The sequence below is a fragment of the Ochotona curzoniae genome, unplaced genomic scaffold (genome assembly GCF_017591425.1).
Source record: "Ochotona curzoniae isolate NIBS_2020 unplaced genomic scaffold, NIBS_Ocur_1.0 scaffold_3835, whole genome shotgun sequence".
NCBI classification, from domain to species: Eukaryota; Metazoa; Chordata; class Mammalia; order Lagomorpha; family Ochotonidae; genus Ochotona; species Ochotona curzoniae.
This window is the reverse complement of record NW_024467114.1, coordinates 31,026,320-31,098,408: the sequence shown is the minus strand read 5'-3', so window position 1 is coordinate 31,098,408 and position 72,089 is coordinate 31,026,320. Positions and strand designations below refer to the sequence as shown.

Sequence of the window (72,089 nt, the reverse complement as noted above, 5' to 3'; positions counted from 1 at the left end):
CCAACCTGAGTGGGCACAGGATTTTGGGTTATCTTCCATTTCCTCCAGGCCTGAAGATAGGATTTCAGGACTAGCTTCTTCTTAGCTAAAAATACTGATACTTAACCTCCCCACTGGGATTCTCACTTTACTCACTTGGGATAAAGTCAGACATCAGCGTTTTCAGCTAAAGCTGAGGGAAGCCAACACCGAGAGCTCCTGTATATTCCTCTCCCGTGGTACTTTTCTCTTGTGAATGTCATCCTCCTGTAATCATTATTCTATTATGAGGCCATTCTGTCCTAACAGCTACTCCACTGGGACATTATTCTCTTGTGGATTCTACTCTACTATGGTGCTGTTCTCTTGTGCGCGTTGATCTACTGTGGTTCTGTTCTTTTGTAGCCCAGGGTGCAAGAAGAGGAGTCCAATTCCAGTCTGATGTGTTCACCTCTACAGTGTGCATGTTGTTCTAATGTTAATGTTCTTGATAGTTTGGAGTTTGGCATTGTTGGTGTTGCTTAAGTGTGAGTTTCATTTTCCTATTAATTCCAACTTGAACTTGGCAAATCATACCAATTGGGAATTCTTCAATGGGCAAACATTTCCCTCCATTGGGTGTTTTAATGTACTAACCTTAAACACCCAATGGTTTTTAATGGTTTTTAAGAGGGGGCAATTCAACCTGCCCCCTCCCCACCCTGACCCTTTTCTTGTTCTGGAGCTCCTATTTCCTGCCTGTCTTCAGTGCCACTTAACTGTTCTTTCATGCTTCCCTTCACGATATTTCTTCTCCTTGATGTTTCCACTAATTTCTCTTTTGTGCTACTAGTTTGCTAAACAACAGTGAACATTTTCTCTTTCTTTTGACATGGTGAGCATTTAAGCTTGAAGAAAATGTTATTGACATTACATCAAAATCATTTGGTACTATACGTTGTAAGTGGATTGAATCCTTAGATTTTTTTTTCTCCAACTTTGCAATGGCACAAATGCACATCCATGCACTATGATTTTCACTTTAAATACAGTTTTTTTTTTAATAAACTGGGCTTTCTCTTATATTCTTTTACCAACTATAGATGAACATAAGCATTCTTGGCATGCTTATGGTAGACTTGGTTAAGAAATGATATTCAACGGGTTTGGTGTGTTTAATTTGTTTTTAGCTTAACGTATTTGGAGCCAGCATTGAGGCATTGCAGCATCCCATATAGATGCCAGTTCACATTCTGACTTCTCCATCTCCAATCCAGCTCCCTACTAGCAACCAAGAAAAAGCACCAGAGCATGGTTTGAACACAAGGTCCCTGCTTTCTGTGGGAGAGGCAGGGGACCTGGATGAATTTCCTGACTTTTCTGGCTCAAATCTGGACATTGCATCCATCTAAGGCAATGAACCCGCAGGTAGAAGAAAATGAACCAACGGATAGAAGATCTTTCTCTCCTTTTTCACTATTTCTGTCTCTCTCTCTCTCTCCCTCTCTCTCTCTCTCTCTCCCTCTCTGTTTCAAATGACTAATCCATATTTTCAAAAGTAACAGCATTTTCAGCTTACAATGGGATTTCCAGAATGTTGCCTTAGTAATTCTATAAGCATTCATCTTACTAAATTATTTTAATCATTTACGCATTCATTTGTTTAGCAGGTGCACCATATCAGGATTCTAGTTTGACAGATCCTGTCAGTTCATTCTTTGTCATTCTGTCAAGGCTCAACAGGTGAGTGATAATTTTTTGGTGTCTTCTTATTGAAGGTAGACCCTAGCTGCTGGGGAGTGGCAGAAGTTTCAATAGGGGGGTGTCTCTGTCCAGGTAAGCTGCTAATGCAGCCACCATTTGGCTGTCCTTCACTGCAGCAGGAAGGTGCACACTTTCTAGTGTCTGGAAGCTCCAATGCTGAGAGACAGGAGCAGAGCCTGTCTTTCTAGCTGCTTTTCCACTTATGATATGAATTTTCCAGATACTCCTCCCCCCACAAAAATTGAAAACAACGAAGTACACCTCCTTATTTTCACACTGTCTTCTCCTCTTTTTCCAAATGAAGATCACATGAAGCTAAGGAGAGAGGCCACAGCTATTGCATATGTATCGTGGGTTCTCCTACCTCCGGCTTTCATTTCGTCCCCTCTTGGAAGATAGAACTGTATGCTCTATCTGATAGCTAGGGGACCCCACTTTTCTCACACTCCACAACGTGGTCTTTTTGTGGTGTCACACTAAATTGCCCTCCTTTGAGGTTCTCAGTTAAGGGAACATCGGCTCTCGCGCCTTACTTACCAACCTCTTGGAATCACCACAATGAGTCAGAGACCTCAGCATGAATGCAATGACTGGCTGACACCTTGCAGAACATAAACTAGCATTGTACATTCATCTTCCAGATAATTAGATACAAAAGGTCTGTGGTATGCCTGGTGCATCGGTACTTGGTAGTGCCCCATATGGTTCTGATGCATAGTCAGGGTCTACCTTCAGTAAGAATCACGGATATAGTTGGAAACAGCCTTGCATTATCTGGTCCTTTACAACCCCTGCATGAAATCGTGCTTTAAAGTGTGGTTTGGGAGCAATGCACATCAGAACACTGAGTGCCTTGGTATGCAAATCCCTGAGCCCTGTGTATAAACCCTACTGAGTTGAAATTTTGAGACAAAGATCTCAAAATGGTAATTTTTAAACCAAGTGTTGAGATGATTATTACACACTGATTTTTTTAAAAAAAAAAACTTTGAGAAAAGCCATGGTTGGGTGTTATGTTGGGTCGTGGACAAGAGAGGTTTTCCCTATTTGTAATTTGAGTTACCCATGTGAAACTCTCGGCTTGGCTTTTCCTCAAAGTGAAATGATCCAAATTCTCCTCTCCCAGACATGGCACAGAGATCCGAGCAACAGCCACCTATCAGCCTAACTAGAAGGCCTGGCCTTTAAAACAGAGAACTGCAAGGGTAGGGGGAACTCTGTAACCGAAGAATTAAAATGAAATGAGGAACTGATTATGCAGAGAGGCGGTTGGAATAGGCAAGATGCATAGTTCATGCGTGCAATACTGAACTAAAACTTCAGAGATCAAGAGAGGGGCCAGTACCGTGGCGTAGTAAATTTGTCACTCCATGTGGCCTTAAGACCTGACTGCTCCACCTCTGATAAAGCTCCTTGTTAATGTGCCTGGAAAAGCAGTGAAAGATAATTCACATCCCTGGGCCCCTGCACTCACTGCACTCACGGGGAAGGCCTGGGGTCGGGGGAGTTCCAGCTCCTGCCTTCACGCAAGTCTAGCTCCTGCCAGTTAAGGAGTGAACCAGCAGTTGAAAGATCTCTCTCTCTGACTCCCCTTCTCTCTTTGTAAATTTAGCTTTCAAATAAAAATGAATAAATGTTTAAGAGAGAGAAAGAAAACACTTTGTTTTTTTTTAATTTCATACTAGTAAAAAGAAAGCAGATTTCACATATCTGACACTTCTTTGGAAAGATTTATTTATTTTTATTGGGAAGGTAGATGTACAGAAAGGAGATACAGCAAGATCTGTCCACTGGTTCACTCCTCAAGTGGCTGCAACAGCCATAGCTGCACTGATATGAAGCCAGGAGCCAGGAGCTTCTTCTGGGCCTCTCACATGGGTAAAGGGTCCCAAAGCTTAGGGCTGTCCTTGATTGCTTTCTCAGGCCACAAGCAGGGAGCTGGATGGGAAGTGGGGCTGCAGGGACGCAAACTAGCACCCTTATGGGATCCCAGCGCATACAAGGTAAGGACTTTAACCACTAGGTTACCATTCCATGACACTATCACGTCCACCAAGTAAAAAGTAGAAAGAACATTGTTGCTCAGGAATACAGACGAGGGCCAAAAGCAACAACCCAATCCTGTATTAACCTCAATGTGTCAGAGAATGCGTGATATTTATCTTTTGGTCACTGGCATAAGCCACCAAGCACAGGATGCAAAATAACTGCTGGTTTGATTGATTCCTCATTCCCACTCTTCTTTGAGAATTGCTGTTCGGCTACCATTTTGATGCAAGCGTGTTGTGATACAAGGAGAAATCATTTGAAAGCATTATGATTTTTCTGAAACGTACATATAAACAGAAAAAAAAGAAAGAGTAACACAAAGTATTCGAGATTGGAAATGGCATAGGGGAAGTTGGTTACCTAGATTCTCTTCTAGATTCTCACGTCAACCATCAGACAAAGAATCCTCAGCTTTCTCTCCAAATGCATCAAGAATGCTTACTCCACCAGAAAGTCCTCCATAGACCCACTCCTCTCCTGGATTTGATGGATCCCTTCATATTCTCAAGATGTAATCTGCCTGCTACGCTGTCTGTCAAGTTTATACATAATCCCATTCATAAATTTGAATTGATGCTTTTCTTCTGTTTCATCACTTTACTCCAGTATGGTCATCTTTCTACTGCTCCCACTTGCCGTATCATCACTTGTGGCCAAGAAACTGGCATTCTTAATAATGAGTCTTAGAAACTCAGAGGGTCTTACACATTGATGCTCTCTTAATAAATTCCAATATTAGTTTAATTTACGGAGTCAGCATGATTTAGATGAGTTGTATTTGTTGTTCCGATTCACTTTGTGGGCCTCTAGTTGTTAATCTGGGCTTGAGAAGGAAGAAAGAAGATAAAAGAAACATGAAAAGACATGAAGTGAAGGCACATACTCCGGAAGGATTTTGTCCACAATCTAGATTATTTACTACTCATTCACGGATTAAGGAGCATAGTCCATGTTATCTCTAGGTAAGATTTTAGCTTCAAAAATCAGTGTCTTTACAAAATCAATCCACATTTCTGGCTCATGGAAAGCATGCACCATGGACAGGGGCAAAGTTGTGCTTTACATGTCTGGAATCTGGACAGAAAGGCAACTCTGCCTTCTGTCTCCTCAACAACTGGTGCCATGCAGCTTCTAGCCTCTACTGTAAAACAGAAAAATTAGGTTGACGATTGACATCTTACCTCAACTGCTTTCACCCTAATATTGTGGAAGTTACTTCCTCTCAGAATGTCTGGACAAAATCAACCACAGGACTCCAACAAAGTTCTGTGCAACTGTGATAACTTTCCCATGCATAACTTTCCCTCTTTTTTCAATGATTAGACAAGTCAGTGTAATTACAGTTGATAAGTGCTTCAAGGAAAAGTGCATGCTGCTGTAACAGGGGAGTAGATATGTTGGGGGAGTCAGAGGAGGCCTGTATGTCAGGGTCATGTGTGACCAGAGCTCCGAATGAATACCAGTGGCTACAACTTTCCAAGCAGCAAAAGTGTCATGTGCTTTGGGAAGAAGCAGGCCTGTTGGAAAGACAGAAATCGGTGACGTGGAATTGTGAGAAGACAGAAGATGGGATGATGGGATAATTCCAATGAGATCATCAGGGGCCAGACCACAGGTAGAAAAAGACAGAGCAGGGATCTTTATCTGAGAAGTAGAGAGGTATTGGAGTGTATTCAATGGGGCTCCTGAAGAATGACCTGGTTACAGAGAGTGGACACCAAAACAAGGACTAGGTAAGCATGGCAGCTGTCTTGGAAGACAGAAGGTGATGGCTTGAATGAGGACGGTGTCATGTGGATCAGGTAGGTTACCTGACTTAAGAGATCATGCATGGGAAAGAGACTGGAACTGATAGCAGACTGACTGTGTAGAGTTATCGCTGATACCTCGGTGAATCGCCCAACCAGGGGAATACCATTGCCCATTACAGGAAACAACACAAGCAAAGCAGATCAGATCCCCACAGGAGAACACTGGGCACCAGCAGGGAGGGTTCTTGCCCTGGGCACTCAGTGCTGACAAAAGCCCCTGTGAGAAATAGATGCTGAACTGCACTTCAAACCAAAAATATGTGAAAAGGAATTGAAGGTAAGGTTGAGAAAGCTATCTAAGTGCTCCAACATAAGTGAAATTAAATAGCAGAAGGGGAACTGAGATATTTCTGCTGTTTGGTTTGTATCACATCTCTTCAAGCAGGTGTGGGCTCCCAGAAGGAGGGAAACAGCAGTAGAAATTTTGAAGGAGAATTGGAAGCAGAAACAGAGCAGTAGAGGAAGAGTACGGACCTATTGGTTATGACATATGCTGTGGAATAAGTTATTCAACACCAGAAGGAAGAGTCAGACACATTTATCTCATATAACGAGGCAGTTCCTTGAGAATTAATAGCAGGAAAGACATTTAGCGTGGTGGTTGACATACCCCAATCTTATACCAGAGTTCCTTAGGTTCAATTCCTGGTCCCAGTTCCTAATTTTAGCCAGCAGACAGCTGTGGCGTCTTGGGCAAATGAGTTTCTAACACCAACATGGGAAATTCATTGCAGCCCTAGAGGTACATTGTGGACATTTGAGGGGTGAACTAGTGGATTGAGTCTCTCTTCATTTCCTCATTTCAAATAGAAAAGGAATAAATGGCTAGAAGTGTAAGCTTTGCTGCCCTTCCTCTCTGTTTCCTTATTGGCATTTAACAATTGTGTGATCTTGGACAAGTAGTTAGTTAATGATGTGACTCTACCCACTTTTAAAATAGAAGCAATGATGACTTCTTGTTCCACATTAAATGAAATGATGTATGAAGATATTTGGAAAATTGTAAAGGAGTTCTATATTCATACATTAAAATTATTGGTCTTATATGCTTGATAACAATTATATGATTATAATTGTATTGATAGCAATATACAATATTAGAATGATTAACATTATATATACAATTATACAATGATAAAATAATTATCAATTTTATTGACAGCAAATGTGGTTATTAATTTTCATAATAAAAAGCCAAGGACCAAAAGAAGCTGGAAGGAATAAGAGATGAGTGTCCAGTATAAACACAGTAAATTCATAATGAGAGCTTTGAGGACAAAAAAAGGTGAAGTCAGCCCTGACTGTTTATGTTTTGTGTGGTTTTACTGGAAGCACATGTGCAGGGAAACATGACATTCAAACAATGACAATAATCATAGAATGATCTTGCCAAGAATGAAAGCAGAGGGGACTTCCAAGGCTTTCTTTCCCAGTTGCAGTCTTTTCTTCTTAAAGGTGCGAGATCTAGGACTGCCTTCTCCTTCCTGTAAATGGTCCTGAGCAAGTATGTGGCAATCTTCTCAATGAGGTTTTAATCTCCTGGATGATCCCATGGTGTCAGCGAGAATAAAGACATCAAGAGTAAGTCTCCATGGCACAGAGGGAGGAGAGCTGGACACATGGTTAGTCCTGCGTTTCTATAATGCAGTACTTGTCCTTTGTTTCAGTATTTCTGAAATTAGGATGCAGTTCATGACATTATACACGCTTAATTCTTGCAAACATCTGCCAATAAAAAACATGTTAGATTGGTACAACTGTCATGAAATGTATATTATACTGAGGAAATGCAAAATATTAACTTGCAATGATTATTATTCTAAATGATCTTGCACTAAACAAGAAAATGAACAGCAAATATTTCCTTGGAAAAGGTTCATCAAAGAAATCATCTGCTTCTTACTCATTCAAAAATCTTCTTATTCAATTTCTGCTTGTTGCAAATCGCAGGCAGAGAAACAAATGTACATGTTCTGGGCAAAGAACAGTAGAGAGTTCCCATCAGTACGGCCATGGCGCGCAGCCAGGCTAGCCTATCTCTGCACAGCCAAACTTATCTCTTTGTTCCTGCAAGCCTTGAATTCTTCAGAAATAGTTCAATTCAAACCAAAAATCACTGAATCTCTTAGAGGATAATCTTGATCCACCTTTGCCTAAATTCGGATGGGGTTAGAGGTTGTTTCTATAGGAGCCATATTATGGACAATTATTTTTATTTAATTAATTGATTTATTTCTAAAAGGACTCACAGTGCACTTTCCAAAGGCTCCTCACCAACCCCTGGATCCATCAGTTGACTTGCTCCACTGAAGTTCAAGAGCAAATACTCAGGAGTAGAATCCCCATTAGCTTCCACTTACCATCTGCATGCTATGATCCCTGTTTGCCAATCTGGAATGGTGTCAGCTCATTTGATTATTATGCCTAATGGATTCTGTTCTTCCATCTTAAAAATGAGGAACATATCTAGCACTGTGCACTGATGAATTAATGTCACATATGTAATACATGTAGTATGTGTATATCTAATATATGCACATAAATAGTATTAATCAGCATACATATATCAATTAATATAATATACATACATGTGTAATGTATGTGTGTAAACTCACATGAATTAATGAAATACATATGATACAAGATACAGGACCTTCCTTTTTTTAAGATTTATTTATTTTTATAGGAAAGTCAGATTTACAGAGAAAAGGTGAGACAGAAAGATCTTCCATCCTTTTGGTTCACTCATCAAGTGGCCTCAGTGGCCAGAGACGAATCAATCTGAAGTCAGGAGCCTGGAGTTTCTTCTGAGTCTCCCACATGGGTGCAGGGTGCCAAGCCTTTGGATCATCCTCTACTGCTTTCCCAGGCCACAAACAGGAAGCTGCATGGGAAGGGCAGCAGCCAGGACACAAAACAGTGCCCATATGGAATCCCAGCACATGCAACATAGGGATTTAGCCACTGAACCATTGTGCCAGGCCAAACATAGGAGATTTTCATCAATGTATAAAATAATCCCATTGTTTTCCAGTTATTATTATCTTTTTTAGAGATAGCTATTTTGCTTGTGGATGTTATCATGGATTTATATATCTTCAGAGTCATTTGAGATAAGTGACAAACAAGAATGAAATGATAAAAGAGAAGTACTTCACAGAAAGAAAAATGTACATGAAGAGATGTCCAAAAGGTTGTAAGGAAATGTATTTAAAAGACAGTCTTATTTTGGTGTGAAAAAAAAAGAAATCTGTGCTTAACTATTTTCCAGTATACATTACTCATGTTCTGTTAAAGGCTTATTGTGTTAGCTCTTCTAGCCCATTCTTCCATTCTTTCCCCACCCTCTTCACCACACCCCCAAACCAGTAGGTTAAAACTGGATATCCTTTATTTATTTCATTACTAAATAAATACTGAATTCATAATTTCGTGGCTGTCCTTGTATGTTCAGTGAATTTTCCCATTAGCGGGATAAAATAGAATGGCCAACAGGTGACTCAGAAGGAAGACACACACCAAGCTTGATTTCAAAAATCCTTTGATTTCACTAAAAAAAAATGGATATAGGAAAGATGTGTTTTATATTGTTACTTGAATGTGTGATTTTAATTTATTTATTTCAACACAAGGAGAGAAAAAGTAGAAACCTCTTATCCACTCATCTACTTTCCAAGTGCTTGTAACAGCTGGGACTGAGCCAGGCAAGGCCTTTTAAATAAATAAAATAAATCCTTAAAAAGAGAAGCTTCAGCACACTTTGCAATAAAAGATCTTCTTTGAAGACCTCTTAAATAAGTAAAATAAATCCTTAAAAAGAGAAGTTTCAGTACACTTTGCTATAAAAGATCTTCTTTGAGCCACTAATCAAAAGATTGAGAGTCTAATTGTTCAAGCAGCTGTAAATCTAACTATTCCATCACTGAATTCAAATTTCTATGGCTATCACATGTCGGTTCATTCAAACCATATGTCTTATCTCTCTGGCATCATCTTGACTTGTGGGAAAACCTATAGAAAAATAAAAAGAAAAAAACGAAATCAGTTAGACAAAATAATGTTTTTACCAGATTCCTACCAGAGTGACCTCATCGGTTGACGACAGCTTCACCGAGGGAGGGCTGTGTCTAAGGCACCACAGAAGGCAGAGAACAGGAGGCAGTTCCATTCTGAAGTCAACCCTAATCCCAATCGCCAAGATGGAAAAATGAAAATGATTATCTCCTGGAGTCATGTCAAAATGAAGACATATTTCTCTATTAAAAGAGACTGTAACTGGAAAAAGGAGAACTAGAAGTGTGTTGTGCTGGCAGCCGTCACCAAATACATGTGATGTAAGGTCATAGGTCGGAAATGCGATCTGTAGAAAAGAACCATTTTGGCAAAGGCACAAGGGATCTTCAGGTAGCAGTCAAAGCCAAATATTTACAACTGAAATATGTTCAAGCTCCTAAAACATCATCTGCTTCTCCCACCAACTCCATGACAGCTGCAGTTCAGGGACATAAAAAGAAAGAAAAAGATGTGTGAGGCAAAAAAAATGCTGTCAGAGTCCTTTCATCCAACAGACCAAGGAGTAATATTCCAAGTGCTCCAAGTCCTCGGTCTCCCTGACTGGCAGAAGTATTAGAAACAATCATCTTCTTTTCCCTTTGGTTGACAGGAAGAAACTTTCAAGTTATCCTGTTTCAGGTAATATCAAACCCATCCTATTAATAGAAGAAAAAAAAAATCTCACTCAGCATTGTATTATCATTGGCTAAAAAAAAAAAAAAAAATACTCTGATCCATCTGGCTAGAATTAAAATTTAGTTCCTCTGATTTCCTGGATATTGACCTTATGATGTCAAACAAAATTAGAATCAAGTCGTGAAGCGGTTACTCAACACCTATACTTGATATGTTAGAAATGCATGCTTAAAGTATGTTAATGTTTACTTGACAAGGAAATTTGCAAAAACATCTAGCTCCTTATACATCACATTTCATCCAGTGTGTGCTAGAATACTGCATTTGTTCAAGCATTTGGGTTGGGCAGATGGCTCATAATTCATAATGGGAAGGGGAAAAAAAAGATTTGTCAGTTTGCTTTTTCAACCTGTGTTTTTATATATCTCGAGGATATATAGCTTCCCCAAACGGTTCAGAGATGAAGAATTGGTACTCTCTGCTCTTTTTCCCTCACAGCTGCTCATTTTATTTTTAATGTTTGAGCCAAAGTCATCTCACTGCTAACTCAGTGAGGCAGAACTCTCTCGCTTCTTTTGCTTCTTGCCTTGAATATCTTGAAAATCACCGCTTAAGGAAATGTTTATGTTTACCCACAAAAGCTCCTGAGCTTAACTTCATCTGAAAGAATGATGATTGTCCCCTCTTATGAAAACTGAGAGCACATCATTGCTAAGACACCAACTGCCATTTTCAGCTAGGCAGTGCTAACAGCTTGTCTTCCTCAGCTGAAAACCAGGCATCAAACATAGGTCCTATTCTGATATTTGAAGGCAAATCAGTTTAAGGCCCTACCACATGGCAACGTATCATCATCAAGGACCCTGTAACATGCTATCTGCTTTGCTGTTACTTGTTGTTGTTGTTGTTCTTTGGTTTTGACTTTCTGCTTTTGAATTCGATATGTTAAGCCAAAAATTGGTGGGGGTTTTTTTTTTTTTTTGAGATGAAAAGAAATCTGATCTTCTGCTAAATCCCTTGTGATTCAAATTCCCAATTTGATAAATAAGAAAATTTGTTTTCAATTCTAGTCTTCACAAATAAATTCAAGACGGGATGGGTGTATTTTTAAAGTCCATGATTAATTGTTTACCATTAGAAGTAATCCATCATTAGAAAATTGAAAGCATGTGACGATTTGGGGAACAGACATAACATTTTATGGGATTCTTGAACATGCTTGAAAGAAGGATAAAGCATTGTTTCTTAATTAGCTAATTTGAACCTCACCTGCATGGCACAACTTCCTCATCCCCAAAGTCCCTTCCAAGTTTGTCACTCTTTGCCTCCAGTGCTCCGCTGTGTCAGAGCTCAACTTGGTATTGTATTTTGATGTGTACACATGGGTCTCCTATGTACACAACAGCCTTCCGGAGGACAAAAGCATTAATCACCTATTGTATCCCAGGCACATAGTGATGGATCAATAGATATCAACCGACTTGAATTAGAAGTCGAAATTAACCCTATTTCCCAAAGACATGCTGAATAGATGCTATTGATTTGTGCCAAGGTCACAGCTGTTGATGGTTTGCAATGAAGCTGATTCAGCTTTCTGCTCTCCCCTTGATGTCATATATTGCTTCTACACATTTTGTGAAACCATAGTCTTAAGAAAATACATTAGGCTTCCAGACTCACGGTGTGCATAGTCTTTCTGTTTTATAACTCACAGTCTCAATCGCACTGTATCTTGGCCAAGGATATATTTTCTATCAGAATCGCTCTCTGATGAGCACCACGGATGGCTGTATGTTTTCCCTTTGAGTCACATTATTAAAATTGTATACACATACTATGTAGATTATAAAGTTATGGCTTAAAATTATGTTTATATGTTAAGGGAATGTTTCCTCATCATGCAAAGAAACAACTCTAAACATTAAAATAGGACAATAACAAACACAAAAACTCCACTTTTACCTGAAAATGAACAAACTAATATAAAAAATACACCCAAACAGCATTCGTATGTCAGATTACTAACGACAATCTCACAAAATTTAAGCCCATGACACTAGTACCAAGGAGTGATCCCTTCCTGTGGCAAATTGACAAAATTTTTTTTTGCTAAATTTAATGTTATTCAGCCAGATTCTGAAGTCATCTAAAGAGATGGGCAAGCAAGACATGTGGCGCAGACCTAAGCTGTGACTATCTTATCTATGGCTTGTCACCACCGGATGGCATGGGGAAAAGGTTGACCAGCTGAAACCTAGTCCCTGCTTTTCTAATGAGATGTCTGCCTACCCCAGGGCATTCTAGTAGCTGCCCAACTGGAGCCAGGGAAGCAACAAACCTAGAAATGAATTTCCAGGGAAACAATTTAGTCTTTTCCAAAAAAATTAATTTATTTTTTTATTTGAGAGGCATTTTAAAATTTAGTTTTATTATTACATTTAATTTTTATCTAAATGCATTGTTTTATCAATACACATAGATAGATACAGACAGAGAACTTCAGTCTACTGGCTCACCTTTTGTGTGCCTGCAACAGCTAAGGTGGGACCAAATCGGAATCAAGAACCAATATTTTGTGCCCGGCGGCGTGGTCTAGTGGCTAAAGTCCTTGCCTTGAACATGCCAGGATCCCATATCGGCACCAGTTCTAAGCCCGGCAGCTCCACTTCCCATCCAGCTCCCTGCTTGCGGCCTGGGAAAGCAGTTGAGGACGGCTAAACACCTTGGGACCCTGGATCCACATGGGAGACCTGGAGAAAGTTCCTGACTCCTGGCTTTGGATCGGGGCAGCACTGGCGATTATGGCCACTTGGGAGTGGATCATTGGATGGAAGATCTTCCTTTCTGTCTCTCCTTCTCTCTGTATATCTGACTTTGTAATAAAAATAAATAAATCTTTTTTTTAAAAGAACCAATAATTCAATCCAGTTCTTACACGTGTATAATAGGCACCCAACTCCTAATTTATATAAATTTATACTGTATATACACATATATTATACATATAATGTGTGTTCTAAGAAAACCATATAGCCTTGTTCATTTGTTTATTTTATGATTATGAAAGGTACAGGATAGATTTCCCATTCACCCATTGATTACCAAAATCCCTTCAAAAATCCCTTCAATATCCCTTGTGCTGAGTTAGGTTGAATCTAGGAGCTGGGAACTCAGCAATCATGTTCTCCAATAAGTGTATCAGGGCCCCAACTACCTGAGCTATTACTGCAGTGTCCCAGGGCAAAAGCATCAGCAGGAAGCTAGCAGGAAGCAAAGCCGGAACTCTAACTGCACACTCAGATATGGGATGCAGGCATCTCAAGATGAGGCTTCATTGCTATGTCAGGTACCTGCTCCCATCTAGCCATCCGGAAACCTGCTTCATCACTGAAAATTAGGAAAAAGTGACTATATACACATTATGATGATGACAAGTAAAAACAGGCATTTGGTATTTCCAATAGATTTCATTGAACTCATCTTCCTACATAAGTCATTTCTTGCACTTTTTATCAATTGGTCTGCATTTCATTCTGAAAGATATTCTGGATTTGTCTTCAGGCTTCACTGCTAATTGCCAGATGCTAAAATATACCTACCCCAGAGATCTCTGGAACTCTGAGCAGGCATACTGAGTATTACTGAGGCTTTGGCAAGTCACCATCTGTCTTTCACTGTCATATCCAAGCTTCAGCTCCTTTGTTTTTTATTTTTACCCTTCAGCTAAGCATGTGATGTCACATTATAAAGAAGATTTAAAAGTGTTATCTTTTCATGATTCCAGCTTCGAAGCAACTGCTGCTAGCTAATGTAACAGGATATGAAAATGTACAGCTGTGATGTGAAAGTAATATGTTGTGAAAGGACTCGAATGAGCTGATCACAACATTGCCTTCTCTCAGACACGCTAGTGGCAGCCCACGCGGCTGCAGCTAAAACTCCCTAGAACGAATGTAAGAGCCTTTGGCATTCTACCCTCGCTTATGACTTCACCTCTTGCTCTGTAATGCCGCATGCCACGTTTCTTCTCCTTTTCTTATCGTTGAGACTGCTGCCTTGCTAAATGATTGATAGGGCTCAGAACACGCCGTATGCACAAGGTCAATTCTTACCTGTGCTCAGGTCGCTTAGTCTGCCTCGAGATTCCTTTTTCCTCCCTAACTAGTCTGTGCCCTTGGCAATCAGAGGTGTCACACCCGAAGCATCCACCATCCAGAAGGTTGACTAGAATCTGAGGTGGAATATAAATAAGCTGCAACTCATGTCAGAAACACTGGCAAGAGACGTAACTTGGATCTTATTAAACTTAATGAGTTGAATTTTTCAAAAAGAATTAAATAATGCCTAGACTGTATACAGTAGTAGTTTTTAAAAAAAAAACAGATCTTAGGAAGATAATGATAATTCAAAAATCATGAAAGGATTGCAATGTAAACAACAGGAGTTTTTATCTGAGCACATAAAAAATAGGTTAACTAATTGACAAATTATAGTATGTGTTGTTTGGAAGTCACAACACCTAAGAACAAAGTTGTTCTGATTTCTGGAAGATTCCAAACAGCCAATAGATACATATTCCTTTCTTTATTTTATTAACCTTGTCACTGTTTTTTGAAAGAAAAAAAATGACATGATTTTCATAAAATTTTATCCTAGAATATTCCAATTTACATTTATATTAGAAAAGAATGATAATTATAGGTTGCTGGTCCTGAGAATAATTTGCCTAAGGTATATTCTAAAGTCTCAGCATAGATATTTTATGATGTAAAATTTCCTGCGTAGCTATGAAAACAGAAATGCTAAGCACCTGAGCTTTACCAATTTCTCTGGTAATCCACGCTGTAAGAATGAAACTATGGTAGATGCCAAGATCACTCGGTGTCTCACTATAGTCCCTTCTCAAAATTTAGCAAAAAGGGCCATTAAAAAAAAAAAACTGCCTGGAGTTCTTCCAGATTTGCTTACTTGTTTTAAACTTTTATTTTTGATGATGTTTACATAGTTGATTAGGGTGAGGTAGGTCCAGGATCAGGGGGAAATAGGTGAGGCCTTTGTTTCCATATTTTCTTTTCCTTCTTCCTGTATCTGGGGGAAAGGGAGAGACAAGGGGAGAAGCCGCACCCAATGTCCCAACCGCCTCGGTACCCAGAGATCAAAAATGGCCACCTGATGTCATCCTAAAGTCCCTGATGTGGAGCATGCCTCAAGGGTTCTGCTAAAGTGGTATTCAGTAATTCTGAAATACTGTCAATCTTGCAGATTTATTTTTAATACCCCAAATAGTGAAAAACTTGCTACCTCAAAAGACAAGTCTTTCCATTTTGGAACGTTACTTTTATGATTGTCTGCCTGTACGTCAATCCAAATTGACCTTCTTGTGCATATGCGTTCATTCATTTATTTATGCGTTCATTCATTCATTCATTCATTCATTCATCTGGCCATTATCTGAAAAAGCAGACATACTGCCAATAGTATGTAATTCAAGTGCTTGGGTTAAAATCACCCAAAAGACATATTCCCTTTTTTGTGGATTTTTCAGGTAGTAGAAAAAAGTCCACTCCAAGAATGCCTTTCTCTATTTCCCTCCTTCAAGTGCTTGTAGACAACTCTGATCCTTGCACATCCTTACATCCAGTGTTTAGAGTGCACATCCTCTGATCTTCATTTCAAATCGCTTCCAGATTCTTCATTGCATATTAACCATGACTTGCACATGCCCATCTTGATTTATTCATCCAGTACTGCTATAGCTGTTTTGGTCATGTCTGTCCAGAGCACCCTCATACCTTCATTCGTTTAGTTAGAAAACTTACTGGGTCTCAGTTATGTGTCAGGTAAGTGTGCATATGATCAGAAAACTAAAGGAAGTTCCAGAATGATTGAACAAGACAACTGCATCTGTATTCGAGGCCAGCACAGTTCCCTTGCTTGGCTTGTGCTCCAGAAAAAGGGAGACAGATTTTGACAGACTGATGACTTGACTTGGTCTTTTCTGTTTGTCTAAGAGTTGTAGCCCCAGATCAAGGCATGGATGCAATAAAAACACTGAGCTAAGCAAGCAGCGTGCAACCCATGATCTCAGAGAAACAGTGCCAACTGCAAGGCCATCAGGTTTTGGCTTTTGTGCTTTTTTTTTTCCTAGTAGAGGAAATTAAATGATTGCAATATAATCATCTTTAGGGATATTATAAGCTAGAAGACCTGATAAATTTGTAGGAAGAATTAGCCTAAAATGTGGAGAGTATATACAAATATTTCATAAGATAGTGAAGGAAGCATACATGCCATCACTTTCCTGAATTGATGCCATTTCTCCTTCTCTTCCTTCTTGCAAGCAGAGATCACCTGTGAGTCTGAAATACAGTTTTGTTAGTAATATCCTGCACATCAATGCCTGTTAACTGAAGAGACTTTCCTTTCTTCCTCTTCCCCAGTATGAAAATCCCGTTTTGAAAATGACTCATATATGTGTTACAATGAAATTAAGGAACAAAGTTGCCTTATCCAGTTATTCAATCACATCATTTCACTTGCTCATCAATTTTTTTAAATTTATTTTTTTAATATTTTGACAATCTTTACACAGTTAATTAGGGTAAAAAGGTTCAAGGGCTACAGGAAAGTGGGTAAGACTTATTTTTTTTTATATTGTTTCCTTCATGTTCAAAGGGGAGTTTTAAGGGAGAAGACCCACCCAATTTCCCACCTTCCCCAGGTCCTGGATGTAGGGCATGCTCTGAGGTTCTTGCTCAAGTGGATTTGACATTTCACCAGTTATGAATCGCTGCCAATCTTGCCACTCCCAGCACTATGAGGTCCTTGAAGAATCCACTGATTGACATAGTCCATCACAGAGTCTCTGTTTGCCCCATATTTCGTTGCCAGCATATAGCTGAGATGGTTGGTTGACTTGTTCTGTCTCCTCTCTTTTCTTGGTTAGGGTTCGGAGTCCAGCATTTTGACTGGGGAGATCTCCAAAAGAAACTATGTCCGAGGTGTTCTCAAACCAGATTCTTGTATGTGCTAGCAAGTACAGGGCCTGGCACAGTCCATTGCCAAATCAGCTGGTGGTTGCAATTGCTGGGTTGGTTCTGTTTTCACTTCTGACTTCCACTGGAACCAATGGATGTTGCAGTCCAGCCTGGTTCTGCCGAGCACATACTCAGCCCTTGTATAAACCAGTGGGAGCTGCAGCCTAGTTGGAGCGACCCACAAGAACCCCCACCAGGCCCACTCCCTACCCTGATCTGCCAGTATGTGTAGCAGTAGTCCAGTCTGTCCCACACCCCATTCCACCCCAGCCGCTGTCCTAGTTTTATGCCTTCCCATGGAAGTGGTAACCCAAGAGGGAGGAGCCCACTCTTTCCCTCCCAGGCTTCTCCCACTCCCAGATTATGCACTCTCCAGATAGTTCTGTGGTTTGACTTGACAGAACTAGCCCCCAGTGCCAGCTTCTGCCAGCCGATACTGCATGCTCATCAATTTTTTTAAAATTAAATATAGTGCTATGCTTTTGTGAAATGAAGGGATAAATCCATGAGACCATTGTCAAACAACCTCCATTTCCACACAGTTTATGATATTCATCTGCTTGGTAGGCAAGAACAAGACCAACGTTCTTGCCACTTTGTGAAGGTATAGGACTAGGATGGAGAATGATGGCCACAGGGTCACGGAGCATCAGGGGGTACCAGTCTAACGAGTGACAGGTTGGTTATGTGTTCGACATTGAACTGTCTTCTCAAGCGGGTTTCAAGTGCAGTGATGTTGAGTATCATGCTATTCTTGCTGGCCAGAAGAAGTGCAGATGGGTGAATTCAATCTTCCATTATTGCAACAGAGAATACAATGACAATAACAAGTTGGTATTCTTCATAACTTCCCCTAACAAAGCACTTAAAACAATAAGAAATACATGTTGCTTAGAGAATAAAAGTAATTATGTAAGAGATAAATGAACACATCAGTACTCTAGTGCATTACAGATAGAAATCACCGGAGTATGCGGACTGATTGGCATGGATTCTTACTAACACATGCACATGTTTTTAACTATAATTAATTGATTTTATTTATTTAAAAGAGACAGACACCCAGAATATGAGCAAGAGAGAGGAAGATACAAAGAGAGAGAAACAGCCTCCAACCACTCTCTCCCAGCTGTCCTTACAACAGGCCAGGACTGGACCATGCTGAAGTTGGGAAGTGAGAACTGGATCCATATCCCCAAACAGGTAACAGGATCCAGTACTCGTTCCATAACCTGCTGCTTCCCAGACTGTGTCCTGGGAGGAATCTGGAATACAGAGCCAAACTGGGACTTCAACCTGCACTCTCACATGGGTGTGGGTGTCCCAGCTGCTATCTTAAACCTAGGCTCATTGTCTGTTCTGAAATGTAACGTTAGGTAATGTTATGACAGAGAAGGCCCGCTGGTCTCCAGTCTTATTGTTCAGTGTGGTAGAGAGATATATTGGCGGCCAGTGCTCTAAGAATTCTAATTATCTTATCCAACATCCAGAATATACCCACTTTAAACTCCAGCCATTACTGTGCTCGATTTTTTTTCTAAAGGGAGAAGCAACTGTTATAGTCATAGCTTCCTAGTTGATAGAACAGGGGTTCTGTCACTAAGTACAAAATATTCGGTGATAAAATTATTTCCACTTGAGTGTTCTTTGGTCAGGGTTGTATTTTTTCTATGACTCTTTTTAAACACTGGAATGTTTTTGGAAATACAATCTCCTTTATTAATGTAACAGCCCTGCCCGTAAACTTGAGCTCATAATGTTGAGTCAGGACTTAACTGATAGATTCCTGAATTTACCCAGGATTTGCAATGCTGTGTTCCAAATACTCTTTGCCCTCCAGGAATTAAGGAGTGCATTAATGTAGTTGTCACAGTAATATTTAATAGGGAACCTGGGGTAGGATTTTAGAAACTTTCCGTTTGAAGGTGTTTCCTGCTCCTAAATAATACAAACACTATCAATACACAAATTGGGCTGACATAGCAGGAGAGCTGGGCAACTATGCTTACTCAGCACTCCGATTGAAATGGAATTTAAGAGGTGGATAGGGCAATGAAAAGAAAAGCCTTCAAGTTCAGTGTTTCTACTCTGTGTAACAGTTGGAATTCACTGTCTCATGAGCCTTATATAACATAAAATGAACAAGTTACAGCTAACACAAATGCATGTTGTTACACCACAAAACCGCATGGGAAGAGACAGAAAGGAACTGTGGGCCTGGTAGTAGATCTCTGTACTGCTTCTGGGTAATAGGTTTTATAGATCCTTTCGGAGAATCCTTTCAGAGCCTTTGATCCTCTGTATGTGGATGCAGCCCTAGTGGTCTAGCACACTTTCTGCCATGTCTATGTATATAATCATCCATGGATATGCTTCTCCAACTTGACTTGAAAATGAGTTAGAAATGGAGGGTTTTCATTCACAGCGTCTGAATCCACGTGGCTTGCTTTAGCCCTTACAGGTGTTCAAGGAGCATCGTTTTCTCAGAAGCAGTCACTTCAGATTTTGTCCTACGGATAAGAGGACTGCAGCTTTTTGCCAACAAGAAGGAAGGAAGACAAGGGTACAGGGTAAAAGGAAAAGGAAGGACACTAAAGCAGAGGAAGAGAGACTGGCACTAAGTGGTTCATAACGATGAAAGCCATTTTCCCTACTTAAGTGTGTTGGGATACATGCTCCTTCCTGCGGTTGGGCATAAGCTGTGCTTCACCACAGCAAGATCTATGCCCATGCTAAGTCACTTGCACGACCCAGCTAAGTAGGCCTGAGGACAGCTCGCAATGACTCTGCAAATAAAGTCACAGGCTACAAAGCAAGCCACACCTTTTCCATGCCTTAAATTGTGTTGTTGAATCTCGCTCACATTGGCTTTTTTGACTAAAATACCCACTTTTACAACGATCTCTTCTACAGATTAGCTATCAGGATTCTATAAAGTGACATGCTGTTTCCACTGCTGTATTTATTTATTTATGCCCTTGATTGAATCGAGTTAATAATTCAGTGCTTCACAGTCTGAGACGTTGATAACCAAGTCTGGATCCTGAGCTATTCTTGCAAGGGTTATCCATATCAGAATGACGTGCGCTGTGCCAGATCCCACCCTCAACAGAATTTGCTGTTAGTATCTCTTTCCCTATCAAAACCACAAAGGCTTTTCTCCTTGGATTTCCACTCTGAGCACTTTTCATGTCTCTCTTCATGCATTCAAATAGCTCAGCGCTCTAACTGGCGTTGGGTACACTCTGGTGATTGTGTTTTTACAAAGTGCCAGAGAACGACTTAAGGTCAGATCTTGGATATTTAATCAGTTCAATGACCAACAGTCTCATTTTGTTTTTGCCTGAAAGTTTTCCTGTTTTAGCACCAGGTACCCTATGTCTCTGGGCATCTTGGGCAAATCAAAATACTGTGTGCCCTACTTAGCAACTGAGAAGTCTTTGGCCTCCTATCTCAAATTACTGCTCTGAATTCAAAATGTTTTCAGCCTGTTCTTCCAAATGCATGCTCATAATTATCTGCTAGGCCATCTTGGGAGTCCCCAGCACCCTATCTTCCTTCCTCACCCACCACACCCTTCAACGTGAGTTCCCCAGATGCTGTGCCTAGTATGAATCTGCGTTATGAAAGTCTTGTAATGCTTTGGTTTGTGTAAGAAGACACATTTGTTGCCAAGCAACTTAGTGCTCACTATTTGTAACCTAATTAAAGGAGCATATCCAGGGTGCAGACTCATATCATAGTCTCCACCATGTCACTCAGGTTGTTCTTAGTCTGTCTTCCTAGCTCCCTCTCTGCCATAAAAGCATTGCTTTTCCAGGACCCAGAACCTATAGGGACAACAAGGAAAAGTCAAGGGAAATGATCAAGACTTGTGTATTCTCTGCACCACTGTGGATTACCATGAGTCCCAATAAGCAGAATTTGACTCCACACGCCATCCCTGCGGTTACAGAAACATGTAGTGACACAATTCGAGATGTCATTGTGTCAGCCATCTCTTTGTACTCTGGATGTGTTTCCAATCTGGGATTTTTCTAAAGAGAAAGTAGAAGGCGAGAATGGTAAAAGGCTCATTGCAGGATTACTTAAAATACATTTCAACAGGAGTTGATTTGAGGTGTAAATATTAACCAAATCATTGCGTTGTCACCTGATTGAATCCTTCACATTCTTTACTCATGCAGTTGAAGTGCACACCTCTAGGCTCCAAGAATGGCATGTTTTTCCCAGCTGGCATGGTGGCATGGTAAGTTAATCATCCACCACCTTTGGCACCAGCATCACATATGGGCGGGCACTGTTTCATGTACCAGCTGCTCCAAAGATGATATATCCCTGCTTATGGCATGGAAAGCAGTGGAGAATGGCTCACATCCTTGAACTCCCTGCACTCATATGAAAGACCCAGAAGAAGCCCCCGGCTCCTGGTTTTGAATGAGCTCAGCTTCAGTCGTTGCAGCCAGAACCAGCAGATGAAAGGTTCTCTCTCTCTCTCTCTCTCTCTCTCTCTCTCTCTCTGTGTGTGTGTGTGTGTGTGTGTAAATCTACCTTTTATAAGTGAATCTTTTTAAGAAAAAGAAAAGAAAAGGAACAAGCATGTGATGTATTTAGAGACACGATCTTCCTGTTGATAATTCAGCTAAAGTGAGGGCCCTAGGGCAGGCTCTAATACAAGCTAACATCTTTCAAAGACATGAAGACTTAACACATGAATAAAGGGAAGACCACACAAAGGTATGGGAGATGACAACCTAAGCTGAGAAGAAGTCAGGAACAAATCCTTTGCACACATCTTTTGGAAGAAACATGGACAAAACCTTAATCTTACCTCTTGCCTCCCAGAGACATGAGAAAATAAACCTCTGTTCTTTAGGGTCCCCAGACTTACCAGGGATTTCTGGGAAACGGGCACAGTTTTCTAATAGATGAGCACAGCATCCACTCAGTAACGAGAGTAGAGCTCTCATTAAAGGTGGATTTAGCCTTGCCATAGGCAGAATCAGGATGGATGGACCATTTACTGGCGATGTGTTTGCTGCTGTCACATTGGAACTCAAGACTCTTGGTCTTAAGCACACAGCAACTTCCCAGCAACCAAGATGCAAAGCAACATACAGGTCCTCTCACAGCACAGAAGGAAAATTAAACTTTTTCTTCCAACCTCAGTGAAGCCTCTTGACAGTATCTGTAGGAATAGATTATCCGAGGCTCCTTCTTTTTCTCTGGAATAAACTTGATCACTAATCTCTTTCACTACACCGCCCCACCCGGCCTCCCACTCAACCTTGAAAATCATGACACTGTGATCTTCCCTCCTGAAGAGTGATGTAAACGATGACTACAATTAAACAAATATTAACTGAAAATGTATATTGAAAAGAAAAAGACAATGAGCCCTTAAAAATTGACAGGGTGGGGCCCGGCGCCATGGCGCAAGTGGTTAAGGTCCTCGCCCTGCACGCTCGGGATCCCATATGGGCGCCAGTTCTATCCCGGCAGCCCCGCTTCCCTTCCAGCTCCCTGCCTGTGGCCCGGGAAAGCAGTCGAGGACGGCCCAAAGCTTTAGGACCCTGCACCCGCATGGGAGACCCGGAAGAGGCTCCTGGCTTCAGATTGGCATAGCATCGGCCGTTGCGCTCACTTGGGGAGTGAATCATCGGACGGAAGATCTTCCTCTCTGTATCTCCTCTCTGTATATCCGCCTTTCCAATAAAAACATAATAAAAATAAATCTTTAAAAAAATGTGAATTCTATCTTAATAAAGCAGCTTCCTATTTGTAAACAAAAGAACAAATAAGCCGCTTTCATCTGTTGAATCCCTAGCACATTGCCCCATTTTCAATGATGGTGGAGAATCCTCTTTGTCACTTTCCTCCTTATCAATGTCCCACTGTCAGTCTTTATCAATGTCCCACTGTCCCTCTTTGCCCTGGAAGATGATTAGGGATCATTACATACTCAATGGAAGAGATAAAGGTCTCCATTGAAAAGTCTGAAAAGTCAGAAGTCTGGGAAAGATGAAACACCATTGACCTTGAACCTTCTTTTGCAATTTCATTCAGGAAATGTTCCAAGGAGTTTGCCATGGTGCTTTTCCACTGGTGAGTCACAGCACACAGTTCTAGCTTTCCAATTTTCTCAGTCAGGACTTCTGAGAAATCCTTCTCTATTCCCCCTCCTCCTTAGCTACTTTCTGGCTGCAGGTGAGGTGCCTTTACTAGAAGATGGGTCCCACTTAAGAGTAAACAAAGCAAATGTCCAGGTGCACCTGTAACTTTGAGTGGATTTTAGACTGTATTTGCACAGCATCAGCAATATGTGAAGCAGATTACCGAGAATAGATGTTGTCTTTGAACCTCCATTTACTTCAGATTTGATTTAGCACACAAATTAATAGAACCAGGTCTCATGCAAATGACTTGCAGGACTCAAGAAGAAAGATTTGTTGGTACAAGAAGTAATGCCCAGGGCAATCTCATCACATTTTTAATGGAAACTAATACTGGCCTCTCCATCATCTCTTATTTTCTAGGATTGGAGCTGGATATCATCAGGTGTCCAATACACCCCAAATCCTCAGGCGGGGTAGTCTGCATGAAGTCAATGGGCAGCACATGATACAGATTTGTGCAAAGCACTACTGCTTATTTCATCAGTGGCTTAGCTGAGTGATAAACACTAAACCTAAAATGGCCAATCAAAGCAATTCAACCTATAACAGCAGGGAACCCACAGCAATGATGCAGAGTAAGGATGGAATGTAGCCTTTGACTGTATGCATCCAGGAATGTTAGCCTTAGTCTAAAATCAGATATGGTTCTTTCTTCCATCTCTGGTGCTCAACCAAAGTCATAGGTCTGGGTAGACTTGGGGGAATCAGGGACAATGGAAATTTGAGTTTGTTGATCATTGGCACCCATGCTGGTCTCCCTCAGCTCCACACTCAGAGTGTTATGTCACTTTGGAAAAGTGCTTATCACTTCACAGCTAGCACTCACGCCTGGTCAGGATTTGGAGAAGAGAAAGGAAGAGATCGTGGGATCCTTAGCTTGAGGGTCACTCACAAGCCATTCAGGGCCTTCTAATCAGCTTGACCTATCTTCAGCATCCAAGAACAGCAGTGGTTATTGCCCCACAGTGACCTTTTAAATCTTACCCAGATGTCTCTGTGACTAACCCTAACCAACAGCATTACATAATGGAATATATGGGAAAATTTTTATTAGCTTAGCCAAGTAGATAAATTGTAGAACTAGAACACCTTGAAACGGGATATGAAGCTGTTGCTGCTGGAGCTGCTGGAGCTGCTGAAGCTGTATTGTCCCCATGAGGTAGAGCACAGTGACTGGGCTGCTTGCCTAAATCCACGGATGAAATCAAGACAATGAAAGGCAGATCACAGATTCGATCACATGCTTCACGCCTTGAATCCTGCAGTGTCTGAAACTACAGCTTTCAATGCGGAGGGACAATAAATTTCTTGTATTTCTGCCACTTTGAAGTGGGTTTCCTAACACTAGGTCTCAGAATTATTGCTAAATGACAATTATAATAGCAGGTCAATGTGTTTGAGTAATGTCTCTTTGCAATTTTAAAAATCAGTTTTATGTTGCATTAGATCTATTATGGTAAAAAAAAAATAGCAAGAGTTAATTTGATCAAAGAAACAGAAAGAATGGGAGATACATTCCACTTGTTAAATAGCCAACAGAAAAAAAGAAAAGTGGAAGCTGAATGGCCAACACTTAGGCTTCTTTTGTGGTTAAATTCTCCTATCTTACTTTATGCTTTTCCTGGTTTCCATCGTGACATACAAGAACTGGACAAACATTGACTAATATTTTCCTGAGAGTTAAAAAAAGACTTTTTCTTCCGGTCATGTCAGCGTTTCTATTACATTGAAAAGAAGTATGGTGGCTAAATTTGTTATGCTGTATTTACAAGGATAATCTTATGCCAAACTTGGCAATATTAATTTTTGCTTAAAAGATTGAATTGGGTAAAAGTCATTTAAGGCCAGTAATTTTTGTCATAGCCAGGTGATTGATTTTCCACTTCTGATCATATTGACAAAAGTATAATAAATGGCCCCACACATCATGACGGCTTAAGTATGGACTTAAAGGTTAACAGTGTCAACACCCAATTAGCAAAGAAATGAAGGACGAAGAGGCACAGTGACCACCATCAGGGGTGTTCCATGGGAGTGCTGGTTTAAGTCCCAGCTGCTCCACTTCCGATTCAGCTCCCTGTTAAAGTGCATTAAAACACAGTGGGAAGTGATCAAGTGTTTGTGCCCCTGCCACTTACATGGGAAATCTGGATGAAGTTTCTGGATTCCCACTAAGGCTTGTGTTAGCCCTGGCCCATATGTCCATTTGGGGCATGAATCAGCCAGATGGAAAATTGATTCCTCTCTCTCGCTCTCAGACATTCACTGTGCCTTTAAAATGAGCAAATAAATCTTTTTAAATGTTGGGATGCCAAATTAATTAAATGAATATCAAATTAATGTCAAAGTGAGGTGGGCCGACTTGTGAATCATTTCTCCAAATGTGAACCTGCAAACCGGAAAGAGAACTTCTGTTTCTTCACCATCCGTGTGACAGTGAGCCTGTGCATGGTTGTGCCAGTCCTTTGGCTAAAAATCTATTTTAATAGGGAAAAGTACATTCAAACATAAGAATAATCAATGACTAGCCATTCGACGCAAGGCTTTCTCCAAAAATAAATCACAGTATCATTTAATAAATTGTATTTAATCGGTGAATTGATGTACATAAATGTATATGTATGTTTAGTAATTTATTTAATAAATTAAAGATTTCCAAAATGTCCCAAATTACAGTTAGTTTGGTTTTACCATAAACGTCATCATCTCAGGATTTTACTGACTCCTTATGAGAAAGGGAACTGTCATATAAAGTGATTTTAGCTCTTTTTTGTTAAAAAAAATAATAATAATGATTTCTGGGGCTAGTGCTATGACATATCAGAAACAGCCACTGACTGCAGTGCTGGCATCTCATATGGGCACTGGTTCAAATGCCGACGATTCTAAGGCAAATCCCTGCTATTAACCTGGATAAAGCACCAGAAGATGACTGAAGTTTTGGGCCTCTGCCATCATGTAGGAGACTTGGAAGAAGACCCTGCTTCTGGGCTTCGTCCTGGCCAAACCTTGACCATTATAACCACTGAGTTTGTGAACCAGCAAATGGAAAATCGATCTTTCTCTCTCTGTTCTCTGTTCTCTGTAATTCTTTCAAATGAACAGTATTTAAAAAAAAAAATGAATAACATTTAAAAATCAACTTTGTGATTCCATGCTAATCCCTCCATTCTTTAGGCTTGAAAATTTCTGATGAAAAAAATAAACAATCATGGAGCCAGCATGATGGCTTAATTGGCTAATCCCCCAACTGCAAGTGCCAGGACCACAAATGGGCACCAGTTCATGTCCTGGCTGCACTACTTCCCATCCAGCTCCCCACTTATGGCTTAGGAAAGTAGCAGAGGATAACTCAAAGCTTTGGGACTCTGTACCCATGTAGGAGACCCAGAAGAAGCTCCTGGCTTCTGGTTTGAGCTCAGCTCTTCTCCCACCATTGCGGCCATTTGGGGAGTGAACCAGCAGATGCAAGATATTGCTCTGTCTCCTCTTCTCTGTTAATCCATCTTTCCAACAAAAATAAATAAATCTTTTCTAAAAAATGAAATAGAAAACAAATACAAAACAGGAAGGCAAGTCCACAAGTGTCTACAGTTGACCACCAGACAGTGGGTATGCACACATTCAAGCTCCCTGAGTAAGTCAGTGGCTTTTGTTTTTACATTGTGATCTAATAGATATGCACACAAGAAACCAATCTCCAAAATTTTTTTTCAGGATATTTTGCTCTGAAGAATGTTGTGGGATTGTGCACCAGGTATGATGATGACATAGGATCTTTGAAACGTCACACTCACTGAACTATACAGCAGCACAGGAAGGAAAATTCATGTAGGAGGATGAGGAAATTATGTGTGAACAAACTAGGAAGAAATCCAATTTAAAAAGACTCTGGTGATATCATTTTCCTATTATTAATTCATTTCTATTATATAATCTCAAATATTTTATAGCCAATATGCATGCAAAATTTTTTATTTACTTATATACATGGAATATTTTTCATGCATTCCACATATACAGTTATAAGAACGTAATGATGATTCACTCCTGCTTTTCCTCCTCAGGTCCTTTGTGGTAGCAATGTGGTGCCAGCATTCAAGTCGTGAAGCTTCCAGTTACAGCATTAAACAATTTTGAATGTATTTTCTCTGTTGTATGTTCACTTCTCAGCCCCAACTATCCAGATTTAGCAGCCCGCTCTTTCCATAAGCCTATCTCCTGCTGGTGCAGAGCTGCATGCAATGGTTTTCACATTACAGGGCACAAAAGTGCACAGTCTCCATTATTGTCTTGAACAATTATTAACAACACTGTTGAGTGAGTATCATTTTTTTTCATTTAAAGGTTTTCACAGAGGGAAAAACAGACTCTCTGCCTTACATAGAAAATATAGCTATGATGGGGCCCGGCGGCGTGGCCTAGCAGCTAAAGTCCTCACCTTGAACACACCGCGATCCCATATGGCCACTGGTTCTAATCCCGGCAGCTCCACTTGCCATCAAGCTCCCTGCTTATGGCCTGGGAAAGCAGTCAAGGACAGCCCAAAGCCTTGGGACCCTGCACCCACGTGTGGGAGACCCGGAAGAAGTTCCTGGATCCTGGCTTCGGATCGGCATAGCATCAGCCATTGTGCTCACTTGGGGAGTGAATCATCGGACGGAAGATCTTCTCTGTCTCTCCTCCTCTCTGTATGTCTGACTTTCCAACAAATAAATAAATCTTTTTTTAAAAAAAAAAGAAAAGAAAATATAGCTATGATGCAAGTTGGGTACCTCATCCTAAATCATATGGCAGGATATATACAAAAAGTCTGAGAAACTGAAAGGCCAGTCTAAGCTTTTCCCATTTCTGTATTGCTGAAAGAAGTTTTAGATTAATGGCTTTTGATGCTTTCATGCTGTCAAGGATGAGATGTTTAAGTGCCTCGTTAATTCTATTGACTTGCTGCCAAATACGAAAGATAGCCTATAGTTACAAAGTTAATCTTCACTGATTATGTAAATCCATTTTAGCAAAAAAAAAAGTAAAAGTTAGAGATGTAGAAACTCTTTATAAAGAGAATCAGAATAAATGGATAACAACAGAATGTTTTAACACGGATTTAAAATTCCCCTTGAAAAAGTTGTAAATTTTCAAAAAGTCTTTTTGTGTTAATACATAAGTCATTGTTTCATTCTTAAGTTACAGAGACCCTGTATTTCATTCTTTTAAAACTCCTCTTAAAATTCGCAACCACAGTCACATTCCACGATGCAGTACAAACCTAAAGTGATTTATTCACTTTTACTATGTTCATTAGCTAAGAAGATTTCCATCTTCTCAGATCTGGGAGCTTGGAAAAACCCAGTTATTAATTCCTGACAATTCTTTTTCCAAATTTTCTGGTTCACTGACACCAGCAAGACTACAAGAATGCTCTAAGTACGGGAAGGTCACCTCTGAAAGGGACCATGTCCTCGGGTCACTGGTTGTCTCCTCTCTTCCTGAACTATTTTCTGTTAACGTAAGTGTTTTCCAATGTGTGTGCTCCTTGGTCAAGCTGCATTCGGTTATTCTGATAATAAACAGTGGAAGCCTCTTAGAACCTAATTCACATCACCATCACCATCACCAGCATTCCAAAGGCTCTAAACTGTGGGGAAGGTTTTTACAAGCTCTAAACAGCATCTGCTTTTACTTTTTAGCCAAATGGGTATGTTTTATTCAAAAGTTCTAAACAAAACCCATACCCAGCTCACCCACACTGCCTCTGGAAGAGTCTTTCCTTTCTGAATTCTAGTGCCTTTAGTTGCCTTCTCATCGCATCTTCGGTTCCACCCTTGCCCTCTTCACCTCTTCCTGGGTCCTTCCAGCCCCTCATCACTGCTCCCCATGCTCCTGAGCTCTCTCCTGAGGTGCACTTCCCTGGGACAAGTACCACGTCAGGCACCCTGGATCTGCACCCAGCTCACTAGTGATTTCCCAGAGAAAACCCCTGGTCTTTCCAAAATGACTTATACAAACACCTCTCTGCTATCATTATTAATGGCATCTTACACATATCTTATCATTTTTTAATTCTCTGTCAAGCTCATGTTATCTCCCTCACTATCCACCTCGGGCATCTAAATGGCCATTGTACAACAGGTGCACTATCAATCAACTGAATGACAATAGACAATTGACCAAACATACATAGACACACTGATAGGCCAACCAGAGGATGACACCAGAAGTAAGAGCGGACTGTGTGTGAATATTACCCTTCGCGATATTTATGCTGGCTTGTCTTTTCTAATAATCCATCTTCCAGGAGTTTTACTTCACTATATGAATGTACACACATACAGGTTTCTCTGAGTGTGCACACACAAAGATATTGGTAATTTTGGTTAACATTGCCATGCTTAGAACTGACATTTTTCCTGCAGTTCACGTATTTCCCATCTCCCCAATTTCTTCTTAATGCAGACCCTCAATGTGGGAATCCTGGACTATGGTTCTGCTCTCTGGCTTCTGTCCTGACACCAGCCCTGGGCCATTGCAAACCTTTGGGAATGAACCTACAGATGGAGCTTTCTCTGTCCCTTTTGTGTACGCTCTGCCTCTTCAAGAAATAAAAGTTTAAGAAGAAAAATATTCTGTACCCAACAGTGACAAAGCAAGTTTGTGGCTGTTATTAGAAATCCCTGAGCTTGGAAGAACTATTTTACATGACAACCTAGTAAAGAATAATGAAATACAGTGAAATCAAGCATGTTAAGCACTACACACAAAACAAGGATGGAGATTCTCGCTCAGCACATTTTGAACTCCACATCTAGAGAGAAGTTCAGCGTCTAAGCCATTTTCGGCTACCATGGAAAACAACTGCTCTGCCACCACATACTGCTGAATGTGCAGGTGGCACCTAGGGAACTCAGTGTGTTGGTGAATGGCATGGTCCTGAAGGAGCAGCACAGGTCTTCCAGTGCCAAAAAGACTCCATTTGGGTCATTAACTTCACATAATCAGCGGTACAAACAGTTCACCAGGAAGCCCTGTTTTGTAACTTCTCGTCTCATGCCCATTGAGTCCAGTAAAAAGAAATCAAGTGTGTTGAGTACCTCACACAAAGATGGAGATTGTCACTCAACGCGCTAAGAACTCCACATCCAGAGAGAAGTTCAACGTCCAAGCCATTTCCCCATGAGTTTCCATCTATTATCTTGTGTGTTTAATAATCTGTTATCTGGTGCAATTTAAGGGTCGGGGGTGGGAACCAGGTTTTTCAAACGGGAAATCTTTTTTTTCCCTGGATCTCTGTTTAGCCTGGGTTTCCTCACTAGTCCACATGACACCCGGGGTGAGGCTCAACAATAATAGAGATCTGGGAGAGAAAGTGTGTCCCCTGGGACTGACCTCCACATAAGTCCTTCCTTCTCTGCTCTCCCCACCTGCCTCGGGGTGAAAAGCCCGTACATTCTAAACGCATTTGTTTCAGTTAGAATGTCGTAAAGTACGCTCAGTCTCCTCCTCAAGCACAAGGTAGTCTAATGCTCTCGTGTGAGAGGCACACAGACCGCAGGTCGGATTGCAAAGACCCTCCTTGTCTGTCACATTTGGCTGAGTTTTCCCTGGGCAACAAAGGTTTTCAAACATGCTCTTCCAAGATTCTTTCTCTTGTATTCCCAGCGAACACACACACACACACACACACACACACACACACACACACATCCAAAACCCCCCTTCATTTCTATGTGTCCTCAAACATGGAGAACGCATTCGCCCTCAGGACTTCCAAAGAATCGATTAGTATTAAGGCTCCCGTGAGGTCTCGCCACTGTTTGGTCACGGGGTTTTTCATTCCATCCAAAGCCGCCTGGAGCTCTTGCAGTGCATCTCTGTAGCTGGTTCCGTAGTGAGCGCTCCAAGTGCAGAGAAAATCATAGGCAGGCTTCCACATCATCTGCAGAGAGAAAGCAGGAGACCGGAGGAGTGTGCAAGATCAAGAGAAGGGCAAGTCAGCTTAAAGACAAAGGAAAAAGGCAGAGTATCCAAACTGTTCAGGTGCAAAAAATAAAACAAAACTGGAATACCAATTATGCACAGATGGAATAGGAAAGAAGGCTGATACTCATCAGTCTCCTGTCGTATTTCTATTCATAATTAGAGTTTTTAAATTTATGATTACATATAGGATCCTTAATCTTCTTTGCCATCTGCTTTGTATTTCTCATGGACTTGATATGAATATAAAATCCCCTGCATGGGATGTAATGATCATAAATATCAAAGAAATAAACTTACTGTTCTCAAAGGTATCCTTAAGCTTAAATCATTGCTTTCCTATGATATATACCTTTCGTGAAGTTTATGGTACACGTATTGTAATAAGGAGTTAGATTGTATTATTTTGCACTTCTAAGTCGTTTCCCTCAAACAAGGAAAAAAATAACCTGATGATCAATTTAAAATAAAAGCAGAAACACAGATGCCTAATTTTAAAAATTACTTTGACAAGACATTTTTGACCAAAAGAAATCGATATTCAATGATTTTTCATTTGCATTCCCTAAGCACCTATCTATGCCAATGACATCACTGTTTCCATAGAAATAAATGTACGTCAAAAAAGAACTTCACAAGCGTGTATGTAATGGTAACCAAGGCAACCAGGCTCAGCAAGAATAGAGACACAGACCAGCTCAAACAAATGATAGCACACACACACGAGAGAGAGAGCACTTAAAATGAAATGCTCTGCAGAAAAACAATAGAATGAACCATGCACTTATAACTGAAATAGCTGTAATATAAACTTTATTACTCACTACTTATCTGGGTTACCTGAACGATTCGGCTGTGATTCTGTTACTTCAGAAACACAAAATCACAGATTCTGAGCTAACCATTAGCAGAATTAACAGAACAGCCCGCTACATGCTACACTAGCAGTAACACTACATGAAATACGGCCTTGCAGTATAAATTTTCCCAAGCTCTTCACTGAGCCTACAATTGAAATAAAGAGAGATAAAGACTGCATAAGTCATTGCATCGTGCTTTGATTCTATCCACACAAGAGGTTCAATGATCCTCTGGGCCATTTGTCCAGATAGGCACTCCTAGGATGTTGCGAACACCCACATCCTCATCTCTGTACAAGGCTCACTTCTGAAAGCCACAGATAGAAAGATAATTATTCACATTACATCATGTCAGGGTCTAGGATGCCACAACAGAAGTCATTTTTTTTTTTTTAGATCTATTTCTTTTTATTGGAAAGTCAGATACAAAGAGAGGAGGAGAGACAGAGAGAAAGATCTTCTGCTGTTGCTCCAGCTGCAATGCCCGGAGCTGAGCCAATCCAAACTCAAGAGCCAGGAGCCTCTTCCAGGTTTCCCACATGGGTGCAGGGTGCCAAGGCTTTGGGCCGTCCTCGACTGCTTTCCCAGGCCACAAGCAGGTAGCTGGATGGGAAGCGGGTCTGCTTACAATAGGTACCCATATGGGATTCCAACGTGGCTCAAAGTGAGGACTTTAGCTTCTAGGCTATCATGCTGGGCCTTGTTTCTGATTTTTATACATAAACTTGATCCTTACTAGGATGGGTAAAGACTTCCATCTGTTATCACTGATGGAATGTCAATGATATGCCCTCCCCGAAGGCACAGCCTCCCAAGTGCAGGTCATCCCTCTTAGCTCAGCAATGGAAGGTGAGTAGAGACACTAAATAGAACCCTCCTGCCAGGCTCTATCTTGGCTGTCACTGCCCAGATGCAAAGATGCGTTAAATGCATGTTGTTCTGTGGCAGGTGAGGGGTGGTGTCCACACTGACTACAGGAGCTCTGAGGCCTGTATTCTGGGCGGTATTCACAGAAGCGTCTCAGCACTTCAACTAAAAAGTTGCATCACCTCTCAGTCTGTCCTATATCGTTTAAAATAATGCTGTTTACTAATGAATCTGTTTACTAATGAGTAAGAAATGCATTTGGAAATATTTTATAACAAGGAACAATCAAGAACATTTCAGTAGCTAGGGGATGGTAGAGCAGTCGAGGAACACAGAATACTGCACAAAGCCAGGGCCCCTTAAGAGCTACACTCGAGTATCTTTGTGGTTCTCTGCAGGCCCATGAGTCTCTGCTGTCGGAAACAGCCAACACGCCCCATTCCCCCGATTCTGGTGGGTGGAAAGGCGCTGTGTCATCTGTCTAGCTCTTTGAGCTGTCCTCTGTGGGGTATTCTGCCAATGAAGCAGTTTCTCCATATTGCCAGTGGCAAGAACTATGCCCAAGTGATGCAGAAATTAAGAGCTACAGATAAATTAGGATACAGCGTATGAGGCATTGAGGCTGAGTGCCACTCAGACATCGCCCCACCCCCATTTTACCATCTGTACTAATAAGAGAACAGTGCAGCCATATCTTGCAGTTCAGAGAAGTCTGTCCACATTGCTGAGCCATGGAACCTTAGCAAGGCCTTGGGATGTGTGAAGACATGCAGTCCTGAGAATCAGTCAACATGCAAGGAGGATATTGTCTCCCTAACTCTTTAGAGATTCTCTGGAGTCTACACCATCATCTGGTGTACCCCGCCGCCACCCAGGGTACAAAGTAGCAGGAGCAGAGCACAGATTTGGATCCAGGCTCACAGGTCCAGGATGCTGACATTCCAAGCTGTGTCTTAACCAGTCAGCCAAAAGCCACCTGAGCAAATGCCAAATGGGAAGTCTGAAGCAAACACACAGACAATGCCTTTGTGTGCTTCACATCAGGGTAAGAAGAAATTATATTACTGACTGAGGGGCATGTTGGTATAATATAAAGAAAGATGGGTTTGGTTGTGACTGCCTTATGTCCTGATCTGAGAACCAACCCCTAGTAGAGGCATGCACTTAAGTAAACTCATCCAATTATAAATAATACTTCCTCAGTCTTGAATTCTCAATAGACACTTCATAAAGTGTCTGGATAATAGTTTGCATGAGGTTTTTTTTTTTTTAATTAAGAAGTGGCTGCTTTGGGATAAGCACAAAATAAGGAGGCTTGTATGTTACTTTGTTTACTTTTATTTGTGGGGCAGAGACAGAGTGACAGACAAAGCAAGCTTCCATGTACTGCTTCACTCCACAGATGCCCAGAGAGTCAGGCCAATGCCCAAAGCAGGCTGTTTCACTAGGTCTGAGTTCATGGAGGTAAGACTATTGACAAGAGTTTAGGGTGAAGAAACGAACTCAGGGGAAGTTAAGGATTTAACATCACTCATGCCATATGATGATAAATAGCATATGAATAGAGAAGACTGTGAAGGAGGAGAGTAAAGCAAAGAAAAACATATTCCTCACATAGACCTTTATTAAAAAAATGGGGGGGGGCAAGGCTAGGATGGAGAGAGGACACAGGCAGAGTGAGGAAAGCGAAGTCATGTGCTGAGTGCTGCCCAAACCAAGTGCTGATAGCATCCCAAAAACAAATAAACAAAAAGACATCCAGCGGCTTGCGGGGCGTAGCTCACTCAAGCCCAGAGCTGCTGTTCATCCATACTTCAGGCACTGTTACATCACATTGAGCTTTAAATCACCCTTTTTGGGGTCATCTACTTTTTAAAAGTTAGCAATGGCTATGAATTGGAGATTTTTCTCCCTTAGAGAGATGATTAATAAACATAGATCCGTAAACCAAGAGATTCTTCTGTTATCTTCCCCATCATCTGTCATATCAAGTGATGTGGAGATAGGAACCATCATGTAGAAAAGTCAGAATTTTGCAGTTAGTAAGTTTTTACTAATCTTGGAGAAGGCAGATTTAAGAGAGTAGAGAAGAGCATAAGACAGGGATGAAGGGGTGCTGAGGAAGTAGATACTGCAAAACAAATGGGGCATATCTGGAATTTTGAGGGAAAATATAGAGACAACAGCAATCAGACACAGAAGTATGATCAATAAAAAAATCTGTAAAATCTGTAAAAAGTTTCACAATGGTAAAAGAAGTTTTGCATGAATCCTATCTTTTTCATATAGAGAATTAAGTGTTCTTGAGGCTCAAACAGAAGGGATATATAAAACAGCCAAGAAAAAAAAATAAAGGCTTTACTTCCTGTAGGCAACAGCATAAACACAGAGGGATGTTTGAATCATTATGGACCCAAGCTGCCTGATGTGGGAAACCAGTATCAAGAGAAACTGAGAAAGAATAGAAGCAAATGCACAGGCCAATCATTATATACTTGGTACACATTGATAAAACACTGAATTTCAGGAATTGCTTTCCTCAATGGGATCTAGAGCTCAATCAGTTCTTCTTTAAATATTTGACAGTTGGGTTCTAGTCTTTGAATCCTCACATGTTTCTATCATCAGTATTTCTTATGATCTTGTTTCATTCTAGTTTTCTTACTAAATCAATGTGTGTTATCAAAAATACAGGCACAAAGATGGTAGCTCACATATTTTAATAAACTACAATTCCCATGAAATGCTGTGCTCCTATATACATATATATGCTCAATGGGGTCACAAAGGAGTGTATGTTTTGTAATTCATTGAAGAGAGAATGAAGTCATTTTCTCTGGAAATATTTAGAGGAATAAAATGGGTACAGTGAGTAATTTTCTGTCTGGGGTGATCTAACTTAAAACCTCCAAAAGTTTAATTGCTGGCTGTCAAGATCTCCAAGTGTGTGTTATCTATGATCAATCTGTGTTTATAAAATTAGTTCAACTATTTATGCCCTACGTAATGACTCAAGGCAGATAGAAGCTAAGTGCGCATGCCTGGGTGATCGAGAGGAAAGCATATTCCTGACAGTTTCCCAAATTATTCTTCTCCACAAAACACATTCTCTGAGCATTTATCACAAATGATTGATGTGGAGTCTGCATATTTCCACACCACTCTTAATTTTTTATGTTAACTTTATGTATTACAAGTTCATCCCTGAATGGAAATCATGAAACTGACTAGAAAAAAATAGAACTATTGATTTCTCATCCATGTGCTTTGATCTCAGCAAGAGAATTTTGAAATATTTAATTTTTTATGTTAACTTTATGTATTACAAGTTCATCCCTGAATGGAAATCATGAAACTGACTAGAAAAAAAAATAGGACTATTGATTTCTCATCCATGTGCTTTGATCTCAGCAAGAGAATTTTGAAATATTTAATCAAGATGAACCATTCTCCCAGGTTCCAGCATTTGTGTGGAAGGACTATGTCTTTCCCTTGCGTTATCTTCTCTTTAAGAGGACCAACTAAAGGTAAGGAGCAATGAAAAATACAGGATGTAGAATGCCAAAGAAAATGGAATAGGGAAACTGACAAAAAAGCAAAGTTTTCTAAATTTAGAGTGCTTATTTCCAGGTGCCAATAACATTCATTAGATAATGTACTAGATAATGAAATGCAGCATGAATAAAAGCAATGTAGAGTTGAGTATAGCATTCTGTTTCTTTTTTAAGTTCATAAAATATGACTAGCATAAAGAATGTAATTGATCTTAAGTAACTTTGGATAATTACATTTTGCCACATTAAAGGATTAATAACCCACCTACATTTCTCTTAAAATTATAGGAACAACTTTTCGTTTTAAGTGTCATTAGCTGAAGAAGTATTAAGGCAAGTTTGCCTTGTTAATGATTCTTACATGTGCACTAGCTTCAGTACACAGTAGATTTTAAATAATCTGTAATGGATAAGTACACAAATTTTGTTTAAAATAAGGTTGACGCTATCTTCCAAAAAGAAAAGAGACCAATATATTGGGTGTGAGTGCGGGTGGGATCCTATTTTCTCAGAAGGGAAATTGTGCTTGGTTGAAAATATAACATGAGGTACTGTTGGAAAGAAAAATCGTCTCAACACCTCAGATGAAACAAACTGAGTTCCTCCAACCCATTCAAGTGAAGACTTAGGATTTAGAAGCATTCAACTTGGCTTTCACCTTCTTCTCTCGAATTGCCAGCTCCAATATCTTCGGTTGTCCTATAAATTTTTTCTGAGCTCTTGTTTTCCCTTCTGACAAATTATGGGGGTGAGAAGTAGACCCAGATGTTTAGAAACATTGCTGTGTATACAAGTTACAGATCTAAGTTACTAGGTGCCCAATTAATGATTAATACATGGGAATATAATGTATTACTGCCCACCCACTCGGGAAATTGACTGTGATGTTTTGAGAACTTTTTTCACATTCTAAAAAAACGGAGTCTCTTTTTGAAGTTAAAGACGTCAACAACTATTACATTGTACAAAATAGACTAAGGGAATCTAAATATCAGTGTAATATCTTTAGTTTCAACAGTGAAGATTTTAGAAATTACGCCATATACTTTACAGCTAGTAGATGATATTCCATCAGATAGTCCTTTTTCAGAATTTAATTAATCTATTTCTCACTGTAAATAGAAGTGAACAAAAGATTTAAGTGCCAAGGTAGAACTGAGCCAGGCCACAGTACAGAAAAGAACAATTCAATATCCCTGTAAGCAGAATCCAAGATTTGCCAAAAAATCATAACAGTCCTTTGTTTTTTCTTTTCAACAGGCCTTTTCCAAGACAAATTAAAATTTGCTAAGCCCATAAAGGGAATCTGACTAGTCAGGACTTGTGTTTTCCATGTGTTACCGTCCAGCCAGTCTCTCACGAGAGAAGGCTGGAAATCAGACTTTTCCTTTTCCACATCCTTTCTCGAGCCACCCTCAGCCTTGTTATTGAAAGCGACTGCATCTTCTTTCCTTTTCTAAATCCCTCAATCATACGTGGTTGCCAATTCTCCTCTTCCTCTTTCTGCTCTTCACAGCATGGACAGTATCGCTTTTGTTTCACAAACTTCGAAATTCCATTTTACTCCTACTATCTGATTGGATTCCCTCAAAAGCTGATGAGTAAATAATCAATCTGTTCACTCAGTTAACTTAGATTCATCAGCACGCACACGCATATATGAGTGTATGTATGTATACATGTATATATATTCACATATGTTTATATACATGCACACATACATATGGAAAGGTATTTCCAGGAAAATTAGGTGGGGCAGGCGTTTGGCACAGTGGTTAAACTTCTATTTGCAATACCTGCATTCTCAAATCACACTATCCAGGTTTGAGTTCTGGCTCCACTCTTGATTCCAGCTTCCTGCCAAGGTGGCAGAAATGGGCCAAGCGCCTGGCTCCCTCCTGCCCAGATGGCAGACCTGGATGGAGTTCCTGGCTCTTAGATGAGCTTGACCCAGTCCTCGCCAACACAAGACTTTGCGAGCTGAATCAGCAAATACAATATTCTCTCTTCCTGCTTCTCTTTATCATTCTGTTTCTGTCTCTCTTTGTCTCTCAAACAAGAGAAACAAAATCTAGAAAAGTCAAGTAACTCACTCAAGTGAGGCTGGGGTCAAAAATGACAGAACCGGAACAGAATCTAGGCCCAAGGGTTTAGCCTCCATGCTCTGACATTCAAGACTGTCTCTCTCTCTTGATGATCCCAACATAGACACCTAGCCACTCCTCCCACAATTACAAGATGAATTCCTTTGTGGCTCAAGCCCTCCTTTCAATGATCTCTATAAGTACTTGCGTTCCGAAGCACTTAAATCCATTTCTACTCCTTTCAGTTAATCACGTGCTACTTTGTTATGTCTCTTGATTGCACCTGCCTGTTTTGTTTAGTTACTCGGTTCTGAAAAAGGGTACCATCAGTACGGCATGGGGATTCGGACTGGGTGTAAAACAAACTGGACTAGACACATGATACAACTGTATATATTCACCCTCAGTTCGCAGATTCATAAAAAGAGTGGTTTTAATGCCTTCGTCCAAAAACGTGTCAAGACAAATGAGATACTACAGAGAAAACGCTCATCATGTTTAGTGAACACTTAACAATAAATTTCAATTATTATCAGTTCTTATCTCTAATTACAAACTTCTTGAAAGCATAAAAATTTAAATGTTAACAAATAATTTTCATCCCCAAGCCAAAGTAAAACTTGGCTTTCCCGTCAGGGGAGAAAAATCCACTTGAATTCCCTTCTGTTTGTTTTGTGCTGAAAACAGATCCAGAAAATCTAAGGGCATCTTGGAACAAAATACTGAAGCCAAGAACACATAGGAAAGATATTAAACAAGTGAGAAAAATTCAAGAATTTTCTGTAAATAAATAAAATTGGCTATGTGAAGTTCACTTATTTTTTTTATTTTAAATCTAAACTTGCACTAAAGAGCTCTGAACACTCTAAATGCCTATCGGAACACAAGAAGAAGCAAAAAATTGTGTTGAGAGGATACAACACACAATGAGATCTGCATTAACTGCATGATGACTTTACAAAAAGATGGGGGTAGGCTTTTGCCCTAGAAGACATTCGCATCCCATACCCAAGTACCTAGGCTCAGAGACCAACTCTAGCTCCTGACTATGGCTTCCTGCAAATGCACACCCTGGAAGGCAGTGTTAGAGGCTCAGGTGACTGGGTAGTGCCACCCGCACAGGAGACCTAGATTAAATCCTTGGCTTCTAGCTTTGGCTTTGACCTAACCAGCTCCGGCTGCTGCTGTGGACATTTGGAGAAAGAACCTGCTGGGTGGGAGTAATCTTTTGCTAGCTGCCTTTCTATCAGTGTGTCTCTCCACCTGTGAAATGAATACAACTTTTAAAAAGACTTAAAATTCACTTTTTCTTTTATAACTGTACAGCCGAGTGGATTCAGAGATGAGTGGATTCACTATTGTCTCATGTGATATCCCTGGAGAGCGTGGTTACTACTGGCAGGTCAGATAAAAAAAAAAAAAAAAACTAGCCTCAACAGACAGCCAGGCCTCTGTGTTAAGGCAGAGAGCCCGGTGCCTGAGACATTCTTCAAAAGCAATGAGCGTTTAATGTCTTTGGGGACTGAGAGTCTCAATGAGTAAGACCAAAGTACTGCCATTAGGCAGGAGATGGGTGGAGATAGAAGGAAAGGAATTTCTACCCTACAAGGAAATGAGCCTCAGCAGGCCACATAAGGAGTGCTGGCTCAGGTTTGCGACTACCTTAGCCCTAAAATTTCCAGCACTTCTATACTAACACCCAACTCGAAAACAATGAGCGCAATTTCCAATATTTTACTGATTTCAACTTTGAAGTTAAAATCTGTGTAAATACTTTCAGAAAAACTCAAGGAATGTTTGCTATCTTTCACGGAAAGAAAACTTTGCAATAGCCTGCATGTGTTGTTTTTTCAAAATATACTTGAAGAAAAGTATATTTTGCTTATTATCTAACCCAGACCTGACAGTCTTGGTTTTATGTAGGATACCATCAGAAACATTGCGTAATATATAAAAATGTGCTTCGCAGAGATGATCTCTTTCAAAAAGCAGCATTCTCAGAAGTCTCCCAAGTGAGACTCTTCCTTTCTCGCTTGAGGAAAGAGTAAGGAAACGAAGCTTTTGATGTTTTTCATTCCTTAATCAACTTCAGGCATGATGAAGATTTCGGAACCACTCTGTCTTGCCATCACTTGGGTTGGAAAGAGGACAAAGAAAAATGACATGGGTTTCAAATGACCCCAACCCCAAACATGACCCAGTTTCCGCAGCCTGGCCAACCCTGGATTTGGCTTGGTGGGCAGAATGTAATTGTTGAATGACATGGACCCATGGAGCCCGAGGTCTGTGTTCTAGACTTGGTCTAGACTTACCTGCAGGGAAGCTGCTCGACATGTCCACATCTTAGACATGACTAATGTGTGCCCTGTGAGCTTTTGTGGCAACAAAGTAAGTTCATCTTTAGAATACTCCAGGGATAGTGCCTGGGAGGGAGATAAAGTCTGGGATGGGATAAAATAGAAGATGACGAAGTAAAAAAAAGTTGAAAAGGAGGAAAAATAGGTGGCAGAGCTTCCCTCAAAGCACTGGCATAGGATGCCCCTGAGAAAGTGACACACAACAGCACAGGAGCCCCTGGGCTCAGGATCTCCGTGTCCCAGTGACAATAAATAAATAAACAAGTACCTTCCTCTCTCAGCAACTCACCCAAAACTATCCTCAGTGTGCTGTGGAGTCAGCAACTGGATTTGTTAACTAGTCACAAGTAAGAAGCTTCTAGTTCCCAAAGGAATTGGTACAGCCTTGGGTTTTTCTGCAGGGAAATGGCAAATAGTATGTGCTGCCCCTTTAAACGGCCTCACAGGTAAAAATTCCTATAGCTTATCTAAAATGGTCATAAGCTGACAGCCTGGAGGGTTTTTGAAGGTGATGTGGGGGGAAAAAATACAAAAATTTATTTAAAAGGCAAGTGACAGAGTTGATGAAATTGCCCAGCTGTTAGTTCACTGCTTGATTTGCTACAACATCCACCGCTGGGTCAGGCTGAAGCCAGGAGACTGGAACTTCCTTCTGGTCTCCCGCACGGGTGTTTCAGAACTCTCATCTACTGCTCTCCCAGGCACATGAGCAGGAAGCTGGATCAGAAGCAGAGCAGCCAGGACTGTGCTGTGGAACACCTGCATCAGGCCTGCGTCAGACGTGTCAGTTTAATGCGCTGATTCAGCCCTCTGACCAGGGATGTTTGGAAGTCTTTGATAGCACAGATTACAGCGATGAGTGGTCGGAGTCATCAATCTATTGAGGCGTAGCTCTAGGAAGAGAATCTAGGGATTTTCCTTTCTGCCTCTTAGTCTTCACTAACCACAAGCAGAGACTTCTTCATTTATGACTGGGGCTGTCCTAAAGTAAACATTGGGAAATCACGCTCTGGCTTGGTCCCCATCAAGCTCTGGGGGAAGACAAAAACTGTAAACAATCACAACTAGAGAGAAGCCAGATGCTTAAAGGCTGATTGAATAAACAACTCTCCATAACTCCAAAAGAAACTTTACGGAAAAAGCACCAGTGAGACAGATGGAAGAAAACCTTGGTTCACTTAGACAGCTTTTCCATCAACTAACGGAAAGGCAGGAATCGGAGCAGCACCTCCCACATAACGGTGCTCTTCTCCTTCCAAAGGCTGCTGCGTCCTACTGCCATGTGCTGGAAGCTGAGATGTGCTCCTCAGGCAGTGACGTCTATGGAGATGCACATGGTCTACAACATGGTCCATCCTCAGGGCTTGGCTGCTCCTGACTGCTGCTTGTTGCAGACATAGGCCACTGGGACCTGGGAGCCAGGGAGCTGATGCTCTCGGTGCACCCGCACCTGCACCTGCTGGAGCTTCACCTGTCTGCCTGTCACCCCACCCTTTCCAGGAAAGTGCTTTGTCCTGGAGGCCCAGGGTAGAATAGAGACTTCAAAATGAAATAAACTTCTCAAATATTTAAAACTTAAATCTGTGTGCTGTCATCCACTTGGAAGACCAGGATGGAATTTCAGGCTCCTGGCTTCAGCCTGGAACAGTCCAGGTCCTTATGGGCATGTTGAGAGTGCGCCAGCAAACAGATCTCTTTTATTCTCTGTCTCTCTGACTTTCAAATAGCAAACCCATGTGAATATTTAAATCCCAAAATCTCTTGTTAATGGGTTCATGTTACAGGTTGATGGATAAGGGCAAAAGCTGATGGTAGGGCAATTGGGAAAGGATAAGGTGGTGCCCATAACTGAACCACTGTGTTGTTTTTTTTTTCCAGAGGTTATGTATGGGCAATGGGGAGGGTTGTATTCCCCATTTGTCTGCCTTGTGGTTTGCCTCTAATCTCTGCAGAGGATCTGCCTTTATCTTGGACTGCGAACCTTCAAAGTTGTAACCCAAAGTAAACCTTTCTCCTCTTGAGTTTTTTTTTAATCAATGTAACACTGCCAAGGACTCCATTGCATCTGCTCTGTTCTGGATTCTTGTATCTTTCTTCCTTACCCTGAGTTGCTTCTACTTCTCTACAAAAGCTACCTGTTTCAGGCTTCAAGTTCTTATAGGCCTACCCCTTACTGCCATGACGTAGGCGAATACAGGTGTCTCTTCAAGGCTGCTAAGAGTGATGGATATGTAACTGAGAGTTGGCATTGTTACAGGGATGCTGACTTAAGCTACAGAGTTTTTGGTACAGGCTTCCAATTACACCTTGGTGCGATTTGGGCTACAGTTTTCTATTAGTGAATCCGACCAAATCCTTACCTCCACAGACACATCTGTCGCTTTTCCACGATGAGGAATCTGAAAGGCCTCGCCTTGTCGCTTTGTGAATCGTGTTAACTTTTCAGCCAGTTCCCTCCAAGCTTTTCCAAGCTTGACAGCTGATGTCAGAAGGACAGCCTCCTGGATCAGATGTATCACTAACCCTTGACAATCCATCTTCAGCAGAGCCTGCCACACAAATATGGGTCACATTAAAAGCAGTCCTATAGTCTTTGTCCCATAAATTAACTTCTTTTTTTTTTTTTACAACATTTACTGGAAATCAAAATTCATTTGTTTCGCATCACACATTAACTGGTTTGTTTTTTATTTTTACAAGAGGGAGAGGTGAAGAAAGAAACCTCCCATCTGTTGGTTCACTCCCTAGTTTTGCACAGTGGAACAGATGGGTTCCAGGAGCCAGGAACTCTAATAGGGTGTCCCATGTGGGTGGCAGACATTGAAGTCCTTGAGTCACCTTCCACTGCCTTCTCAGGTGCAATAGTGAGAAACTGAATCAGAAGAAGAGCAGCAGGACCTGAGCAGGTGCTCTGATGTAGGATGCTGGAGTTGCAGAGAGCCATTTAACCCACTGTGCCACAATGCTGGCCCCCAACTGAGTTTTCTAAAACTCAAAATAAATTTTGTTCACTTTTAAACAAATTCAGCATGCAAAACACAGTGAACCAGAATTGGAGGATATTTAGCAAATACCTCATTGACGGATTGTAAGAACTTGAGTCAACTACGTGACTAACATGTGTCTTACTATCTTTCGTAGTAACAAGGGAGAAGCTGAAATAAACACTTGCAAAGCTACTCCATGATTTTGAGAGTCTGCAGCTTAACAACTCAAGGTCGGTAAAAATAACTTCTTGTGTGATTAGCAGATCAGCTGCAGGATTTTCCTGAGGAACAAACACACCGGTAATAGTAAACATTGATTTTTCTCTCCTCCAAACAAGGTATAAAACCTTCCATAAGCATACCTATTGCAGGAAAATAAAGCATTCCTGCACCGAGCACAAATACCAAGCTCCATAAAATCAAAAGAGAAAACTTACTCAATTGCATTAAATATAAACCACAAAATAGTACAGATAGAACAGTATTCCAAAACCCTGGTGTTGTGCCTTTATTGGCATTTAAACTTCGTCAAATTTTCAGTAATTCTTGCTTTGACTTAGTAACATTTTTAGGATGTGGTTAAATTAATGCATGTCTCGCTTCTACTCAAGTAAACACTGTTTTTAACAGTCCCTTCATTGTTTCATATCATTTAGAAATTTTATCTACCAATATGAAATAATAAGCAAATATAAGTAATGAAATCAGGGAATTGTTAAAGTTCATAAGAAATCATCGTTACAAGGACTACACGGATCCATATATTTGCAGCATGCACGTGAGGCCTCTGCGAGGAGGAATGCTGAGTTCTAGGCCCAGGTGGGTAGTTTCAGTCAGTTGCAAAGTTATCTGCTCCTGGTGGGGTCTGGTTTCTTGCTTCAGTGAAAATGGATTCTGCTGTAGTGGCCACTGTGGTGCAGTGGTGGGAGCTGCTCCTTAGCAAGCCTGCATCCCACCTGTGATCAACTCCCACCGTTCATTTCTTAGCCAGGTCTCTGCTGATGCACGCTCCGGGAGGTGCAAGATGATGATTCAAGTAACTGAGACCTGGAACTCTGGGGGAGACACAGACGGAATTTCTGGATCTGACTCCCCAGCTATTGTATTTGGGGAATGAACCAATAAATCAAAAATTTTCTCCTTTCTCCTTTACTCTTTCCCTTCCCCTTTCATATAAACTTAATTTTTTTTTAATGCGTCTTTATTGGAAAAGCAGATATACAGAGAAGTAGATACAGAGAGAAAGATCTTTCATCTGCTGGTTCACTCCCCAAGTGGCCACAACAGCCAGAGCTGAGCTGATCCGAGCCAGGAGCCAGGAGCTTCTTTCAGGTCTCCCATATAGGTGCAGGATCCCAAGGCTTTGGGCCATTTTTCATTGCTTTTCCAGGCCACAAGCAGAAAGCTGGAAGGAAAGTGAAGCAGCCAGCACATGAACCGACACCAATATGGGATCCCAGCACATGCAAGGAGGCAAGGACTTTAGCCACTAATATACTGTGCCTGGCCCGCATATAAACTTTAAAAAGAAAATGAAAACTGCACTAGAGTTAAGATCTAACTCCACATACTATGTTTATTTAGTGATTTTTAAATGGCCGGGTGGCGATCTCTCCCTTTCTATTCTTTAATCACTAATGAGCATTGCATTGGATATGAAGTGCTTTAGAGAGTGTCAAGAATCAAGAAATGACAGCAGGGGCTTCATGCTGTGGCATATCAGGCTCATCCTCTAACGATGGTACCAGCATCCCATATGGGCACCAATTCTTCCTGTTAATGGCCTGAAAAGGCAGCAGAGTAAGGTCCAATGATGTGAACTGCTGCACCATCAAACACCTGGAGGAGACTCCTGGCTCCTGGTTTCGGATCAGCCCAGCACCAACATTCAGCCATTTGGTAGTGAACCAGTGGATGGAAGATATCTCTCTTGCTCTTTCCCTGTAATTCTCTTTCCATCTACGTTGTTTCTAGGTTCAAACCTGACTATCTAATCTCACTTATTGCCTATCCAATATCAGCCTTCCACAATTGTGAAGTGCACACATCAGCAACATAGTTTCATCCACATTTTTACAGCCTCTTTCATGCACATATGATTGTTTCATTGTTTCGAAATGAAAAGTTTTCAAACCCAGTCCCTGATAATAACCAAATGCAGGAGCCTAAGAAAATCCCCTTCATTTCTACGTATCGCTTTTCTCCTACTTGGGTGGTGAGGATATTAGCTATCCCTAACCCCACCAAGCTGCTATAACGGATAACTGAGCTAACACATACAGGATGCTCAGCAGAGTGACAAACACACAGCAGGCTGTTGCTCTCCTAGGTCCATTCACATTTTGACCGCTTTCAGAAGTATACTTTCAGTTTGCTCGTATTTATACATAATATTGAATTTCTACCTTGAAGGCAAAGATGTTCTTTAGACTTTCCTCTGAGCCTTTCACTGGAGTGAATATTGTATAGGAAAAAAAAAAGTGAGGATGAAAATGAGACTTGCCAATATCACTATTTGTGTTGTGAGGCACGGCTTATGGGAAAAGAATATTGAACTGCTCAAACAAAAACATTGATTTTAAACCAACAAAACCTGCTAAAAGCTGGTCTAGCCATGGCTAACTCAGTTTTGCTTAAGTTTACTCTTCTTTATTTTCATGTTATTCAGCTCCGTGGAATAACAGCTGGTGGAACAATAAAGAAACGGAAAGAAAACATTTCCTCATCACTTGGGACTAGCACAAAGGGAACTGTTCATCTTCCTATAAGAGATGGTCCTTGGAGGCCTGTTTCCTGAGAAAAACGCATTTGAATTTCAACTCTAACAAACCAATGACATTATCTTGTAGAAAGAGCTCTCTATTTCCTGCAAGATGGTATCTGTTTATTTGGGACTGCAGATTTTTTTTAATTTCTTCTCTCGAAGGTTTGATTATAAGCACTGTTAAATAAAAACTTCCCTCAGGTGAATCACTTCAGTAAAGCAACACTCACCACAATGAGTTCGTAAAGGAACTTCCTGGTAGGTCTGTGATCATGGCAATCTTCCTTTAACTTCTTCAGGACACAAGAAACCTTTTCTGATTCTTGGCCTGTGTGTGTTTGATTGAAATCTTCCAGTGCTTGATGTGAGTAACCCAGAATCTCAGCTAGAACTTTCCAGTCACACACTTTTTCTGTTACCAAGGTCAATACAACTGAGTATACATAAGTCAGTTTTTTCAAGGGCAGGGCAATTTGTTCTAGAAGATTCTTGGTTGTAAAGTCTGTGTCAGATACAGACATTACTTGTTCCTTTGAAATGACCTTGACGTTTTTGCAACGCACGAGTCCAACCTTACCTCTGAGGACTCCCACATACCATTCTTTCACTTTGGATTGTCCAATGGCTTTTATCTTTCCTTCTCCAAGGAGAGCTATAGTGTCCCCTTTGAAATATTCCAGGAGGTAGTCAATCTTAACTTGTCGTAGCACAGACTTCAGAGTGACTCCATACTTGGTCAAATTCAACTTTCTGTCTTGAAATTTAGGATATTTAACACTCATTCCTGGTAATAAAGCAACAGACTTGAGTCCCTTCTCATCCTTGAAAGCACCTGAAAGACTTGAGAATCTCTTTAGGTTTGGGGCTGGGTCAGGTGTCGTGATAGTGAATTGGGTGACTTGCCTACCATTCAGAATCTCCACTTGAACTTGAAAAGCAAACAAGTGCATCTCCCTGGGATCAGCTATAGAAAACAAAAATTGTTCATGAACAACTTCACCCGCTTCCAACCGCTGTTGTTTAATTTCTTTCTTTTCTCCATCCACCTTAACTTTGAAATTAGGATCACATGAAACTGCAGAAATACTTAGATCCTGAGGCTTATCAAGTGAGAATGAATGCTTCCCCCAGAGATGAAACACCACTGGAGATGTGCTCTTACCCTTCTTGATGTCACAGACTGTAAGCCTTCCAGGCATGTACCTGTGTCCACAAACTGTGAAAACAGCGGTGAAACTGGGGTGTATGTATTTGGGGCCATACACTCCAACTGAGGTAGTTTTGTGAATATAATCCCAGATGGTGGCAGCTGGGGATTGTAGAGCTCTCGTTTGAGCTACCACCACAAGATACATCACTGGATTCAAGTTGAGGAGCTTGATCTGGATGGTGTCTTTATAAATGTAGCAATTGTCCAAGGCATCGAAAGGACCTTCTTTCGATGAGCTTTGCAAGCACACTATTTCTGTCCTGACTTGGCTGAGAGGATCTCTCCTCACTTCCGCCCCAATTCTCATCTCCAGGAGAAGAGATTCCTTTGTGTTAAGGTTACTCAGCGTGATTTCCAGCAGTGGACTTATCGTGCATGAAAGATCATGGTTGAGCCTTGGTGGGGGATCAAGGAAGACTCTGAGAGACACCTCTTGGAATTCTCCCAAAGCGACGTGACCTTGAGGCACATGAACAGTGACCTCTCCTTCCGGCAATTGCACCGATCCTCCTTCGTGGGTTAGTTTGCAAACCAGGGTGGTTTCTGCGACTTGGGTTTGGGCCCACCCAGGACTCTGACTGATGGCATCCAAATCCAGGCAGGAGCGGGCCAGCTGGCGCTGACTTAACCACGCCATTTTATAAGCTTCTCGATCATTCTGGAGCCATTCTAAGTCTTGTGGCAGGATCTGATGGGAGTTATGTAAACTATGCGGGGCGCATGCTGTGTCATCCAGAATGTCCAGGAGTTCAGAAACACTTTTGGATCTCCCAGATTTCCTTGAGGGAGACTTCCTGAGCAATTGATGAACATCAAGTTCATCGCCAGAGGAATCAAAGGAATTTCCAGTTTCTATTTCTCTAAAAAAGAGAAAGGGATCTTCTTTTAAGATGGAAATATTATCCCTCTTCTGGTTAGTTCTTAGTTGTGCTATGTCGTCCAGAAACGGGTTAGAAGCCGACAGTTTGTTCCAGAATGGATTTGTAGTTTTAGCAGCATTCTTACCAGGAGCCATTGGCCAATCAGGAAGTGCACCTGAATCTTGACATTCTTGGTATTTAAGCACAAACAAAACAGAACAAAGATGAAATGGTATTCTCAGATATAACAAATAATTTCTCTCATAAATAAAAATTAATGCCTTACTTTTCACTTGCTTTTTAGTCTGTAGCTACTATAAACCTAATGTCTAAATGTGGTCAAGTTTACATATAATAAAGAAAGAGAAATTATACTACCACATTATTTTGTCAACAGTGTTATTTTTTTTCCATAGGACATCATAACCATAAATTTAATAAATGTTGAACTTACTCTAAATTACATCTTTTTCAAATACAGTCTATCATTTTTGCAATTTTTGGTGAAAATCAAACCATGGGACATACTCCTGCCTTTTGTTTTTATTTAACTGCTTTATTTATTTGTGTATTTGCTGGTAATTCAGAAAGAAAGACACAGATGCCCTTCTGCTAGTTCATTCCCACCTGCTAGTTGATTAAATACCCACAGTGGTGAGGTTGAGACTGGGCCATGACCAGGAACCAAGAACTTAAACCAAGTTTCCGACATGGGTTGCAGGAATTCAGTGACATCACCGTTGCCCCCCACAATTAGTAGGAAGTTAAAGTGAAGATCAGCAGCCCAGTTTGGAACTGAGGTGCTTCAAAATGGGAATCAAGCCTGCTAACAGTGTCTTCATTATTCATCCAAATGCCCACCCACACTCCTTCAGTAAGAATACATTTAAGACATTGATTTGAAAATGATTCAGGAGAGGCTTCAATTAGTACTTTAGATTGGGTTTCATTTTTGCAAAAGTAGATTGCTGAATAGAACAGTTACATCAACAGATTTTTCTAAATATTGAATAGTTTTCCTTGGTATGCCTACAATATTACTTTAGTGTTTTTCTGTTCACATAATAGTCAATTTGTGAAAAAATTAAAAACATCTAATAAACAGCTTTAATCAGTTTGAAAATCTATGTATGATTAGTAGATTATTTTCTGTGTAATTTGTATTGGAAGTTTTAATAGCATTGATTTTTTTTTTCCATGAAAAACAAAAATGAACATTGACTCAATGGGTTACTACTGGATTTACCATCTGAATAAAATATTTCAGTCACTGAGTTTTGCAAGCTTACAAAGGCAAAATAGCAATCTTGCCACTAGAAAACCCAGCATTATTGTGGAAACTCACTGCTTTAAGGGTTAATAGCACAGAACATTCCAATTCCAAGCACAATCATTTCTCCACAGAGCACAATGTCAAAGTCATTTCTTTATGCTTAAAACAAATCTTACTTGGTTACTGCTGAGTAAACAGTAGTAATGAATCTCTAGATCTTTTGAAAAAATGGACGCCAAACCGAGTTGTTAAAAGTTCCAGAGAAAACGAATTCAAGTGAACTCTTGCACCTTTATGTTTGATACTTGGGAAATCATCATCTTGATTAACATGAGTTTAAAGTGATCTTTATTAAAAATTAAAATACACATTGTGAATAATAAAAGTGTAATTCTCTTCCATCCACACTTCTCTTCAGTTCACCTTGTCCAAATGCTCTTAACAAATTTCTTCTTCTAGAAGGATGTGAGGATAAGTTCTATTTTTTATACCTCATGAAGATTTTTTTAGGCCATTCCAATTTCCACAGCTCTATTGTCCCCCAAAATTTTTACATTTACTACATATGCCACTCATTTGTTAGTGGTATATGTAGTATGCCACTCTCTTTATAATATGTATTATATTTAGCTGCTAATTTATTTTGTACCTAAATTTTACAATACAGTAAATATCTCCATGCTAATGCTATAATAATTTGTTCAGCCCCTTTGCACTCTTTAGAGGTAGATTTTTAATAATTACTGGTGATGGATTTACTAATATGAAAAATTATAATAGTTACAAACTATAATACCTGTAATAGTACAACTTTTTGAGAACTTTGGAGCTTCCATGTCAGCCAACTTTCTTTCTGATCTACTCTTGCAATCCCTCTTGACCAGAAATGGGTTCTTTCACCGATTAACATTTTCCACCTACAAATCAAATAGATAAATATAATTTTGTAACATACATGTGCAGCTCTAGACACTGATTTCTCAAAAACATAAACATTAATGAACCTTAAGATATTTAATATGCTCAGTCTCACTGATAATTAAGGAATGCATAATGAAACCTATGGAACAAAATGACATTTCACAGAATTTGCAAAAATACTCCATACTCTTAGTGGAGTTGCCCATGGGTACAACCCCTTGGAAATGAGACATTACCTAGGAAAGATACTCACAGTCCAATATTTGGCAATTTCAATCCCGGTTATTCTAGTAAAGCTTTGCATATGAGTAATAAAAGAGATTTATCAATAAATGTTCATCTTATATGAATACAAAGTCTGGAATGAACCAGAATGTTCTTTGTATTATGAATGGATAAACAAACCATGGCATCTTGATATGACAGAAAGCCACCAGTGATGAAAGCATATGAGTTTCAACTGAAAGTATGAACATGTACTAGCTGAAGATTTCTCACCATGAGATCCAGTCTTCTCTCCATATAGGATTCTTCTCAGTTACACAACAACACTGAAAGTTGTTTCTTTCAAACTTGGTTTTCAGGGTTAAAAGACTCAGCGATGGAGCAGAACTAACCCAAAAGGTCAAGTAGAAAGTGACTGAGCACGAACAAATTTTTTTGTTCACATGATAGCCACTGCCTGTAGCCTCCTTCTGGTGCCTTTGCACATACCCTATCCCAGAACCAGAGCTCACAATGACACATTTTGGGCCTTCCTGACCTTCCAGCTTACATTTTTGCTATGCTGAACCTGACTTCTGGTCATCTGTTGACCACATCTCTCTCAACGTTGACCCCTCTATATTTGTCTTATTCTTCTTTCAAATTCTTGGTTCATTCGTCTTTCAAATGAGCTAATGTTATTTACAACGGAAATCAGAAGACCTCTGACTTTAACAAAGAAAGGAAAAAGGAGAAGATGGAGAAAGGAAGGGAAGGGAAGGGAAGGGAAGGGAAGGGAAGGGAAGGGAAGGGAAGGGAAGGGAAGGGAAGGGAAGGCAAGGGAAGGGAAGGGAAGGGAAGGGAAGGGAAGGGAAGGGAAGGGAAGGGAAGGGAAGGGAAGGGAAGGGAAGGGAAGGGAAGGGAAGGGAAGGGAAGGGAAATGAGAAGAAACAGGAAGGGAAGCAAGGAGAGTAGAGGAAGAAAATAGAAAACAAAAAAGGAAAGGAAAGAGAGGAGCAGGTTTTCCTTGTTATATTGATCAAGCAAGTGAAAAAGTCTGGATCTTAATAGGTATAGTTAAAAAATTATATGATGATGCAATTGCAATTTTTATACTCAGAGGAAGTTGCATTGAGAGACTAAGTGAGAAGCTGAATTATACAATATGCAAATTGCCGTGAAACCTCCAGTTTCCTGGAAGTTCTTCAGAATTCTGTGATTTGATTTTGCTAAATATAATGTCCACAATTAAAAGTCCTTAGCGCACCATAGAGAAGCAGAAAAACAGCGTTTCAGCAAAATTTAGCAAATTAAGGTAAAATGAGCACAGATGCTTAAATGGAGGAGTATATTTAAAAACACAAAGTACATTTTAAACAGAAAACCAAATTAGAAATCTACCTGAACTTCTTTTTCTTTTTGCTTCTTAAAAGGAATAGAGCAAAAATAATATATACCAAAGATTCCTTTTGAGGCAAATAACTGCTGATGTAAAAAATAGTTATAATCCAAGGAAATACAATTATACATTCTTAACCACAAGAAACCTAGGACCACTTCCTTCAGCAGAATCTGAAAAGGCCTTGAAAGGTCACAGCATCTGAGAAAGAGGGCAGAAGATCCGCTCGCTGGGACTGTGAGGATGCCTCTGTTCCTTCAGGCCCCAGCCGTCCTTCAAAGCCCTGGTTGCAAACCTATGTGGTTCCACAATGACCTGGAAGGTCCAATCAACTCGAGCCTGTCAGACCCACTTCAGAGTTTCTGGCCCCAAGGGTCTGTGCTTCTACCCAACAAGCTGTTCTTCTTACAAAGTTACCAAATGATATCAACGCTGCGATTCAATGGGGCACGCTCTGACGATCACGTTCTCATAACTATTCTGCTGGGATACTTTCCTGCCTGCCTAGATTCCCCGGCTGCTCCCAGTAGCTTCCCAAAACTTCTCCATGATCTCAATGCTTCTGACCACATGTGCACATGTACACCGCCACCCACACACACACCTTACAGGAATACAACAGTACCTTATTTGACGCTGTGAATACATCGTAAGGTAGCATAGAAAAGAAAGATTTTGCTAAAAAGATGAAAGGAAGAAAGCAAGCAAAGAAGGAAAGAATAATACTGACCAAAGGAGTCAATGCTTGTCCACTCAGGCAAAGAGCACCAGACAAAAAAGTATTTCCCGGGGTTTGACTCAGTTAAACTCTGCACCGAACGATCTGGGCTGTCCAAAACATGATCTCTTTTTAATAATAATAATAATAATAAAACCTCTGGCTAAGAACGCATGCATCAGTCTTTACTGAAGTGAGCAGACTTCAGCTCATCCTATTTGGAACATGATCTCATTACGCCTTTCACAAAACACTGCGTTTTTGATTTTGCATGAATGAATATACAAAGATTGATCTTCCATCTATCTCCCCAGCCTCAAGAAACTAGAAATATTTACCAAATGTACAACTCAGTAAAGAAGAAATAAAGTCCTAAAGGATATCTGGGGAGAAAGAAGAGGGTGATGAGGAGAGGGGTGATGTCTGGAAAGGAATGACTGGGTAAATCACGGCAGAAGAACAACTCCTCTAAAAGGTGTCAGTCGTCACACAGTGAAATTGTTATTTTTAGGCAACGAGTTAGTTCAAAGCATTTTCCAATTGAATACCTTGGTCATCCGTCCAAGTTTCCAAGTTTCGCACTACACTTTCCTACGATCTTCACTGACTCTTGCCCTATGTGATATCAAAAATGCATAGATGTAGCCTATACTTTTGATAGGTGAAAATAAATAGTACTATGTCAGCAGAACAATTGTTAGTTCAGGAGACTTTTCTTTTGCTCTCCAAATGCCAAGCTTCTCCAAGTAACCTTGCATTGCCTGGTACATGTAGCTGGCAGAAAAGGCCTGAGTGCCTATCCGAGGAACCATTCCAAAAGGACGCTCACAGACGTGACTCTACTGAGTGCAATGATGTTTGCATGTGTTGGTGTGTGTGTGTGTGGTGTTACTGCACTTCACCTACAGGGCAAGTGTCTTCTGAAGGGTTTGTGGTACTCCGTAGAAGTCCATATAAACTGTGTCCAGTTATTCCAAAGTTCATGTGCTACTTCTGATTGCTTCACAGCCCAACACGGCAAATGTCAGCAGTAGTCACTTTCACCCATGGCAAATAGCCTTAGAAGATACTCTGGGAAGAACAGCAGGCACCTGGGCCTATTACACTGTAATAAAAATGTCCAATAGTTTCCACAATGCCTCCAGTCTCAGCAACTCAAAACATTTCATCAGCACATCATCTTGTTAATATCACCATGTCAAGATGTCTGCTACTTCTTTCGTATCTTATTACACTTCCATCACTGGCAGGGCTGAAGTGTGGGAAAATGATACTGATTGTGCACCATAGCATCATGTGAGTGTCCATAAATCAGCAACAGAGAATCAGTAGGTCAGAAACTATCTGTGGTGCATTTCTGGAAGCGTCTGTTTTGAAAAAAAGCATCTAATACATTCTGCACAAGATGTATATAAGAAATACCCTGCGCCTATAACAATAATAAAAAAACTATCATTTAGTGCCTCGGATACATCTCATATTTTCATATTTATTACTCGAACCACTCTGCAATGTTGATTGATCATCATGGCCATTTTTTAAAAGATGTGTGTATTGATCTGAATGTCAGCATTCTAGAAAGGGAAGAAGCACAGAGAAATCTGGATTCTGTTTTACTTCCCCAGGTGGCGACAATTGTCAGGGCTGGTTGAGGCTGAAACCAGCAGCCTGGAGCTTCATCCAGGTCTCCCACATGGGCCACAGAGACCCAAGACCTGGATGATCCCCCAGCGATTTTGCCAGGCTACTAGCAGGGAGCTGGAATGGAAGTGGAACAGCAGGTACACAAACCACCCAGGATCCTGGTGTCACAGGGGACAGCTTTACCTGCTAAGCCAGAATGTCAGCCCCATTATTCCCTAATTTTAAGTAGTGAAATATACACCGATGGCTACAAAGCCACTAAATAACAGTGCCAGTATTGGAATGTGTGGCCACTGGATTGGAAAATTCTGTTGCCCAGTGCTTCCTGCCTGTGAATCAGGGCTTCTCTTCCCAAAGGAAGTGGAATTTGAGACTCTGTGCTGGACTTGTTGCTGGAGAATGGTTTCAAGCCTCAATCTGGAACTCAAAAGATCTCCTGCAGGTTCACATCAGGACCCCAGCAGGAACATGTGACATGTGGAGCAACGCCTCTCTCACCTGAGCCCCATGCTTGGGATAATGCTCTACTATCCCCATCTTGAAATACTTAGACTATGTTGAGCTTCTATCTGCACTATCATAAGCTTCTGTCTGCACTGCTGGCATTCTACGTGGGTGTCAGTTCAAGTCCTGACCACTCCATTTTCCATCCAGCTCACTGCTAATGTGCTGAGAAAGCCACAAAAGATGGCCTAAGTCCTTGGGTCCCTACACTCACGTGAGAGACCTGGAAGAAGCTCCAGGCTTCATGCTTCAAACCTGCCCAGCTCTGGCCATTGCTACTATGTGGGGTCTGAGCCAGCAGATGGAAAATATCTCTCTCTCTTTCTTTCTCTCTGTCTCTCTCTCTGTCTCTCTCTCTCTCACTGTCTCTCCTTCTGTCACTGTGAACATACCTTTCAAATAAAAATTCATAAATCTTTAAAAATGGGTTAACCAGGGGTCATATCTTTATTTTGCAACAGGTATCACAAGCTATGTAGGTATCCCTGATTTATAGACTCTATACCCTCACCTTTCAGACCCAAGAGAGTGAGAGAAATTACAGTTGGCCATAGAAAAAGGAGAAAGGCATTATTTTTTATGAATAACGCTCATGTTTCCAGATGACAATACCGAGATGCAAAAAGCTTAACTGAATTACCGAAGATGGCAGGTTCATCATTGGCAGGTTAAGGAATAGTGCTAGTTCAAGCTCCACAAGAATCAAAGATGGCCTAATGAAACAGTTGAAAATATTCTGAGAATAGGATGCTGGACTCTCTGACATTGTCCATGCCGACAATGTTGGGAAGCACTTCAACAACAGAATGATAAACTTATGACTACTCATGGAAGACCATCCACTGTAATACTAGAGGGGAAATCAATGGGGGGTGGGATTTGGAGAAGGGGACAAGAAATTCCCTCAGTTTTATGGAACTGTATCATAAAACAATTATAAAAAATAATTTTTCAAAAGAGTCAAACGGGGTATGGAAATCATGCTAACCACTGTTCATCAACTGTGAGTAAGAAAACAACATTTATAAAACTCTGCTGCATACAATGACAAACATCATCATTAGCTTAGGTTTAAGTACCCCAAGACCAAAGAGGTACAAAGTTTAACTCCAACACTCCATGAGAGTGAAATCCAGTGATCTCCAACCCCAGGCTCCCTGCCACCATCCCTCCTACTAGGAAAAAAAATAGTTCTTTGGATGCATTGCATGGTTGAGGCCATGGTCCACTAGCAGGTAAAGTCCACCTGTCCTAACTTAACCTCACTTTACACCGCGCAGAGAAAAACTACATAGTCAATATTCAAGAAAATGGGTGAGATATCTTTCTGGACATTTCAGGAACTATTCTGTGGGATTAGAAGTTTATAAAGAGTATGATAGGTTTCTGATATAAACACATTGTGAGTCAGTAATCTTTTAACATAAGCACATAACTGATATGTAACAGATCTTTGTTTAATTATGCTTCCTTTCAGAATGCTCACCTTATGTGTCCGTGTTAAAGGCGTGTGGACACCCACATATAAGAATGCACACAACATTCCTTATTTTTTCAGAATGATTCCAAATTTTCAGAAAGCACGAGAGATGGAAGCAATTAAATGTAAATGACTTTCTGCTAAAACGCTCAAAATGAAATCTGTAAGTAAACAAAGCAGGATGACATCTGTAAAGTTAGTAGAAAGAGCAAAGCTGATTTTGCCAGACATTCTGCCACGTGTTTCAGTACAGTTAGTAGCAATGAACCACAGATTTGGCTTGCCACTTCAAAAAGACACCACAACCAGCTCCACAGTGACCACACGATGCCAATAAGCCGCCTCTTGGGAGAAGTACCAGCATTCACCCGGAAGGGAGGGGAGTGGAGAGGGCATTGTACCACCTGGGAGCGACCTCCTCAGAACGGTCCCTTCTTCATTCTGTTCAGCGGTGGATCTTTCATGGTCCACTTTCCTAGTGCGTGATTCCCTCTCCCTGAAGGGCAATGCTGTAGCATTCACACGGGGGACAGCAGGTGCGGCCCCACCGCCATCCGCCTCAGTGTCTTGGAATAAGGACACACACCGTGATACGTTTCCTCCAAACAAGGAAGGTCCATTTGGTTTGAGAAAGCCCGCTGGACTTACTTCCTCCCAGTGAGCTTCTAAAACTACCCAATTCAGCTCGACCTTCCAGCTCTAGGAACCCAGGGCCACTTTCTCTGGAAGACCCAGATCACAAGTTATGTACAAGACTAGAGACACATTCCCTTGTCAACAGAAAGATGAAGAGCTGAAATATTGAAGTACACAGATGGTTCTGCCTCTTCTGTGCCGTGCTACAATGTTCCTCAAGCAACAATGTTCCTCCAAAACAGCTTGGTTGTTGCTCCCACATGAAAGCATACAGGTGCCCACTTTCTAGGTCATGTGACAACATTTTGGTGCTTTCACTAAAGAGTGCATTTTGTTAATTTTTTTTCTATCAAACCTCCACTTGTGCTCAAAGTTTTCCTTGTGGTGTATCTTTCTTCAAGTGTAACTTTAAGTAATGATTTCTGTCAGCAAGCCTTCAAAGATTAATCATCTGTGAAGCCTGTGTCTGGTAACTGAACCAGTTTAATTCTTGCCCGGGTTATTGGAGGTAACTTGTTCTGTGGAACTGTTGACCTTAAGCTGGCTTTTTTTCCCCCACACCCTTCCAGGACAGAGCAGTTACCTGGGTTCTATTTTTGCAAAGGTGTGAAGGTCAACTCCTGATTCAGAAGAGAAAATGGAAAGGCCGACTGACACTGATGTGACGGAAGCTGCACCCACAGACAGGTGCACAGCTCTTTCTAAGCAGCTGAGCCTGATTCTGTGTTTGTTACAAATTCATTTTGGTCAAGTACAAATAACACAAAGAAACCTTGGAGTCAGGATTCTCTCATTCCAGAGCTATTGAATGCAAACTTGGAAAAAGTACTAAAATGTCTAACTCTATCATCTGTAAAAACAAAATTAACAGTAACAATAGTAACATTAATAGATAATAATTCTACATTCTCCATCACACTGCTGAAATGGTCGAATGAAATGGTGGATAAAAAGTGGCACAATAGGACCTGGTACAATAGCCTGGCAGCTGAAGTCCTCACCTTGAATGTGCCAGGATCCCATATGGGCACCAGTTCTAATCCTGGCAGCCCCACTTCCCATTCAGGTCCCGGATTGTGGCCTGGGAGTCAAGGATGGTCTAAAGTCTTGGGAAACTGTACCCATGTGGGAGATCCAGAAGCTCTGGGCTCCCTCATAAGCAAACATAACTACCAATCCATCGCCTCACACAATCCTATATCCTATTCTTCACTCTTCACAGAATCTTTCATTCTTCCATTGGGCATCTGGAATGCAGATGAAGAAGTCAGTTGGGATGGGGCCAGCAATGAAGCAAAGTGAGTTAAGATGCTACTTGCAACTCTAGCATCTTGTCTTGGAGTTTCAGTTCCAGTTCTGGTTGCTCCGCTTCTGATGTGGCTGTCTGCTAATGCACATGGGAAAGTAGCAAAAGATGTCCCAAGGGTCTGGGCTCTGCCACCTCCATGGGAAACCAGGATGAAGTTCCTCTCTCTTCCGTGTGTGTGTGTGTGTGTGTGTGTGTGTGTGTGTGTGTGTGTGTTCTTCTGCCGCTCTAAATTTTTAAAAATGAAAAGAAAAGAAAAAGAAGCCACTTGGGGCATCTGGAAGCTACTTTGGAGTATCTGGGTACAAGTCCTAGATGGCCTTCTGATTCCTGTCCCTTCTAATGTGCTCCCTGGGAAGTGATACACAATGGCTCAGTTTGGTCCCTGCCACCCACATGGCTAGCTTGCTTCTCTCTGCTCAGAGCTGCTCCTATTCTGCAGCCACTCAGGGGCCGCTTGCAATCAGCTGGGAACTGGAAGCGGACTCAGAGATGTGTGCACAGACGCCCCCAGGTGGCAGGCTGGGCCTTTGCTGCAGTTTTGCGTTTGCTCATCCTTCACCTGTGGTGTCAGAAAGCCACATGGATAACTCTTTTGAATTTCAGCTGTTCCACTTCTCACTTAGCTCCCTGCTAATGTTTTGCAGAAGCAATGAAATATGGACCAAGGTTTTGGACTCTGTATCCACATCGGAGACCCAAGGAAGCTCCTGGCTCCCAGTTTCAGACCTGCCTAGCTCTTGCAGTCATTTGGGGAATGAACCAGCAAACGAAAGATTTTCTCTCTCTCTCTCTCTCTCTCTCTCTCTCTCTCTCTCTCTCTGTGTGTGTGTGTGTGTGTGTGTGTGTGTGTAACTCTGACACTCTGACATTCAGGTACAATAAGTTAAGTCTTTAAAAAAAACCAAGTATACTGCAACATCAGAATCTTGATGGAATTTCACATGCTTTCCATTTGCAAGCCTAATCCTACGTGTGCTCCTAATGCTGCCAGACTATCCTACTTCACGGTGCAAAGCATACACATTCCTGTAATTTCTTACTGAATCTCCAACAGCCTTCTCTGCTGCATTTCCAGCTGATGACCTTGCTTCTGATATATTATGGAAGAAAGAAAACAAACTCCAAGAGACGACTTCCGTTAAGACTCTGAATCTCTGGTGTGTGCTGACCATAACATGTTTGGATGTCTTTCATATGTCGTGGATGAACTATCTGTGCTCTCAGCCAGTGGGCCCATCCTACGCTTTCACAGTAGGTCCACCACCAGCTTAAATACTCAAAGAAAAGGTTCTCAAAAATCACATGTGTATTCTGTTCCATTGCACTTGGTTCACGCACATAAGACATGCTAATCCTTTTTGAAGATGTATTAGGATTAAAGTACCTCACTGCAAATGAGGTAAACAAACGATCAAACGTATTTTTACTTTCCTAAATTATCTCGATTGAAACATTTGAGAGTTAGCGAGTTGCTACATCCCTGTCTTTCTGGACTTCTCAAAACTTCATTTTATGATTTGAGTAGTTCATTCCTGAATGGCCTATCCGTTTCTGAAGCCTGGCGTTCAAGCTCACAAAGTCAGACAGTCACAATTGGCTTTAATAAATAAACACACAAGGATTGTGTTGCAATGTAGTGGGTCAGCTGTTCCCTGTAATGCCATCATCCTTTAGGGGAACACTCGTCTATGTGCTGGCTGCTCCACTTCCAATCCAGCTTCCTGCTGATGTGCCTGCGAAGGCACAAGATGATGACACATGTGCTTGGGTCCCTGTATCCACATCTCGGTTCAGCCTGGCTGAGTCCCAGCTGTGGCGGCCGTACCAAGGGTGAACCACCTGATGGAAGAGGGGTCTCGCTCTTTCCCTCCTGCCCGCTCTCACTCTCTACCTTTCAAATACATAAATAAATCTTATATAAATAAATTAATAAATAAACCCTTTGCTTAATTGAAACCAGCCTTTTGCAGGTTTGACTTAATAATAAAAGAAATCAAACTAAAGATAGAGAATACCTATAAAGAAGTGACACTCTTAATATAGAAAGATAAGGGTGAAGTCTGAGAGGAAAATATGTCTGTTAAAGCTACATGCCCAGACAGAAGCGCAGAATAGAAATAATGACAGAGTGATGTGTTTGCTCACATAGACAACATCATTTCAACGCTCCTTCCTGAATATCACAGATAATTGCAATCATGCAAGGCTAAATGAGTAATTGTGACCAGCTTTTCTTCTGGCTTTGTTTATGAAAAACATTTTATTTCTAAAATGTCAACGCTTATTTAGCATGCGTGTAATTTTCGTAGCTACAAATTAATAAATTGCTACTGGAACTTGTCATTAAATACATTTCTCCCAATACAAATTTTACAAAATTAGCAAGTGAAAATAACAGTCAAGGAATCAACAAGATTGTGTTTTGTTGATTCTTTTGTTCCAAAGAATTGGTAGCTGTTTTTCATTTCCAGTGTCTCCGCAGATAATTTTAAAGCATGAAATTTTTAAAGCAGTTCATGGGTTCGAACTGACAACAAAACTGAAATCTACTAGCTTTTGTCTAAGAAAAATTGAAGAATTTCATCACAGGATTTTTGTTTTGTTTTTCTCAATAATAACCAACGATTTTCACTTTCAAGAGTCTATGTACTAATGACAGAATGATCAATGGACATATCCCTCTTACTTCCACTGTTACAAAATTGAATTTGACATGAACCAGAAAAATGAGTATTCTTTCTGTTTCATGAAAAAAAAAGGGTCTCGTATAAAGCAAACTGGTACTACAGACATACAGTCTATAAACAGAAGGTATTAAACCCATAGGAAACCAAGCATCAATGTTTTCTGAATAGCATGCTCTTGTAACTGTCATTCTAGCACACCAGCTCCACTTACCTGAGCATTTTACTCAGATCTGCAGGTGGTAAGTGGTAGTCCCATCCCTTCCCCACAAAGAAAATGGATCGGGAGGTCATTCATAACTGAGGTTCTAGTTGTGAAAGTGATCGGGAGGCCAAAGAAACAAAAGCAGAGTGTGGACTAACCCAGCTGCTACTCCCTGCAACAAAGCAACTGTGTGTTCAGGGCCAGAGAAACAAAAGGGAGGAGGATGTTGTAGCACCCAGGAGTGCATTTGCTGATGCACTTTTAGGATATCTCAATAGATCCTAGAGGCAGAAGGGAGTAAGTTCTTGAATAGCGGCATATGTGGAAAGACAGCATGCCCCTTGTGGTTGGTGCTGAAAATGATCAGTGAGCAGTTCCTCAGTAGAAGTTGAGCTAACCAAAGGGGTTGTCCTTGTAGGTGTTGGCACAGTCTAGAGGGATGCCACTCACAGGTGTTGGGCATATGAAATGTGAGTGATGCTGGAATCCAGAAAGAGTTCCGGGAGCTGCCAGAAGATTCCCACAAAAGAAGGCCTGGAAGTTGAAAGCAAGCCACTCCCCCACTTCATTTTTCAGTGTCCTTCCAAGACTTCTCAATGGCCAGAACTGGCCAGAGTCCTACTGCCCAATCAGCCTGTCAGGAGCCTGCACTACACAGGAGAGCAAAGGATACAGAAGGGGCACAGCCAAAGCAGATAATGGCTGGCACACTGAGAGTCTTTAGAGCGAGAGAGAGAAAAGAGAGAGATTACATCAACTGGTTCACTCCTCAATTGGTTGCAATGGCCAGGGCTGGGCCAGGCTAAAGTAAAAGTTAAACAGTTGGGTCTCACTTTGTGAGTGCAAAAACCCAAGCATTTGAGCCACCTCTCGCTGCCTTTCCAGGTGTATTAGCAGGGAGCTGAGTCTGAAGTGGGGTTCAAACCGGAGGCTGTACCACAATGCAACCACAAGAGGGGACTTGCGTCTTCTCTCTTCCATAAGTTGGATGAACTTCAGATCCCACAAAACAGAATCTACCCCTGGAGAACACGCACAAAATCATAAAACTCTTTAACCCTTCTCCGTAATCTTTACTTTCTTCAAGAAAGCAACTCAAAAAAATGGAAGACAGCCATGCTTATAAAACTTTATCAGAGCATGTTCTACAACTGAAAACTTAAAGCCACCTAAATGTTCCAAAACAGATGTATAAGTAAATAAATTATAATCTATCAACTTATAAACATTATTGTAATTTTTTTATGGTAATTACAAATCCTTTAAGAGTATGACAAATCTTTTCAGGGCAAAACGTTCATCTTGAAAGTTTACACAAATAATGATTACAAGTATAAAAAAATATATATTGCAGACAGAATATGAATGGAAATTTGGGAGAAAAAACAGAAATAGATGTGTTGAGATGTCCTAAGATGCAGCTTTGCATTTTAGCTTTGCATTGTATTTGTGTGTTGGTTCTGCCCCTGCTGTTCCATGGCAATTCTTAATGCACCTAAACTTGCAATGCTCTCAAGCAAAGATTCGTCGGTTGCTGCCTTGTTCTTTTAACTTTAGTCCTGATCAAGACTTAGTGGAATCTCTAAGTCACAACTTGTTTTTGCTTCTTGGACATCAGTTGGCCTGATTTTAGTATTCAACATTAGGTGCATTCACTTCTTGCCTTAGTAAAACCAGAACGTGTTCTTGTGTTGTCCTGTCAAGATGCTGAGGACAGAATCAATCTGGGAGCTGGCTTCATTTTACAAATATCTCCAGACATAACTGAAAAAATAGAATGTGTTTTCTGATGCACAAAGACTTCACACAAACATTGGAGAGATCATGGAATGTTTCAGAAGCCACAGATGAGCTTCAAGATTCAAAGTCATGATGCTAGACATTATATAACTTCGGATCAGACAGAAAAGATTCAACAAGATATTTTTACACAATTAAGGTTTCCAAAAGAAACCATGTCTTGTTGTTTTCATGTTTATTCCTCACAATGCATGAATTTATTTTGATCCCTAGACTTACGGCTATTATTTTGGGGGAAAAGATGGTTATTGGATCAAAGCCATTTCAATATAAACTGCATCAAGGACCACACGAAGAATACAGCATCCTCTAGTGGAACAACCCTTAAACAACAAAGTCATGGGGTGCCTCTCTCCCAGTTATCCTGGTGATTAATGCAGAGGGAGAGGAGATTAAGTGCCAGGTCTGAGGAAGGGGCAAGTAGGAAAGTTCAAGAAGACCGCAGGCTCTGGAAGGCCGGCAGGGCCTGACCCCTGGGCTCTGGGGAAGAGGAGTAAACCACTGCCAAAGAGATACTGATCAAAAAGCAGTGTCCACCCTCTTTGAGTGGAGCTGGGAAAAAGTGGTGCTAATTAAGCTGGTGCTTGAATACAGTCCTGAGGACTCCTCTGCAGCAGGAGGAGGCATCCTTCCGGAGGCAGCATGGGAGATGACAGAGGGAGCCAAGCATGTGGGGCTGCCTTGAGGTGTAAACAGTGGGCAGAACACACAAGCCATTAAGACTGGCCTTTAATGGACCCTGGCCTCCTAGAGGGAAAGAAGGATCAATCAGTCCATGGGTAAACATTTCAGGCTTATCCACATCAGTAAACATTCTTGTCCAGACCCCACCCTTTGATTATTCAATTGCACCTTGATAATTGCACTTTTGAGCTCCATCCACCCATGGCTCTGTCTCCATTTTGGAGTTTTTCTTCACCCACTGAGCCTCACCTAGAACCCCTCCAGACTCTGGCTACTGAGGCAGGCCATTTAGAGATGCAAATCCCAGAACTAGGATCTGGTTCATTCAGCCACAAGCCAACTTGAGATATCACCAATCCTTCACTTCAGAGGCAAAACAGGACTCATCAAAACATGAATGACCAAAATAGCTAAGAGTCCATGAAAACAAGGTTTGCAGGGAAGGCTTAACAAACCCTTGATGCATGAAAATATGATCATGAAACTGCACAGGACAAGAGTCTGTCCCAAATTAACAGCACAAAATATTTTTTAAATGTAGAGCTTTATAAATATTAGCTAAATTGAGTCTAACTCTTCTTCTGGCCATCTAGAGGGAGGCTCGCAATGACAGTCATATACATGTACAGAGGGTCTACCATTTTAGACACTTACCAGTTTATTAGTCTCCAGGACTCTTTTAGGATAAATGGAGTTGATGGGATTAACTCTGTTTGCAGATAAAATTTGAGCCAACTGAGAGATGATACGGTTTATGCAAGGCCTGCCAGCCTGCCAGCCTGCCAGCCTGCCAGCCTGCCTATGAACACTGCTGGGTGGAAGGAGAACTCAATAGCCACTAAGCTGGAAATGTGGCTCCACAGATAAAAAGTTTGCACCATTTGACCATGTCCAGCCCAGACACTGGAAAAAGTAGGACCATGTCAGTCAAGGCTATCTGAAAGAAAGGGGAGACTACACTAGGACAGAATGTGGGAGAAGTTTTACCCACCTTGCTGGGCGGCCTGCACACTCCTGCACCCTCCTGGCCTGAGGCCAACCCTGACTTCAGGATCATCATTCCACCCGACTCCTTCCAAGAAGCTGACCTCCAGAGAGATCATCACACAATGACCCGGAAGGAGTCACTTCAGGATCATGTTCTACAGTAAGGATTAGGACAAATTCTCAAAATCAAGAGGAAGATTAGGGACAACCAGCCCTTATGACATGAAGGAAGAGGATCCCGTGGAGCCAAAAAGCCTCACTCAAAATGCGTCCTTGCTCTCTTCTTGATTTAAAGAAATCACTTTTTAAAATTTTTTTCAGAAATTATGTTTTAAAAATAAAAACTTAAAAGTCAAACTAAATGTTTTATAGAGTGAATCACTAACAAAGCAGTCCTGTGCAAACTTTCATGAAAGAAAAATAAGACTGTAACATGAGTTGTCAAGTTCAGATGCATTATTCAAGACTTAGACTATTATCAACAAAACTGAGAATTAAAGAAAACAAGCCACAATACACCCCTCTCTCTCTGTCTCTCTCTCTGTCTCTCTCTTCCTCCTCCCTTCCTCCCTCGCAAAAGATTACTGGAAATAAGCAGTTGCAGATAAACAGATTAGAAGTGTCTCTTTCATTAACAAACACTATTAAATTAGATTTCGAAATCATAATAAATACCGGAGATAACACATGATGACATTCAAGGGGAAAAAAAAGAAAGATTACTAAGAGATCTTTGGTAGCTGAATTCTCCACAAACTTACTTATAAAAGCAGCAAATTCTGGAAACAAACCTCAATTGCTGTCAGATGGTGACAGCCCAAGGTGCACAAGGTCAATTACAGGGAATTCCTAGTGCAGGAAACTGCCAAACGCAACCAGATGCGCGAGAAATCAACTGCTGTAATTATGTAAGAGGGAGCCAAAGTAAACCCCTCAGAGGGCGGTACCTACTTCCTTTTCGTTTGATCCAAGAGAAACACTGAGGTTCCTGAGACAGCAACCCTAGCCTACAAGCGAGGAACTAGCCATTCCTGAAAGTTTGTAGGGACCAGGTACAGCACCTGCTCCCAGGCAGGGAGGATGGACATTCAGCAGGAACTCCCTAAATGTCATGTACTGGCTGGCATCCTCCTGGTAGGTAGTATCCAGACGAAACACATTGCTCAACTCTTCTTTCGACACTCAGGCAAGTGTCAACCCAAGTGTGACCACACCGTTCCCATCTTCCTTTTGAAAAGTGTTTGAAAATCATTGGACAACATCAGGCAGGATGGATGTCTAGGCCCCTGCTGATATATATATACTTTATCTATCTATATAGATAGATATACACATACATATACGGAGAGAGGAATTTTACTATTGCATCTAAATAAATGAATCAAGTATAGGGAAGTCCTTGATTAGTTTAGTCAAACCCAGAAGGACCTCTATGGCTGTAACACAAGAAAGGGGAAGAGAAAAGAGCCAGGTACATGCAATCGGCGACGCTAGATCAAGGCTTTCATCCTGTCTGCCCCTTGATAGCACGTGCTGGTGACACAGCAACCAGAAGTTTGGTAGTCTGGGTTCTAAGTCAGCACTACATTGGAATATGTAGTGGGGAGAACAAGGATGAAACAAAGAAACAAGAATGAGCACATGCAGTGCCAGAGGACAGAGGGTGGGGCCACAGCAGTGGGATGTGAAGAGAAACAAGTGGGCTGGGGAGTATGGCAGAGGAAAGGAAGCTGACAAAGGCAGGGGCAGTCTATCTTGACAAGATAGACTGACGGGGTGAGAAATTTGAACTTCAGGCTCCAAAGAAAGAAGATGCACAAGAGTTTAAAGGAATGGCATGAGCCAATTTAGTATTAATACCTCAGATGGCGGAGAGCAGAAGGGGAAGCAGAGCTAGAACAAGGTGAGGGGGCGGTGGCCTCTGGCAGGAAACGGGTCATCAGAATGGAAAGCTGTGGACCTAGTCCCTCAAGGTCTCTGCTTTCCACTCCTAAGTGCCCAGCCGATTAAGCATCAGGCCAGAGGGTTGCATTGGAGACCACCACACGTTTCAGTTTTGAGCTTCAGCCTAGAATGATACAGGGCATGAAACTGACTCACTTAGCCCTGTGCACCAGTTGAGTTCATGCTGGCTTCACTTACCAGTCATTTTCATCCTAGTTTTTCTGCAACTTCTGTATTTCTTTCCTCATGAAGCAATTATCTGCACACGCTACTGGAGGCTTGGAGTAGAGCAATATTTTTATGCAGAATTTCATTTCTCTTCACTTGCAAAGGACTACAGAAAGCCACAGTGGTCTGAAAATGCTCTGCACACATCCAAGTTTGTGAGCAACTGCTTAGTAAGTCACGTCAAAGGAAATGAAAAATGTATATGAGTGCTATTATTTAGTACTCCATCATTGCCATGAGAAAACATTCCCACTAATTCAAACAGTTCCCCCCATACAAACCTTTTTGGTACAATCTAACTCTATAAATAAATGTATACATTGTGAAGTGGAGAATGTTTAACGTAGGATGTAAGATTGTCCTTCTCACCAATAGTAATGACACAGAGAAGGGCACAGTTTGCTACTCTAAGGGATTCCTGGGCTTCCAAATATTCCTCTTCAGATTTTGCAAGCGGGTTTGAATACAGTTTGTACCTTATGTTTGTGATGAGCATCCAACACTGCACGTTAAAAGAAAGAACAGGGGAGTGATCAAAAACCTCCTCAACTTCCTAAACCTCTCTGATCTTTCATTTTCACATCTATTCTCTCAAGTAATAGAATGCATTTTTCACTTTGTTAGTCACTGTTCATTTAAAAAAAAAAAGTGTTCCTAAGAGAAGTTTTCCCCAAAAAACCATGGCAGAAAACATCCTCCAGTTGGCCCCATGTATCCTGTAGCCACTTGTGGATTTAAAAAAAGAAAGAAAGGAAATGATGCTAACCTTGTGGTTATTTGAAAATTGCAAAACACAGTTTGACTTATGAATTTTCGTAGGCACAGCAATCTCCCAGTGTGGCTGCTACTCCACCCTCAGCCCCATTCCTGCAGCCTCTAACATAGGAGGTGCGGCAACATCCACCACCCCTGCCATGATCCAACCTTTACCACTGCTACTTAGGGCTGAGACAATGGGTGCTTGGGAAGGAGGAGAAAGAGAACAGAATGGTTCTCAATGCCTAGTAGAGTGAGAGAAGATTGGATCCTCTGTTCTAGACCTGGGTGGTTGCTGCTGTGGTGTGTGTGTGTGTGTGTGTGTGTGTGTGTGTGTGTGTGTGTGTGTGCATGCGCGCATGATGTACATGCATATGCTCTGTGTGTGCACATGTGTGGATGTGAACATGGTTTTATGACAAGTGCATGATGTGAGTGTGTGTATGCATGTTGATGTGTGTGGGAGGTAAGTGGTTGTGTGTGTGGCTGTGACGCAAGTGTGGATGTGGATGTCGGTGTATGATGTGTGTGAGATGTCAGTGGCTGTGTGTGCCTGTGAGTGTGGGTGTGTATGTCGGGGTATGATGTGTGTGAGGTGTCAGTGGCTGTGTGTGCCTGTGAGTGTGGGTGTGTATGTCGGTGTATGATGTGTGTGAGGTGTCAGTGGCTGTGTGTGCCTGTGAGTGTGGGTGTGTATGTCGGTGTATGATGTGTGTGAGATGTGAGCGGCTGTATGTGCCTGTGAGTGTGGGTGTGGGTGTGTCAGTGTATAATGTGTGTGAGGTGTCAGTGGCTGTGTGTGCCTGTGAGTGTGAGTGTGTGTGTGTCAGTGTATGATGTGTGTGAGGTGTCAGTGGCTGTGTGTGCCTGTGAGTGTGAGTGTGTGTGTGTCAGTGTATGATGTGTGTGAGATGTGAGCGGCTGTGTGTGCCTGTGAGTGTGGGTGTGGGTGTGTCAGTGTATGATGTGTGTGAGGTGTCAGTGGCTGTGTGTGTGCCTGTGAGTGTGGGTGTGTATGTCGGTGTATGATGTGTGTGAGGTGTCAGTGGCTGTGTGTGTGCCTGTGAGTGTGGGTGTGTATGTCGGTGTATGATGTGTGTGAGGTGTCAGTGGCTGTGTGTGTGCCTGTGAGTGTGTGTGTGTCAGTGTATGATGTGTGTGAGGTGTGAGCGGCTGTGTGTGCCTGTGAGTGTGGGTGTGTGTGTCGGTGTATGATGTGTGTGAGGTGTCAGTGGCTGTGTGTGTGCCTGTGAGTGTGGGTGTGTATGTCGGTGTATGATGTGTGTGAGGTGTCAGTGGCTGTGTGTGTGCCTGTGAGTGTGGGTGTGTATGTCGGTGTATGATGTGTGTGAGGTGTCAGTGGTTGTGTGTGTGCCTGTGAGTGTGGATGTGGATGTCGGTGTATGATGTGTGTGAGATGTCAGTGGCTGTGTGTGTGCCTGTGGGTGTGAGTGTGTGTGTGTCAGTGTATGATGTGTGTGAGATGTGAGCGGCTGTGTGTGCCTGTGAGTGTGAGTGTGTGTGTGTCAGTGTATGATGTGTGTGAGGTGTCAGTGGCTGTGTGTGTGCCTGTGAGTGTGGGTGTGGGTGTGTCAGTGTATGATGTGTGTGAGGTGTCAGTGGCTGTGTGTGTGCCTGTGAGTGTGGGTGTGTATGTCGGTGTATGATGTGTGTGAGGTGTCAGTGGTTGTGTGTGTGCCTGTGAGTGTGGGTGTGTATGTCGGTGTATGATGTGTGTGAGGTGTCAGTGGCTGTGTGTGTGCCTGTGAGTGTGGGTGTGTATGTCGGTGTATGATGTGTGTGAGGTGTCAGTGGCTGTGTGTGTGCCTGTGAGTGTGGGTGTGTATGTCGGTGTATGATGTGTGTGAGGTGTCAGTGGTTGTGTGTGTGCCTGTGAGTGTGGGTGTGTATGTCGGGGTATGATGTGTGTGAGGTGTCAGTGGTTGTGTGTGTGCCTGTGAGTGTGGGTGTGTATGTCGGTATATGATGTGTGTGAGGTGTCAGTGGCTGTGTGTGTGCCTGTGAGTGTGGGTGTGTATGTCGGTGTATGATGTGTGTGAGGTGTCAGTGGCTGTGTGTGTGCCTGTGAGTGTGGGTGTGTATGTCGGTGTATGATGTGTGTGAGGTGTCAGTGGTTGTGTGTGTGCCTGTGAGTGTGGGTGTGCATTTGTGTGTATGGCATCTCTGCATGCGCATGCATGTGTGTGCATGTGTGAGATGTACTGACAAGACCATTGCTATTCCATTTCTCCATGCCTCCTTTAGTTTTTCATGCAACCTGAAAGTCAGCAAGAAACTCAAGAATTGTGTAAATATTTCCAAGTGGGATGTTTCCAGGTATCTTTTTCTGGAACTCTAATCATCTAATCTGAACTCTGTCATCTTGGAATCTAAGCTAAATTTCCCAATTCAACATTGTGTTATTATGCAAAAATGAGCATTGTAAGCCCTGGTAATAACAGCTAAAGACAAGGAAATTGCTTAGTCATATGGCTAAAAAAAAGTGATAACCTCTTAAGCACTAAACTATATTGAGTTTAAAAAGGAAGCCAGACATGCATCCAATTGCAATTTAGAACAGAAGACGTAAGTAGTCTATGTTTTATGTTATTTGGGTTTTTATTATGTATAGTAATTACTTCAAGGGTTTTTTTAAATTTTATATATGTGTGTATTACATATTTGAATACATGTGAGTATTGAAGCCTATGTTCATTTCTCAATTTTAAAAATGTGATTTTCAATTCTTCCTATCCTGACAGTCTAAAAGATTTGTGCCTCATTCCATGTCCAGTTGTAAAGACCTTGTCACATAATTGGCCAACTTGTTTATAACACCAGCCTCTGGAAAACTAAATAAAACAACAAAGGCAGAATAAGCCAGTTTATGTTTTACAATAAATAGGTGAGCTGTAATAAACAGGCTTTCAGAAAACAGGTTGAGTTGCAGACATAAAAAATCTGCACTCATGGGCCCAGCACAGTGACCTAGTGGCTAAAGTCCTCACCTTGAGCACACCGGGATCCCATATGGGTGCCAGTTCTAATCCCGGCAGCTCCACTTCCCATGCAACTCCCTGCTTGTGGCCTGGGAAGGCAGTCGAGGATGGCCCAAAGCCTTGGGACTCTTGCACCCATGTGGGAGACCTGTAAGAAGTTCCTGGATCCTGACTTCAGATCGGCATAGCACCAACCATTGAGCTCACTTGGGAAGTGAATCATAGGACAGAAGATCTTCCTCTGTCTTGCCTCCTCTCTGTATATCTGACTTTCCAATAAAAATAAAATAAATCTTTAAAAAAAATTTAAGAAAGATCTGCACTCATGCTACAAGTTTATCAGTTACACGAAAATGAAGAGCAATTAATTCATTTACTTGGTAAATGATGCTCTGTCATTGATACACCCCAAAATAAGGAATATTTTTTACTGTTTCTGTAGTTATTAAAATTATCCAATAAAAAGATGGTCTGGTGAGCAGAAACTGCACACTACGAGGTTTTTCCTAATACCAGAGTCTATAGATCTAGAATGAGACTTATCCTACAGCTATCAAGGAGAGAATTTTAGCAAACAAAAGTCTGATATACTAATCAATAATATCTTCATTGACATCAATACTGTCATCTGTAGAATGCAAAACCAAAATTGGACACTGAAATATAAGCTATGGCATCAATATAAGTCTATAAAGCTAGAGTTCATTTCTAGC

The 72,089-nt window shown here is 41.2% G+C and overlaps 1 protein-coding gene across 1 annotated transcript; it reads right to left on the bottom strand.

Annotated features, from left to right (window-relative positions):
- Positions 1–31,176: 31,176 nt before the first annotated feature.
- Positions 31,177–51,184, bottom strand: MACC1 (MET transcriptional regulator MACC1). The gene is given in 5 exon segments (XM_040965073.1): positions 31,177–31,417; positions 43,541–43,729; positions 47,162–49,191; positions 51,071–51,139; positions 51,142–51,184. Coding segments are annotated over 5 exon segments (2,544 nt in total). The 3' UTR covers positions 31,177–31,204.
- Between the last annotated feature and the right edge of the window lie 20,905 nt (positions 51,185–72,089).